This window comes from Dendropsophus ebraccatus, chromosome 8 (assembly GCF_027789765.1).
Source record: "Dendropsophus ebraccatus isolate aDenEbr1 chromosome 8, aDenEbr1.pat, whole genome shotgun sequence".
Taxonomy (NCBI): domain Eukaryota; kingdom Metazoa; phylum Chordata; class Amphibia; order Anura; family Hylidae; genus Dendropsophus; species Dendropsophus ebraccatus.
In genome coordinates this window covers 38,218,234-38,290,322 of record NC_091461.1, presented here as the reverse complement: position 1 = coordinate 38,290,322, position 72,089 = coordinate 38,218,234, and the positions used below count along the sequence as shown (strand labels likewise).

At 40.7% G+C, this 72,089-nt stretch overlaps 2 protein-coding genes across 2 annotated transcripts; one reads left to right on the top strand and one right to left on the bottom strand.

The window, feature by feature from the left end:
- Positions 1-18,240: 18,240 nt before the first annotated feature.
- Positions 18,241-21,448, bottom strand: LOC138800016 (dentin sialophosphoprotein-like). Its single transcript, XM_069981825.1, has 2 exons — positions 21,361-21,448; positions 18,241-19,586 (listed from the first exon to the last, which is right to left on the bottom strand). The coding sequence occupies exons 1-2, from the start codon at positions 21,446-21,448 to the stop codon at positions 18,241-18,243; spliced, it is 1,434 nt and encodes a 477-aa protein (XP_069837926.1).
- Positions 21,449-21,703: 255 nt separating this feature from the next.
- TLX1 (T cell leukemia homeobox 1) lies at positions 21,704-41,861 on the top strand. Its single transcript, XM_069979042.1, has 3 exons — positions 21,704-22,178; positions 25,098-25,335; positions 41,639-41,861. Exons 1-3 carry the CDS (start codon positions 21,704-21,706, stop codon positions 41,859-41,861), a joined length of 936 nt encoding a protein of 311 aa, XP_069835143.1.
- The last annotated feature ends 30,228 nt before the right edge of the window (positions 41,862-72,089 follow it).

Below are 72,089 nucleotides of genomic sequence, written 5' to 3'. Positions count from 1 at the left end.
ATTTCCACCATGATCTACTTAGGGATATCCAGGACTATAACAAGGAGGCACCCTGAACACCAAGAGGACAGAAGGTTTCTACAGTAAAATAGAAAAGGGTTCTTTACTGTAAGAGCAGTGAGATTATGGAAGAACTCTCCACCACAGGAAGCTGTTATGATGAGGTAGAAGATATGTTATGGTCACTCTGAGAAAAGGATCATTGACCCAAATATTTATTCTGAAGTCCAGATTTGGAGTCTGTAGACATATTATAGAGTCTGTATGGATTCTATTTTTTCTCTAACAAGAATGGAGCTACATGCTCCTCTTCTTTTGCCATCAATAGTGAAGGAACAGCTAACAGAGAGCCTATAGAGAAAACCTAGTGATTAAAATAAAAACTGTATAGTTCTTCATGTCCTCTATGGTGGCGCTGCAGGGGAGTCGAACACTTGCCAAGTTTCTGTGGGATTACAGCTGATCATTGGGGTCTGAGCAGAGGTCCCTCCTATCAAGCAAAGGTTTGTAAAACTGTAATACCTCTTTAAGACCACTTTTTGTAAAGTTAATGAAACAGGATCCAGCTGCTAGATTATAAAGGCTTCCTGCAGGGTCCAGGGGTAATTCTAAAAATAAAACTTTTCACGATTTCGGAAAGTGATGTTCTCCAGAAAAGCTAAGTATGTTTAGAATGACAAAGTCATGATCCTCTTTTGCTGTTTTTTGCCTTCTTGAACTATGAAAATGACATGAAAAATCACATTCTTATTATACTCACTGACAGATGCCATATGGATGACAATTATGACAAATGGGATATGTCATTATTGTTATGTATGGTTATGTAGAGTCCCCTGTGTACCAGGAGAAATCTATAACTCAGACTTAAAGTTCCCATGCTATAGGCCGTATTACATGGCCTGACATGCGGTGTAAATGATCACCGATCTGCTCAATTGGCGCTTGCAGAATCTATTACATGGCTCAATAATCGTGCAGCCAGGGCTGCATGAACATCACTAGGTTGTTTGTGCAGCCCTTTCCTTTAATAAACTGCCAGCAACACATCTTTTATTACTGAGAGATGTGCGTCCGATGGCTGGTTATTTATTGACAGGCTTAAAGTGAGCGATCAGCGGAGGTTTGCTCACTTGTCTCCTAAGCGCTCGCTGTATTTTATGGGGCGATTTCTGACAAATTTGCCTCTAGGTTACAGCATCAGCCAGAATCTCCGCAGTCATAGAGTGGTCCCTGAGATGGAAAAAAATGGCAGCTCAAGGAGTAATCATCGCAAACCATTCTAAAATTTTAAAGGGGCTCCACTTCACCTAGACGACCTCTATAAATTGAGGAAATTAAAGCCTACTTGTCATTTCAAAAGATTTTAGAAACCTGCATGGTTATGAATTATCCGTCATCGTGCTGACAAGGTTATTCTTGGACTCTCAAATAGGCAGTTCCTATGTTACTTCTCTGGCCAATCACAGCACAACACAACATTCTCCTCTCTGCTATGACATAATGCTGGAAAAAAAACACTGGACTGAACTGGCTGGCACTGTGCTAAGCTGACGACTTACACAGTACCGTACTAGATGGCATGTGATGGGAGAGGGGGTTACTGATGCACTGGGTTGCTTTGTGGGATGGCATGTTATGGGAGAAGGGGTTACTGATGCACTCGGTTATTAAGGTTCTATGTGAGAAGAGAGGAAAGAAACAGCAGTGGGACAGCAAGGAAGGGGCTTACCTTAGGTACTGAGTACTACTGTTACTGACAAGCTAAAGGAAGGGAAGGTTGTGCAACAGCACTGACGACATACACAAGTAAGTACATTGGTATTTACCCAAGAGATAGTTGCCCAAAAGGTTTTTACTGGTGTTCTATTGTTCCTCTGTTATACCTCCTGGAAATCTACATTTACAACTGGGTGTAACCATTCTACTTTTAAGCTAGGCACATCTCTACACAGTCCATTCACTACTTCCATTGTCGAGCTGTGTATTGGGCCACCTCTTTGACAAAGGGAATGGAAAATCCTGATTGTCAAATTATATAAATCTCTCCATAAGGAAGAACACAGAGACAGTACACCACAGAATTCTAAAATAATATGCTATGTCATGTATCTTCATAGGGATTTATTACAACAGACATGTTGGCTGACAGCTCCTCTTTAAGATTATTTTGGTCTCTATTCTGTCTTTACCTGGTCTATCCTTGTTTTTGGGCTCCTTGGCATGGCTGTCAGCATGGTAATTACCTCCGTGGGTCAAGGCAATATTAAGAGGAGGATCACAGCATGGATCCCCTAGCAGTTCAGCCCCCCACCCGCCACCCAGCCTGGATCCCCCACGCATAATGTGCGCCCCTGTCCTCACATCTGACTCCTCACCTACTCCCCCAGTGCCGGCCGGCTTACACATGCTCACTGAAAGTGGCCTGGACTACGCTGCCAGGAGAAGACGGCAGCATAGTCCACGCCTCTTCTGGTCAACATGTAAGGCTGGGTTTACATATATACGTTGCATGCGTTTCTGATTTTTGGGAAAAAACTGACCACAACTGATGTAACAACTGATGCCAAAAAGGCATCAGTTGTCATCAGGTTTTCTATCCTTTTTTCCAATAAAAACCATCAGTTGGCATCAGATGCAATCAGTTGCCATAAGTTTATTACATCAGTTGTTATCATTTTTTTCTTTACATACAGGGGCTATCTATTTTTTTAGGGGGCAGCAATTGAGGAGTAGATGCCCCCCTGTGAGGTGTACCCCTAAAGTAGATGGTCTACTTTAGGGGTACACCTCACAGGGGGCCATCTACTATAGGGTCAGCTGCTACAGGCAGCATCAGAGCAGGTGAACTACTATAGGTGGGAGGGGGTGACAACTAACATCGGAGCCCTTTACATGGGGACATCTGTAGGGTCAGCTGCTACAGAAGGCAGCATCGGAGCCTACAGAAGGCAGCATCGGCAGCATCTGGCGCTCCATAGGCTTCAATGGATGCAGCCGCCGCATCGCCCGACCGGCAGTGCATTAGGACGCTGCAAGATCAGTTCTGCTGCACCGCCGGTCTGGCGATGCGGCGGGCATTAATTGCACGCTGCATGCTTTGAGCTGTCCTATTGAAAACAATGGGATCAGTTCAAAGATGCATTTCCCTACGGCGCTTTTCTCCTGCACTGGAGGAAACGCCGCCACACCGCCGGATATATGTAAACCTGGCCTAAGCCGGCCGGCACGGGGGTGTAGGTGAGTAGTCAGATGCGATAACATCTCTGCTGCCAGGAGGCAGTTGGGGGATCAGTGCCATGATCCACACCAGGACATGCCCATTTTTTTGCGGAGCAGGTCGCGGCACGGATCGTGTGAATGGCTGCCTTCACTTTAACGGTTCCTAAAATTGTCCGTGGTCACGAATCCACAACCATGAACAATTTTACAAGATGTGTGAATGCAGCCTTAGAGATGAGTAACTCCTGAGCAAACTCGGGTTGGTCTGAGCCTGAACACTCGGCATTTGATTACCAATGGCTGATGAAGTTGGATAAAGCCCTATGGTTGCCTGGAAAACACGAATACAGCCATAGCCATCGGATCCGCCACCACGGACAATTTTAGGAACCATTAAGGTGAATAGGCTATATCCATGTTTTCCAGAACCGCCCAGGGCTGCATTCAACTTGTTCAGCCAATGTCAAATGCCGAGCGTTCAGGTTCAGACTAACCAAAGCATGCTCCAGATTGGTTCATTTCTAGTGAGGATGTAGTTTTTCATGGTCACCACTAGGATGGTGCAGCATGATTATTGTTGTAATGGGGGCTGTCTACCCTCAGACTACACCACCCGTCCTCCTATATTCAAAATGGCTTCCTCTCCCTACTGTTCATGTCCTGAAAAAAAGAAAAGCACAAAACATCTGTATATGTTTATTCAGGATTGATACAGCTTCATAAAAGCCAGTCCTGCCCCTGTTCCCCTTGCTATCCGCTCCTAAGATTCAGCATTATCTTTTCCAGTTAAATTGGTCTCTAATGACAATACATTTGATTTATAAAGCAGCGGCTTTGGTGATTTTTTTTTCCAGTCTCACGGAGAGAAGGGAATACATTGAAAGCTCTTTCACTGTTGTCTTAATCAAACTGACAGATCCCTCTCCAGTGACTTTATTAATCCAGACTGAAAGAATGAATCTAAACGCCCCCTCAGGAACCAGCGGATCTTATCAGTTAATGTACTGCCATGGTATACAAAAACTAATAAATACCAAACTCTCCGACAACCAAACAAAGTCTTTTATTGTCGATTTTAAATAAAATGCCCTGACACGAGGTCTGACAGGTGGCTGCCATTTACAGCGTCTTATATCATTCTGGATGGTAAATAATCGCTGGATACAAGTCTCCACTGTAGTCAGCAGTCAGCAGTACATAAAGCAACGTCCGCTCTTCTCTGCCACTGAAATAAGCACCTTTATTCTAGTGCTGGTGCAATACTGTTAGGATATTCCATAGTCATATCTGTTTGTAGGAAAGTAGAATCACAACAATTATTAATATGTTAACGATTTTCCTGACTATTAAAAACGAGGCCGACCTTAAAGGGGCTGTCCAGCGAAAATCTTTATGTTATAAATCAACTGGTTTTAGAAAGCTATATAGATTTGTAATTTACTTCTATTTAAAAATCTCAAGTCTTCTCATACTTATCAGCTGCTGTATGTCCTGAGGGAGATGTTGATTTCTTTCCAATGTGACACAGTGCTCTCTGCTGACATCTCTGTCCACACAGGAACTGTTCAGAGCAGGAGCAAGTCTACAGAAAACATCTTCTGCTCTGGACAGTTCCTGTCACAGACAGAGGTGGCAGCAGAGAGCACTTAACAGACTGAAAGGAAAACAACATTTCCTGAAGGACATGCAGCAGCTGATAAGTATGAGAAGACTTGAGATTTTTAAATAAAAATAAATTACAAAGCTATATAACTTTCTAAAACCAGTTGATTTGAAAGAAAGAGTTTTTCCCTAGATATCCCCTTTAAATAACCCCTTTTAGGCTGGGTTCACACACAGTATATTTCAGGCAGTATTTGGTCCTCATAGCAACCAAAACCAGGAGTGGATTGAAAACACAGAAAAGCTCTGTTCACACAATGGTGTAATTGAGTGGATGGCCACCATATAAAGGTAAATAACTGCCATTATTTCAATATAACAGCCGTTGTTCTAAGATAACAGCAAATATTTGCCATTATATGACGGCCATCCACTCAATTACAACATTGTGTGAACAGAGCCTTTGTGTGTTTTCAATCCACTCCTGGTTTTGGTTGCTATGAGGACCTGACATGAGGACCAAATACTGTCTGAAATATACTGTGTGTGAAACCAGACTAATTCACGCATCCTTATTAACACGGATCATTCCACCTTTTTTTTTTTTTTTTTTACAAGAAACTTCCAACTTTTACAAATCCACAAAAAAATCAGAATGATGCAGATGCATTACAGATGCATTTTTGCAGATCGCAGACTAAAAACTGCGGACACAAAAAAGAGGGAAAAAAAGAACATGCAGATGTAGCTTAAGGGTTTATTCCAATTTTTTTTTTATCTTGCACTTAAAGGGATTCTGACATGCCCCCCCCCCCCCCATACTCCATCAACCCACAAAAAAAGATGTTGGTACCACTGTGCAGGGTGTAATAAGAGATGAGCAGAAATAACATATTCAAAACTGTATTTTGCTGTTCATAAAAATCTCATTTTAATCCAGAAGTGAAGGTCAAAGAGGCGGAGCCAGTGGTGAAAAATTCTAGGAAGGGAAAACAGTTCATAGTGTATTAAAGGGGTTATCTGGTGCCTTAACATAAATTGAAAATAGATTCGGGGTGCCCTGGTCTCTACTGCTCCCTTCTTCCTGTAACGCATCAGTCATGAAATAAATGCCCGCTTAGCCAGTCACTGGCCTCAGTGGTGACCCCGAATCCTGGCACTCACCAAGTTGAATTATGCTTGTTTATTCAGTGCAAAACATCATAGGGTACAGGAGGGCGCGTTTCGGCATATAGCCAGGAGCTGATGAAGGCCATATGCCGAAATGCGTCCTTCTGTACCCTATGATGTTATACACTGAATAATAAAGCATAATTCAACTTGGTGAGTGCCGGGATTCTTCTTATTCTTATTCTAATTAGGGCAGGTGAGTATATGTTATTTTTTGTTCTTAGTACATTCTAAGTCCATTTTTAAAAATTTACCCGGCACTCCCTTTAATATTTCCATTGACATTCAGCTAAAATCTGGCTATAGAAAAAAACATCTGGCTGGAAAAAACTGAAGCTTTTACACTAACATAATATGGACTGACTTTTACATCAGTAATACAGTAATATAAAATCATTCATCTATAAAATATTTCCATATACTATAAACACTATCACTTCTATCAGCAGGGAAACTCCCATGATGTCATGAGATGAGAAATGCTGGGAGGTATGGTGCAGCAACAGATAAAGACTCACATTACACTCTCACCATCTCTATTTCATGTGGAAAGTGATCACTTTATTCAGCTGGGAGAAATGAATTGAGAAAACGTTAAATTGTGTAATGCTATTGACTTTTAGTAAATTTAGGCTTGATGTCAATTGCTGTCTATGGAGCCAAATCGATGGGAAGATTGAATTTCACTGAACAGTTTGACTGAGATTTAAGCCAGACTGCGATCATTGGAGGTGAAAGCACTCAACACATAGAGACCCTGCGAATTGTTCTACAAGCTTCATCTGACAGCAGGGAAGGGCCTGAAATAGATAGATAGATAGATAGATAGATAGATAGATAGATAGATAGATAGATAGATAGATAGATAGATAGGAGATAGATAGATAGATAGATAGATAGATAGATAGATAGGAGATAGATAGATAGAAGATAAATAGATAGATAGATAGATAGATAGATAGATAGATAGATAGATGATATATAGTGCTGTTTGCTGTAATAGCTACAGGTTACAAACCATGGTCTGTCTATAACTGTGGTACAGATCAGATAGAATCCCCAGGTGCCTGTTATTCCTATAGTGATAGATTAGAATGACACAGTGTACAGTGCAGTCTATATATTTCTATGTATCTATAACCACCCCCAGGACCCCTCACCCCCCTCCCAGCTGCTAAGTACGAGCTGTCACATCACACATCAGCTCTGTTAACCAATTAAAGATTAGCTTTTCATCATGGAAATCCAATTACATCTGAACGATAACCTGGACAAAAACTGTATGATGGAGCCATGAAAACCATATATCTCGTCTCATCCTATGTATCCGAGCTCCTCCTTTCCTGCTGCTCCTCATCATAGGACTTAATATAAGGAGAGGAGACAGGAAAACACATATTGTCTGTTAGTTCTAATATCTGTCACTATCTGCCGGGATTATCGACTGATCGAGCAGTAACTACAGAATCCATAGACAGAGTGCACTCCCCACTCCATGTTTCCACTGTGGAATCTAAGATTTGCTTTACTAGAAGTTAAAGGAAGAGCTATGATGGCAAGCTGCCTGGAAGCCCCCCACCCAGGACTCATGGGGTGGAGGGCTTCTCTAGTGCACTCAGGGTTAATAATAATATAACTCCGGGAAGTGCAGCCCCTCACTCAATGTCCTGCCCTTTAAGCTGATCTTCCAGTTCTTTGCTATGAGGCACCATTGGCAGATAATGGAGTGTCCTAATAGTCTGGCAGAACAACAGGTACAGGAGCTTTACTTCACAATGAGGAAGTGTCATGGAGTCTCATCTTTCCCAGTATCCTGCATGTTTCCTTTTCCAACCAACAAGGGCACTCAGAGGACTTTATAGCCCCCTATGACCTATGTTATATTTATGTACATGATTATGGGGGAGATTTATTAAACATGGTGTAAAGTGAAACTGGCTCAGTTGCCCCTAGCAACCAATCAGATTCCACCTTTCATTCCTCACAGACTCTTTGGAAGATGAAAGGTGGAATCTGATTGGTTGCTAGGGGCAACTGAGCCAGTTTCACTTTACACCATGTTTGATAAATCTCCCCCTATACGCTTATATTACCTAACATCAACTGTATCAGAATTCTCACAATATTTACATTTATCCTTGTATCTTCTTCTTTATAAAATAACCATTTATATAAACATGTGAACATTTCATATCAAAGCATAGGTTATTTCCTAGTAAGCATATAGTGGGATAATGGGGGAGATTGATCAAACTGGTGTAAAGTAGAATTGTCTTATGGTGCGTTTACACGTACAATTATCATTCGAATTCGATCGTTATCGCGCAAATTCGTACGATAATCGTTACGTGTAAACGCACCATTAGTTGCCCCTAGCAACAAATCAGATTCCACCTTTCATTCCTCACAGATTCTTTGAAATTCTTTGAAGTTGCGAGGGGCAACTAAGACAATTCTACTTTAAACCATTTTGATAAATTCCCCCTCCCCCCCAATATGTCTATGAAATGTAACCCACCACCCACACAGATGGGAGAAGTATCACAATCACAAGTCATCCAGTTGCCCTCTTCTTTATTGGGCATACCTGCCATTAGGTTGAAATCAATGTGGCCCTTTTACTTACTCCTTTCCTGCATCCTTAGCCATGCAGGAGACTGGAAAAGTTGGGTCGCAGCTATAATCATTGTTGTAGAAGTCAGAAAATACAGTCTATAGGAATATCTGTATGCTCTGTGTCCTTTAATGCTGCCACTTGATGACTGCAAAGGGTTAAGCCATTGGGGGCTAATGAGGAGGGGGCTGATGCTTCTTCTTGAACCCTTCGTCAGCTTCTTTCCTTCTGAGTGCTCCTTCCTTTCCTAACCACAAGAAGTTTGGTTGATGGAGCTGGCGCCAGAAGGTTCCCAGCAGAGTTGGCTGGGCAGGTAGGGCTGGAAATGTGATCCTTCCAGACAGGGGATTCAGGAAGGGAGATCCAGGCAGACAGAGAGCTCATCAGGCCCCATACACACTTACTTTCTGTCCATCACCGGCTAAAGTGGCCTTTCAGCTAAGGTGCCTGCTTTCTACTTGTGTGTGCACCTCAAAGGTACAAGGCAATCTTGTTCCTTCCATTAACTCCAAGCTATGGAGTCACTGGAGATTGTCCCAGTATAATGACACTTTCCACTATCTGACAGAACAACAATCACTTTTCCATATTAAAAAAAATGTAATTTATCTTAAAGGAATAGCACACAACCCTGGAGTCCTTATTTATCTGGGAAGCCTCCCATGCCTTGCTCCTAGGTTGTGCTGAGACTTGTGGTTCCAAGGATATTGCTGAATCACCATTTGCCTAAAGTGCTGCATTTTAGAGGTCAATAAAAGACTTGGATTTCTCCGATCCCTTTGGGGTGAATTGAGCCCAGGATGACTTTATAACAGATGGGATCGTGTGCTTTGTATGACTGGAACCATATGTCCCTAACATGTTGTAGTATGAGTGCACTGTCTGTCAATAATACCCAAACCATCAGCCACCATCGTATTATAGCAGAACACCTGCTATGTCATGGATTTCTATGCAGGGGGGATTACTATCAGAGAGGGCACCTTTATAGATTGTCAGCTCTGTGGAGCAAATTCTATACTGGAGGTATATAGAGACGGGGAATGCAGCCAAATAGCAATACAGAAAGCTACTAGTGATGATGATGATAATAATAATGGAAATCGTTAGCTAAATATGATAGATAAATATACTGATAGGGGGTAGATAGATAGATAGATAGATAGATAGATAGATAGATAGATAGATAGATAGATAGATAGATAGATAGGAGATAGATAGGAGATAGATAGGAGATAGATAGGAGATAGATAGATAGGAGGTAGATAGATAGATAGATAGATAGATAGATAGATAGATAGATAGATAGATAGGAGATAGATAGATAGATAGATAGATAGACAGGAGATAGATAGATAGATAGATAGATAGATAGATAGATAGATAGATAAAAGATAGGAGATAGATAGATAATAGATGGATAGATAGATAGATAGATAGATAGATAGATAGATAGAAAAAAAGAGTGTTAAGTAATTACAAATAATAATAAGTAATGCTTTTTCTGTTACCTCGAAACTTCCCTTTTATTATTTTAAAAAGATTACATAATAATAAAACAATCTTATGTTTTTTGTAACTGATACATTTACCTTACCATACTTATACCTAGTAGTCACCTCTGAATCTATCCCGGATATGTGTGGAATTTATTTTTACTCTATTTTATTTAAAAAGGTGAAGCCTGAAAGTAGATTTCAGAATAGTGCAAAATATTATTATTATTATTATTATTATTATTATTATTATTATTATTATTATTATTATTATTATTATTATTATTATTATTATTTATAATAATTGTATAATAATAATGCGGTTATTACTACTATTGTGGTTATTATTGTTATTATTATTGGTAACAACAATAATAAAAATAATTATAGTAATAGTAATAATAATAATAATAATGCATTAGTCAAATTCTTCTAATTATTATTTATTACTATTATGTTAATATTTACGTCAAATTATTATTTTATTTAATGTATTATTGCTATTATTAGTATTTTATTTTTTTAGCAGTAGTAGTAGCAGCAGCAGGATCGTCAATAGATGATGATGAAAAATAAATAGAAGAAGAAGAGGAGGAATTGTGAAAGTATTAGCAGTGGTAGAAGTGACCCGATTTGGGCTTCTCTTTAGCTGTAATTATCTGTTGCTTCCTATGAATTATTGAATTCTCAGCTCCGTCCTTAGTTCTCTGGTCCCTGCTGTACTATGGTCTGGGCTCTGTACATTGTTCTCTGTGCATTGGGCTGTATGCATTGGTCCCTGTGCATTGTTTTCTGTGCATTGGGCTTTGTGCATTGGGCTGTATGCATTGGTCTCTGTGCATTGTTCTCTGTGCATTGGACTCTGTGCATTGGGCTCTATACATTGTTCTCTGTGCATTGGGCTGTATGCATTGGTCCCTGTGCATTCGTCTCTATACATTGTTCTCTGTGCATTGTTCTCTGTGCATTGGACTCTGTGCATTGGGCTCTATACATTGTTCTCTGTGCATTGGGCTGTATGCATTGGTCCCTGTGCATTGTTCTCTGTGCATTGGGCTGTATGCATTGTTCTCTGTGCATTGGGCTCTGCTGGAGTCCCCCAGGCAGCTCCACCACTGAATTATTTACCTACAGTATAAACTGCTCCAAGTTTGCACTAATGGCCTGAAATCTGGAGGAGGATCGTCCCATGAAATCTTAATGCTGGTCAATTGCTGGACAGAAAAAAACCGAATCGTGTATGAAATATTCATATAATAATGCTGAATGTAAAGAGAAGAGCCCCCCCCCCGGTGCCAGTCAATTGTGTGCAATACTCTGCTGCCGATTCCCTAACAAATAGAGGAAGTTCATAAATGTATTGTGGGAAGGCGAGGACTACTCTATCCACCAGGACATACAGATAAGGTTCTTCCACTTGCGACTTGTATCCATCCATATACAGTGCGCCATTTGTCCTGCCCTGTGCATAAATTTGCGCCTTTTGCACTAACAGCTGCGAACCTGTGTGTTTCATTTGTACAAATCATATAGATGTGTAAATTCTTTATCTGTATCATATACACATATAAATGCCATATAGCCTGGCCAGGTGACGTCATTTGTTTTATTGTTACACTTTACTATTGTTATAATTTGTTTAATTGTTTTGCTTCTATTAATTTCTTTGTAAAATATATATTATTTGTAATATATATATATATATATATATATATATATATATATATATATATATATATATTATTATTATTTGCAATTAAAAAAGTTTAACAGAATTATAAACAAGAATTCTATATCCACTGGGTTGTGAAATAGAATAATGTTAAAAAAATGTATATTCATTTCTAGATCTAGGTGTAAATGTACTGTGCTGTGTGAGTTCAGTCAGGATCTGGTTTTCTTTTGCCTTCCTTCACCTTTTTAGTTGAGAGACCATTCCATTCACAGTCATGAGCCTCAGTCCCTGATTTACAAAAAATCCTGGACATAACAGCATGGCATTACTGTTTTGTTAAAATGGCAGAATCCATGATGAAAACCCTACCAGACCCTATGGGACTCTATTGGACCTGATGGTGTCTCTGTCATGCAAGGGATTACTTTAATTATTGTGCCCTTGTGAGGGAGGGTGCAGAAAAAAAGAAAGAATTATAACAGTGTAAACCCAGACATAAGAAAATAAAATCTGGATTGGTGGGAGGTACCCAGCTCTTGCCCACCAGAGAAAATAACACACACACACACACACGCATGTACTCCCTTTATCTATAATTATTATTATTATTATTATTATTATTATTATTATTATTATTATTGTCTCAAATAACAATTATAGACATATTGAGGAAGATTTTTTTTTTTATATATAATTTAATTTTTATTGCAGTTAAATAACAAGCAACATACCCCATAAAATCACAAACAAACATAGTGTTGCATAAATACCCCTTCCACCCCTACAAGGAGCTATTACTCATATACACCCATAGACCAGTACAATACCTGTTTCTCCCGTGGAGTCACATTGCGGGGCCCCGAATAATCTCATAATTTGTTGGGGTAATACATACCTCTCTCCTACTTCCACCTCCCACTAGCTATTCAATCTACATTTTACTCTATTTGTGGAGGGACTCCGCCCCCGCCCGCCCACAAGGAGGCCGCACCCCCGCCCAGGCCCAGCCAGACACCACCAAACAATACTACAGAACCATCTACCAAAACATATTAAGAATAATACTTTATCCCCCCCCAAAAAAAACACCAAAATTAGCTATCCTCTATATCCACGACCTTTTTCAGCAGACCAAGCCACCGCGACCTCCCTCATTTACCAATCCACTCACACCCAACGGCCACCATCGGGCCCCTCACTTTACACTTGTGCTTAGACCTCTCCACTGCCACTGCAGAGGTGTTGCACTTCTTCCAGACATACTGAGGAAGATTTATCAAACATGGTGTAAAGTGGAACTGGCTCAGTTGCCCCTAGCAACCAATCAGATTCCACCTTTCATTCCTCACAGACTCTTTGGAAAATGAAAGGTGGAATCTGATTGGTTGCTAAAGGCAACTGAGTCAGTTTCACTTTACACCATGTTTGATAAATCTCCCCCACGGTAGGGGGATATATTATACACATGCCGATATTTGGCCGTCCACGGCTGAAATGAGCGTAGATGAGTGAAAGCGTCACTCATTTGCAGTGCCTTTACAAAAGGCGGTTAATCACCCAGCTGGGCCACATCGTTCTGTGTAATTGCAGGCAACGATCGAAAAATCATTTGTATGTAATTGATCGTTGAAATAGATCTAAAGCTAAAATTATCGTTAATAGTTCGCTAATCGTTCGCTGTAATTCTACATTCGTTCTCTCAAGTTCTGCATTTTTTCACTAATCGTTCAGTGTAATTGCACATTGTTCATTGTTTTTCTGGGATCAGAAGGAATAAAAGATCGCAATAACGACCATAGTAACGATCATAACTAACGATTATCGTTCTGTGTGATATGGTGAACGATTTCAGTACATGGGCTGATACGATTTCAGATACAGGGCAGGGAGTTTGGAAGGAAAACATGATTTTATCACTTTAGAAACAGCCATCAGCTAAGAGGCCAGGTAAGGTTTGTTTTATCTCTCTATCAGCTACTTGCCCATGTCTGTGGCTCTAAGCATGATACAGAGCTCACAGGTTCCCTTTAAAGGGGTACTCCAGCGAAAACCTTTTTCCCAGTAATTGAAACACATTTCAAAGTTATATAACTATGTAATATGCTTCAATCACCTATCTGCCCCCCTTCCCTATCTTCCCCCCTCCCCCCTCAATCCCCCTTCAGAAAGTGAAGTAAACTCATTCTTACCTAATGACTGTTGACCCCAGGCTTTCTGTGGCAGCCATTTTGTGACAATGACATCATCAAGAGGGAGGCGGGTCTAAGCCCTGTTAAGTCAGCCTCCCTCAGCGCTGATTGGCTAAGCAAGATGTGAGCCATATAACAGTTTTACAGAGTAAGTTAGACATCACAGGAGACAAAGTGCATTATGGGAAAGACCAAACCAGGAAGTGAAGAAAAAATAAAGCCACCAACTGGAGCTTTAGGGACCTGCAAACAGCCGTAAATTTAAATGGAGACAGACTCAGGAGGGATAATTAGTGGGAAAATTATGTTTGATCAGTGACGGAGTACCCCTTTAATGTGAAAGAAAGAAAGAAGATACAAGCAGACAATAAAATCCAGATGCAAAATATACTAAGAACGTGAAGCTGTTTGTATGAAATGCATAGAAACGTAGAAGAATGTTAGCATCCAGTCTGTCCTTATATTATTTCCTTTATTATCCCAGGATGAATATATGATTAGCTCAGGCAGGTTTAGGCAATGTTCTCACTTTAGGAACATATCGGGTAAAGGCCGTCGTGTTGTTAAATCCCTAATATCCTCATTATTAATGATTCCACTACTTTAGGTCCCATACAAACTATTGGAATTAAAGGGGCATTCCAGGAAAAATAATTTTTTCCCCCATCCAGAGCATAGAGCAAAAGTAGGAGATTGTGGGGGGTCCAACCTCAGTACGCCTTAGTTTCTGTGTCATGATTAGAGCTGAGAGTACGGCACATGACTCTATTTATTCCTATGAAGCCGATGGAAAGAACCAAGTACAGCGCTCTTCTGGCGTACTCGTTGAAAAAAAACTTTGAATATGTCATAGAGGCATGTCAAAAGTTTTCATCAGTCCGGGTCTGAGTGTTCACACCCATACCGATCAGGAGAACGAGTGGGAGAAGCGCGTCCTCTCCCCCAGAGGAGAGGGCACGCTTCTCCTGCTCTTTCTCCCGATAGTTAGGGAAAAGAGTCAGGCTCTATAGGGCTCCATTATAAGATTGACTCTTTTTTCTGTGAGCGGAGAGTGGACACACTGCATTCTAACAATCAGTACAGGTGTGAACACTCAAACCCGGACCGATCAAAACTTTTGACATGTCTCTATGATGTCTCTATGACACGTCAAAAAAAATTTTTAACGACAGTGACACTTTAAGGTTTTTAAGTGATCTTCGGCTGTTTGTGACTGCAAATGAACTAGCTTGCAGTGCCTTTACACAGCGCAACTCATCGAGCAGCCAAATGATCCCCGTATCAGCCATTTAAATTTATTGCTATCGGCCACACGTCTCTGGTTTACAATGATTTATAGGCTTGCTCAGAAGATGTGATCGGCCAAGGATCAGGCGTTTTTCAGCTCCTTGGCTGATCACTAACACTTTTACAAAGGTTGATTGTTGGTCGAATGAGCATTTCTAGCAACCATTGTTATCGATAATCGGCTACATAAGAAACAACATACAAACTATTCTACCTGTAAGAAGTTCAGTGTTGTGTCTGTATGCATGCATGGCTAAGGCTGCATTCACACATTCAGTGATTTTCCCGTTCCATGATTGTGGTCCGGCAGCTACCTCCGTGATCCGTGCAAAACAGTTCGTTTTGCCTCTGTTTTGTATCCGTGTCCGTTTTTTTCACGGATCTGTCTTACAGCATTTGAAATGACATTGATTACATCACATCCGTGTTTTTCACAGATGAACACGGATGTCACATCCGTGTACATCCGTGAAAAACACGGATCTCATTGATTTCTATGGGGAATCCTTTCCGTGCATCCGTTCCGAGTAATGACATGTCCTATTTTTTAACGGAACGGATCACGGATCCGTGAAATCACGGAACATCTGAATAGCCCCATAGAAAGCAATGGGCTGTAAAATTGTCCGTGCGCACGGATCCGTGAGCACGGACAACTTCCCGGAACGTGTGAATTCAGCCTTAGTCTGTGACAATGAGTATTTGCTTATTTTAATATTTAACTGACTGCAATGGCAATGCATTAAAGTCAATGGGAAGACAGACATCCAATGCACACAATGTATTGAATAACGGATGTTTTTACTGCAGACGTCAAAATAATGAACATGATCATTATTTTCGGACGTCTTTTGCAAACAGCGGACATTTTTTATTAGTTGTTCTCACACAGTTCTTCTTTTGTCACCATTCAATTCTCAGTTTTTTCTATGAAATTCAATATACTTTTCAACTAAGCCGCATCCAAAGGCCAATTAATAACCCAAACTAGAATAATGTACAAACACCAGTCATTGCACTAAGGGAAGGCCAGGCTGTGAAATGACGTTCGCTATTTTAGACTCAAAATAACGGACGTCATTTTAAACGGAGCTGGAAAATTGTTGTGTGAACGTAGCCCAAGGATAACAATACATAGTCTGCTGACCGCATGCCATTGGAATGCACTGGCCAATCATTGCACAAGTTTTCCGGCAAACTCATGCACTAATTGGCTGCTGCATTCTGTCCGCAGTCAGCTGACAGCCAGTGTGTTTCACCCTTAGGCATCCTGCACAAAGTATAATAATTGTGGCCCATAATAGACTAAATAAAGCTCATTAATATACCATGGTAAACCTTATTGGGGCCTCGTAGCTCAAAGTGCTTTCCAAAGTTATGTTTTCCTCAAGTGTCTCCAATGAGGAGTTGGTCCAATATATGGCAGATAATAAGGCCTGGTGTGATTTGTTTTCTTTTTATGCATGTGATTGTCCCTGTAATTCCATACTATGGTATACATGGCTCTATGGAAATGCAGTTGGATCTCTAAGGCCTAAGGGGAAGCTATAGCCATATATGACAGTCATTGGAGCGCATTGTGTCCTGCCCTACAGTATATGAACTTAGAAAAGTGGATGTTAAAATTAAAGTGATGTTCCCATCTGATATAGTTATTCCCCATCGAACGGAGATGCACTAAGCTCTATGAGCCCCTACTATACCACCAAATGTCTCATTTTACCTGGAGGTGCACAGTAAAACATTATGCCAAGCACCTTCACCTATCACATTACCCCTGTGTGTCACTGAGATACATGGATGAACACTTACTTTGTTTGCCAAATTTATAGGGAAAAAAAGGATAAAGATAAATACAACTGCTACTGTGAGCAACATAGATATTCAATGAAATACAAAGCGAGAGGATGCTCCCAGCCCGGCACATATGACTGACAATTGTGATAATGGATAATAAATACTTGGCAGGGAAGGTTATTGTACCTGTCTACAGTGATATCTTTTATTTTAATTCATTTACAGCAAATATGTCACTAAGTGAATTTCTCTACATCTTGTGTATATTCCATGTATTGCCTGGTTAAGCCGACAATGCAAATGACAATTGGAAATTTTAACAATTCTTGATATTTATTATTATAATAATTTTTTTTAATTCCTACTCTACTCTATATGTGTTTATAGGAGTATATTGTACCAATTTACATATCTATCTATCTCCTATCTATCTATCTATCTATCTATCTATCTATCTATCTATCATCTATCTATCTATCTATCTATCTATATGTATCTATCTATCTCCTATCTATCTATCTATCTTCTATCTATCTATCTATCCATCTATTATCTATCTATCTCCTATCTATCTATCTATCTATCTATCTATCTATCTATCTATCATCTATCTATCTATCTATCTATCTATCTATCTATCTATCTATCATCTATCTATCTATCTATCTCTGTCTATCTATCTATCTATCTATCTATCTATCTATCTATCTCTGTCTATCTTATCACTATATCTTTATTATTGCTTTCATATTAGTATTTGTGTAGATATTTACTATATCATTACCCATCTCATATGTATCCTATATCCCTAACCACATAACTATGTATTTATCTGTGTCATTCCAAACTACAATAGCCATGTAATTATGTATCTATATATATAATCTGTATTTATGTATCTAACATCTGTTTGTGTGCAGATAGATGTTCTTCCTGTCGGAAATCATCTTTATTACAATATCAAGCATTGGCAATTGCATTCATAGTGTTTTGGGCAGCACAATGAACTGATGGGTCTCTTTGTGTTAAATGAAGACAGTGGCAGACTGGTGGGAGATAATATTCTGCTGGAGAAACAAAGCCCCCCATCACCACCAGCAGCAGCCAGGGCTGGAGAGGAGCATGGCTAATGATAGCCCAAGGCTGGAGAAGAGGAGCTCTGCCTCCATGCAGTGTAATGAGAGGAGCTCAGCTTACATCCCCACTGCTTACACCCTGACTGCTTACATCCCCACTGCTCACATCCTTACTGCTCACATCCCCACTGCTCACATCCTCACTGCTCACATCCTCACTGCTTACATCCCCACTGCTTACATCCCCACTGCTCACACCCTGACTGCTTACATCCTCACTGCTTACATCCTCACTGCTCACATCCCCGCTGCTCACATCCTCGCTGCTCACACCCTGACTGCTTACATCCCCACTGCTTACATCCCCACTGCTTACATCCTCACTGCTTACATCCCCACTGCTTACATCCTCACTGCTTACATCCCCACTGCTTACATCCCCACTGCTTACATCCCCACTGCTCACATCCTCGCTGCTCACACCCTGACTGCTTACATCCCCACTGCTTACATCCCCACTGCTCACATCCTCGCTGCTCACACCCTGACTGCTTACATCCCCACTGCTTACATCCCCACTGCTTACATCCTCACTGCTTACATCCCCACTGCTTACATCCTCACTGCTTACATCCTCACTGCTTACATCCCCACTGCTTACATCCCCACTGCTTACATCCTGACTGCTTACACCCTCACTGCTTACACCCTGACTGCTTACATCCTCACTGCTTACACCCTCACTGCTTACACCCTGACTGCTTACATCCTCACTGCTTACATCCCCACTGCTTACATCGTCACTGCTTACATCGTCACTGCTTACATCCTGACTGCTTACACCCTGACTGCTTACACCCTGACTGCTTACATCCTCACTGCTTACACCCTCACTGCTTACACCCTGACTGCTTACATCCTCACTGCTTACATCCTCACTGCTTACACCCTGACTGCTTACACCCTCACTGCTTACACCCTGACTGCTTACATCCTCACTGCTTACATCCTCACTGCTTACACCCTGACTACTTACATCCTCACTGCTTACATCCTCACTGCTTACACCCTGACTGCTTACATCCTCACTGCTTACATCCTCACTGCTTACATCCTCACTGCTTACACCCTGACTGCTTACACCCTCACTGCTTACACCCTGACTGCTTACATCCTCACTGCTTACATCCTCACTGCTTACACCCTGACTGCTTACATCCTCACTGCTTACATCCCCACTGCTTACATCCTCACTGCTTACATCCCCACTGCTTACATCCTCACTGCTTACATCCTCACTGCTTACTGCCTGACTGCTTACATCCTCACTGCTTACATCCCCACTGCTTACATCCCCACTGCTTACACCCTGACTGCTTACATCCTCACTGCTTACATACCCACTGCTTACATCCTCACTACTTACAGTCCTGCAGTTTGTAAACAATCCAAATGATCCTAATGAAGAAAAAATCCACTGAATTAGCAGATCCTGTGAAAGTGATTATTTGCCCTGGTAGAGATGGTGTCAATAGCAATGACAGCAGCAGCTTAAACGTCTGGGAGATGAGAGGTGTCAGAGCCTGCTGTATAATGTACAGAGGAGTATTATACACACAGGTCAGGAGATAAGTAAATATTACAGGGATGAATCCTTAACTAGATCCTCACCCGGCGCCATTACTCACTGCTTAATGACACAATTGAAAGGGAATTGACATAAATTGTGTATGGAAGATGTATGGCCTGGTGCAAAGCAAATTACACTGATAGCTGCTTATCACTTTATACAATTTGCTGGTGTCAACCTGATCTTAAAGGCTCCAATTATTATTATTTATTTATTTTTGACAGATCGCAGAAACCCTGGTAGCAAAATATATGGAATTATAACAGGGGTGGTTATAGCTGCCTGTAATAGAGGAAGCTATGGCAGGGGAGACATACATACTCATACAGCGATATACAGGGAATAATAAATACAGAAATGTAAATCAATACGTACGGAAATAAATCTGTATAAATAATAAGTACAGAAATAAAAATCAATGCATTGTCGGAGAAATTGAACATCAACTAAAAAAACTAAAAAAAATAAACAAATACATAAATTTTATATATATATATATATATATATATATATATATATATATATATATATATTGGGGTAGAGGCTAGATGCGACAGATAGCTGGACAGATAAATCCCTTTTCAATCACTTATATAGATGGATGGATAGTATCATATCACAAGAACATCTGTACAGTATTAAAACCATAAGTTAGTAATATTTTGCTCTAAGTTTGTCCTGTTTCTGCCCCCTGTCCTCTCCTGCTATTTCCTATATGCCCCCTGTCCTCTCCTGCTATTTCCTATCTGCCACCTGTCCCCTCCTGCTATTTCCTATATGCCCCCTGTCCTCTCCTGCTATTTCCTATCTGCCCCCTGTCCTCTCCTGCTATTTCCTATCTGCCCCCTGTCCTCTCCTGCTATTTCCTATCTGCCCCCTGCCCCCTGTCCCCTCCTGCTATTTCCTATCTGCCCCCTGTCCTCTCCTGCTATTTCCTATCTGCCCCCTGTCCTCTCCTGCTATTTCCTATCTGCCCCCTGTCCTCTCCTGCTATTTCCTATCTGCCCCCTGTCCTCTCCTGCTATTTCCTATCTGCCCCCTGTCCTCTCCTGCTATTTCCTATCTGCCCCCTGTCCTCTCCTGCTATTTCCTATCTGCCCCCTGTCCTCTCCTGCTATTTCCTATCTGCCCCCTGTCCCCTCCTGCTATTTCCTATTTGCCCCCTGTCCTCTATCTCCTGCTGTTTCCTATCTGCCCCCTGTCCTCTATCTCCTGCTGTTTCCTATCTGCCCCCTGTCCTCTTTCTCCTGCTGTTTCCTATCTGCCCCCTGTCCTCTTTCTCCTGCTGTTTCCTATCTGCCCCCTGTCCTCTATCTCCTGCTGTTTCCTATCTGCCCCCTGTCCTCTATCTCCTGCTGTTTCCTATCTGCCCCCTGTCCTCTATCTCCTGCTATTTCCTATCTGCCCCCTGTCCCCTCCTGCTATTTCCTATTTGCCCCCTGTCCTCTTTCTCCTGCTGTTTCCTATCTGCCCCCTGTCCTCTTTCTCCTGCTGTTTCCTATCTGCCCCCTGTCCTCTATCTCCTGCTATTTCCTATCTGCCCCCTGTCCTCTATCTCCTGCTGTTTCCTATCTGCCCCCTGTCCTCTATCTCCTGTCTGACTTTGTGGGGCTTTGCTCTGGCACATGGACTCTGCTGGGTTTGGCTGTGAAGAAGGAAACTCCTTTCTTAGGTTGTCATTCAAGTGCATGTAGTTCCCCTGCAGCCAATAGGCAGTGAGTGAGGCTGGAGGAGCCCTGGCTCCCTCTCTTTCAGGCCTTCTGGCTGGGTGATTGATGTCCCAGTTTGCACACTGAGCAGTAACCAAATGCAAAAAGCACTATCCAGCCCAGCTCTTCCTCTGCTCCTTTTCTGCTGCCCCAGGAATTGGAAACAAGTGAAGCGAGACCATACAGATTGAGTATCTCCTGAGTGATCCTGGGTGTGGGGCTGGAGCTCGGGCAGCATGGATCACATAGGGGCTCACCACCTGCACCAGAGCCATGCAGAACCCATCAGCTTCGGGATTGATCAGATCCTCAACAATCCAGATCAGGGGAGTTGTATGATCTCCAGTTCCAGGCTCCAGGATTCCGACTATGGATTGGGATGCATTGTCAGCAGTGCCTATAACACCATGACAGGCAACTACAGCAATAACAGTACCGGCGGATATAATAACACTGCTTGCAGTATGGCCTCCTTGACGGGTTCTTACAATATGAACATGGGAATGAACATGAATGGAAACAACCTCAATTCTGCTGGGGTTATTAGGGTTCCTGCTCATAGACCTCTGACTGGCAGCGTGCACCAACCTATTACCACTGGAATGCCTACTGTGCCCAGTGTGGGGGCAATGAACAATATGAACAACCTCACAGGGTTAACTTTCCCCTGGATGGAGAGTAATAGGAGGTATACTAAGGACAGATTCACAGGTAGGTACCTAGGAGCTGTGCTTGGCCTCTGTGCTTCCCACTGCCTGATCCCTCCATGTACACCAGCTATGCCACAAGTCATGTATGGGGGACAGCAGGCTGCAGGCAGGACCTGAGGGGTCTGTGTCCTGCTGCTCAACATCACAGGAGAACTCACACAAAACTTTGTTATTATTATTATTATTATTAATATTATTCGTGTTATGGTCTTAATGATTATTATTATTATTAGTAGTAGTAGTAGTAGTAGTAGTAGTAGTACTGTTATTGTTGTTATTATTATTGTTACTGTTTATTATTATTATTATTAGTAGTAGTAGTAGTAGTAGCAGCAGTAGTTATAATAAGTGCTGCTGTTGTTGTTATTATTATTATTATTATTATTATTATTATTAGCAACAGTAGTAGTAGTAGTAGTGTTATTATCATGATTATTATTAGTGCTGCTGTATTATTATTATTATTATTATTAATAATAATAATATTATTAGCTGCAGCAGCAGTAGTAGTAGTAGTGCTGCTGTTATTTTTATTATTATTAGTGCTGTTATTATTGCTGTTATTATTATTATTATTATTATTATTATTATTATTATTAGTGCTATTATTGCTGTTTTTATTTTATTATTATTATTATTATTATTAGTGCTGCTGTTATTATTATTTTTAGTGCTGCTGCTGTTGTAATAATAGCACTAAATAATAATAATAATAATAATAATATATTGTAAAACAAACATTATTCGTTGTTTGTAGTTAATATAAATTGCACTGGGCCATAAAGCAATAATTAAAATAATACATACTAAATGTTAGACGTTATTATTATTATTATTATTATTATTATTATTATTATTATTATTATTATTATTTGTAGTACTAGTAGTTAGAAGTAGTAGTAGTAGCAGTAATAATGGTATTTTTTAGTAGTAGTAGTAGTTGTAGGGGTTGTATATTTTTGTTTAATGGTGTCTAATAAATTATTCTTTATTCCATTTAATTGCTGATGTTCTAGAAATATTTATTAACATTTTTTTTTAAGAAAAGCAATAAACATTATGTTGCAAAAATAATTTCACAGATGAAGATTTTTCTACTTTTGCAGTTACCAGACTTTTGTAGTATACTAAAATATGTCAGTCTGATCCAGGTTAATAAAATCGTACAATATAGTTATAAAAGGAAAATAGTTTATTTGCTGCCCTCTTGAATGCAGTGTTAACTTGGTTGGGGCCAACTGGTTGGTACAATGATACAATGATAGAAATGACAACAGGTAAATACACAGAATGTATATATATATATATATATATATATATATATATATATATATATATATATATATATGCAGATACCCAGGGATAAGTACAAATATTAAGTATTATTATGATTAGTATTATTATAACCATAGCGACAACTGTGTGAACATGTTATACTAAAATAATAATAATAATAATAATAATAATAATAATAATAATAATAATAATACCAACAACACCACAGTAATATCTGCAATAACGATTAAAAAAAAATAAATGGTCGGATAGTTTATAGGTTTTAAATAAACTTTCAAACATTCCGAATCAATTTAACATAATTAAATTCGAATTTCTATTCAAAAGTAGCCATAGATATATATATATATATATATATATATATATATATATATATATATATATATATTTATATATATATATGTTTTTATTTAGATGTTATTTAATAGATAGATAAATGGATAAAATTGGTATACAGAAATACAGATAGGCAGATATTATTTGGTAGATATGGTGGAATGGGCGTTGTGGCCTGTATCTATGTACAGTATATGTGTATCAGTAGTAGTAGTGTATATGTTTAATAGTAGTAGTAATAGTGTATATGTATATAAGTATAGTAGTGTACAGTATATGTATTATATGAGTAGTAGTAGTGTATATGTATATCAGTAGTAGTATATATGTATATGAGTAGCAGTAGTATATATGTATATGAGTAGTAGTAGTATATATGTATATGAGTAGCAGTAGTATATATGTATGTGAGTAGTAGTATATATGTATATCAGTAGTAGTATATATGTATATGAGTAGTAGTAGTATATATGTATATGAGTAGCAGTAGTATATATATATATATATATATATATATATATATATATGAGTAACAGTAGTATATATGTATGTGAGTAGTAGTAGTATAAATGCATATCAGTAGTGCTGTGTATGCATATGAGTAGTATAGTATATATGTATATGAGTAGTAGTAGTAGTAGTAGTAGTAGTAGTAGTAGTGTATATGTATATCAGTAGTAGTAGTATTAGTATATATGTATATGATTAGTAGTAGTAGTAGTATATATGTATATGAGTAGTAGTGTTGTATATGTATATCAGTAGTAGTAGTGTATATGTATATGAGTAGTAATATATATGTATATGAGTAGCAGTATATATGTATATGAGTAGCAGTATATATGCATATGAGGAGTAGTATATATGTATATGAGTAGTAGTGCTGTATATGTATATGAGTAGTAGTGCTGTATATGTATATGAGTAGTAGTATATATGTATATGAGTAGTAGTATATATGTATATGAGTAGTAGTGCTGTATATGTATATGAGTAGTAGTATATATGTATATGAGTAGTAGTATATATGTATATGAGTAGTAGTGCTGTATATGTATATGAGTAGTAGTATATATGTATATGAGTAGTAGTATATATGTATATGAGTAGTAGTGCTGTATATGTATATGAGTAGTAGTATATATGTATATGAGTAGTAGTGCTGTATCATGTATATGAGTAGTAGTATATATGTATATGAGTAGTAGTGCTGTATATGACTGTGTGCTCTATCTCCCCGCTGCTGCTGATGACGCTGCCGCTTTGCCCCTGTCTGTCTCGGCTCCAGTGGCGCTCTCACCGTTCACTGTAACACGCCGTATAGGTCACCCGTACCAGAACCGCACGCCGCCCAAGAAGAAGAAGCCGCGCACATCGTTCACCCGGCTGCAGATCTGCGAGCTGGAGAAGAGGTTCCACCGGCAGAAGTACCTGGCCTCCGCCGAGAGGGCCGCCCTGGCCAAGGCGCTCAAGATGACCGACGCCCAGGTCAAGACGTGGTTCCAGAACCGGAGGACCAAGTGGAGGTAACCGGCAGCACTGCATCCACCGGAGGCCTGCAGGGGGGCACATGATATATATATATATATATATATATATATATATATATACCACACACATACATATATGGGGGACATCATTGCTATGGCTCTAAATTTCTCAAAATCCCCAAATTCTAGTAGCTGTGTATTAGCTGAGGTGAGGTATGGTTTGTGTTGTCAGGACTCCATTGCTTCTCTATGTACCTGGCCCTATGGCCTGGGAGACCCCCTTCTCCTATACAGAGTATATTAGGGATGCTTTTGGTTGTGGGCTATGTTCACACGCAGTATTTTGATCATTGGTTTTAACCAAATCAAGAGTGAAAAGAATACGGACCAAAATACTACCTGTGTATTCCTGTACTGCACATGTGGCCATACATTTGACTATTCTGCTATTGTGGCGTTTATGAACATGAACATAGCATGAATATGAATGTGACTGGAATTTTGGAGGTTGTCAGAAAGTGCCAGGGATCCAGTGTCATATAGAGGGAAAGTGTCTCGTGTAGATATCGCCATTATTCTGCGCCATTTCTCTATGCGGCAGGTCCGGTTTGCGCCATATATACAGTATAGTCAGTGTCTGCGCTTTTTTGTTCTTATTACCATTCATTAATATGAGCAACATCCAGGCGACATTTTCTACACCACTGGAATGGACATTGGGTGCAGAAGAGTCAGGATTCGTTTAGATCAGTCTTTTATTCATATATGTTGGTGCTCTTTTCTTTCTTTCTTTTTCATATATATATATATAATTTATATTTTAGGGAAAAAACTATACAGGTTTGATAATAGTAAAGCACGTGACTTCTTGAAAACTGCGACTAATATCCCATGGCGCACGTAATGGCGCAGGAAATTTTCTATTCAGATCAGACTACAATTTGTACAATTAATCGGCTTTTTCTTCTATGGCTTCATAATTCCCGGCGAGACTGCAAGAGTTAATTAACCCCTGGAGTGCTGAGAGGCTTCCGAGCATTTCAATTTATTATCTGTCATAGCAAATCAATATTTTTATTGTACGGGTCATCTTTAAATAATCACCATTTATATTGGAATTGTATAAAATTGCTGATGCAAAGAATATTCTATCTATATTCTATCTATTATCTATCTATCTATCTATCATCTATTATCTATCTTCTATCTATCTATCTATCTATCTATCTATCTCTATATCTATCTATCTATCTATCTATTATCTATTTATCTCTATCTATTATCTATCTATCTATCATCTATTATCTATCTTCTATCTATCTATCTATCTTCTATCTATCTCCTATCTATCTATCTATCTCTATATCTATCCATCTATCTATCTATCTATCATCTATCTATCTATTATCTATCTCTATCTATATCTATCATCTATCTATCTATCTATCTATCTCCTATCTATCTATCTATCTATCTATTATCTATCTATCTATCTATCTATCTATCTATCTTCTATCTATCTATCTATCTGTCTATTATCTATCAATCTATTATCTATCTATCTATCTATCTATCTATCTATCTATCTCCTATCTATCTCCTATCTATCTATCTTCTATCTATCTTCTATCTATCTATCTATCTATCTATTATCTATCTATCTATCTATCTATCTATCTATCTATTATCTATCTATCTATCATCTATCTATTATCTATCCCCTATCTATCTATCTATCTATCTATCTATCTATCTATCTATCTATCTTCTATCTATCTATCTTCTATCTATCTCCTATCTATCTATCTGTCTATTATCTATCAATCTATTATCTCTCTATCTATCTATCTCCTATCTATCTATCTATCTATTATCTAACTATCTATCTATCATCTATCTATCTATTATCTATCTATCTATCTATCTATCTATCTATCTATCTATCATCTATCTATTATCTATCATCTACCTATCTATCTCTATCTATTATCTATCTCCTATCTATCTATCTATCTATCTATCTATCTATCTATCTATTATCTATCTATCTCTATCTATTATCTATCTATCTATCTATCTAACTATCTATCTATCTATCTATCTATCTCTTATCTATCTCTTATCTATCTATCTATCTATCTCTTATCTATCTATCTCTCTTATCTATCTATCTATCTATCTATCTATCTATCTATCTATCTATCTATCTCCTATCTATTATCTATCTATCTATCTATCTCCTATCTATTATCTATCTATCTATCTATTATCTATCTATCTATCTATCTATCTATCTATCATCTAACTGCATAGCTATTGATATGACAGTATGATCCAGTACTAATATTAGCCATTTTTTATGTTGTTTTTTTGTGTCGGATCTGCACATTTCCATTACTGTTCTCAGAAATATTGAGATATTATAAGTAACTTAGTATATATATATATATATATATATATATATATATATATATATATATATATATATATCTGAACCGCCAGGAATATTGTTGGTTTATGGATAAAACATTGCTCACATTACTTAATAATAACAATTGTAACAATCATAGATGGTGTATTAGTAAAGTCTAATACTGTAATGTATCTCACAGATTTCTCCAGCCCCCCCCCCCCCCCCCCCCGAAGAAAAAAAACAAAAACAAAACACAATAATAGCTGCGCAATACATTCATTGCCACATGGGAAATTACTATAGACAGGTGACATTATTCCTTCTAGTTGTATAGAATACTGTATCTGTCACTGTATCATATAGTACTGGACTATGCAGCGCTGGGAATCATCGGTGCTTTATATTTGTATACTAATCCAGTGCTGTGTATTATTCTGCTAGACTACCCAGGGTGGTGTATTATTACTATCCAGTATAATATCCAGTGCTTTATATTTGTATATTAATCCAGTGCTGTGTATTATTCTGCTAGACTACCCAGGGTGGTGTATTATTACTATCCAGTATAATATCCAGTGCTTTATATTTGTATATTAATCCAGTGCTGTGTATTATTCTGCTAGACTACCCAGTGTGGTGTATTATTATACTATCCAGTATAATATCCAGTGTTGTCTACATTATATTAGTACTCCATGCTATATTTTCGTATTATAGTAGATTACCTAGTGCTGAAGGTTTGCAGGGTTGTATATAATTCTATCAGTCCATTCAGTGCTCTGCTTTATAGTAGACTATATAGTAGACTAATGCTGTATAATACACAATATACTGTTATACTAGACTATCCTCATATTATTTTACTAGACTATACAGTGCTTTATATTATTATACCATGCATTGATGTATATTATTATATGCGGTGCTTTATGTTGTTATACTACACTCTCCACTGCTGTATAATAAACTAGACTACATAGTGTTATAGTAGACTTTCCTATACTTTTATACTAGGCTATCCAGTGATATTATTATTTGAACTATTATATTAAGTTATCCACTCCAGTACCTTCTATTATACTATATCCAGTGCTGTATATTATTATACTTAACTTTGTTGTATATTATTTACTAAATGTCCAGCGCCTCATAGCTTTATAGTGGACTGTATAGTGTTGTATACTTCTACACTAGACTTTCCATTGCATTATAATAATACTGGACCTTTCAATGCTGTGTTTAATTATATTAGACTTTCCAGTGCTGTATATTAGTATTATTCACTATAAGGTGTTAAATAATTTCATACAGGACTCTGACTTGCTGAATATTATTATACTAGATTTTCCAATGCTAAGTATTATTGCACCAGTGTTGTATATTATTATAAAGGACTATATAGTGCTGTCTATTATTTTAGTGGCCTTTCCAGTGATTAATGTTTTTATACTGGTCTACAAAGTTCTGTATATTTTTATATTAGTCTTTCCAGTGCTGTGCTGTATATTATTTCACTGGACTATCAAGTGCTATATATTATTGTACTAGATTGTCCTCTGCTGTATATTATTATACTAGACTATCCTGTGCTATATATTATTATACTAGATTGTTCTGTGTTGTATATAATTTTACTGGACTATCAAGTTCTGTATACCATTATACCAGACTGACCAGTACTGTATCTTATTATGCTAGACTATCTTGCGCTATATGTTATTATACTAGATTGTCCTGTGCTGTATATTATTTTACTGGACTATAAAGTGCTGTATATTATTATACCAGACTATCCAATATATTATTATTATTATTATTATAGTTTTTCCTGTGCTCAATACTATTTTACTGACCTATCCAGTGCTTTATTTTAGTTATACATTACCTTAGTAGTTACATTTTCTTACCTTATTCCCAGATTATTTCAGACTTGCCAATGTCTGGAACCTTATACCCCAAACCCTAAAATCCTTAACAACTAGCTAAAAGTGGATTCCATGCAGTATTGCAGTCTGAGAACCAGCTTCATACTTTTGAACTGTGTGAACCATATGTATCAAGCGACCAGAACAGGTTTTGTACCCAAAAATAATGATTGTTTGAAAAGCAACTATTAAAAAGAACAAAAAAGTTGCATTTGCCACCAGCAGACTGGCGTCATACATAGGCTGCAAAACCAAAAGCAACACACCTCCAATATAGAATGAGAAACATTTAACAAATGATGGGCACCATTAGATACATTTGTTACAATAATAATAATAATAATAATAATAATAATAAGTTAATATTTTATTTATATAGCGCCAACATATTCCATAGTACCTTACAATTCTGGGGGTACATACATAGAGAAAATCAGAGATTACAGAGATACACATGTACCTATGAAGTCAAAAATGAGGAGTGAGAGCCCTGCCCGCAAGAGCTTACAATCTAGGAGGAAAGAATTGGAGATAAAAGGCAGAGGAGCTAAAGTCTTTCATTTCTACAACGGCCATTTGTTCTATTGATCACAGCCGTAGCACTTGGACGGTATATTCACTAATCAAGACTGGATATGTTCAAGTGACGTTTTTTTCTGCCCATTGTTTGATACTCAAAACAACGGCTGTTGTTTTGCGCTTTAAATAATGTCTGTGGTTCAGCATGGTTCAGTGGATGTTACTGCAATGATGGCGGCTTACACATTATTCTAGCTCAAAGTCAAAGATGGCCCTTTTGGGTCTTTAAAGGGGTTATCCAATGTTAGAAAAGCATGGCCACTTTCTTCCAGAGACAGCACCAGTCTTGTCTTCAGTTTGGATGCAGGTTTTGCAACTCAGTTAACTGCAAACCACACCTGACCTGGAGACGAGAGTCGAGTTGTCTCTGGAAGAAAGCGGCCATGTTTTTCTAACACTGGATAACCCCTTTAATAAAAAAAGTAAATTAAATTTAATAGAAAGGACGGTAAAAAGAATAGCGAATTCACTGTACTGTGTGTGAACTACTTAAAATGACGGCCACTGTCCGCGCAATAACGGCCGCGATTAAATGTCATGAACATTATTTTGAAGGCCACTGCGAACAACAGACATTATTAATGGGGACATTTACTAAGTACTAATGTGTGCGATTATTTTAATGTGGGTTGGTGTTTATTTTGTTCCAATATAGTGTGCGGGATTTATGGAAAATTCATGGTAATGACTTTCTAGGTGAAAAAGTTGCAAAAAAAAAAAAGTTGCAAACAAATTCACCTGGTACTGACCAGGCCTGCACCCGTTTTTGCGACTTTTTTTAAAAGAAACAAATGATAAATTGGGCACAAATCCTGGATTATATGAATTTTTGGGTGGATACTCAAAACAGGCAGATTAAAGAAAAATTGGCATTGAAAAATATTCACCTGTCAAATACTGGTTCATAAATAGAACTTAGACCAAAAATGGGTGAAAAATCCAATAAAAATAGGTGCAAAGCCCTTGATAAATTTTCCCACATGTGTATTGGATGGCCGTCATTCCATGCAATGCATTCTATTGACTTCAACTGTAAATCGGAAATATTGGACACCATTTTTTTTTTAAAAGCCTTTTATCGTTTTTTTTTAGCTTAGTGTAAACAAAGTCATTCATTGGAACAGCGTTGAGAGATCGCCAACCCCATGGACATTGGGTTAACTTTTCTCCATTTTAGCTAATATAAATATATGGAATAATTTCCCACTTATATTTCATAGGCTGGTGGTTTATTTTGAATTTTTTTGCCATCTGGAAGTAAAAAAATAACTATAAAATCAATTGCCTAAAATGCATTATTTTACATCCTTCTGGAGAATGCTTCAATCACATGATCAAAGAATCACATGATTTGGAGAAAATGTAATGTAAAATGCTCATAAATACTAAAACACAGTACAGTATTTTGGAAAAACATCTTAAAAAAAGGAATTGAAAAGATTCATAAAGCACAATAAAATGCTAAAGTTGTTTTGGTTTACAATTATTCTTTATTAGTTTTTAAATTTTAACAGCCTACATATAATAATAGCCCAACATGGGCCAAATATAAAGAGGCAGACCAATATGACCAATAGAAGTTCTCAAGTCAAAGGCATCAGATAGAAGCTAGTTCTTAGAGGTAAAGTAATAACTCTGAAGTTTTTTTGAAGTTTTTTTTCTTTTTCAAGCCAATATCCCCCCCCCCCCCCCCACACACAAACACACCTCCCCCATATAAACAGTGGGGGACATTTACTAAGGAATCTAATGTGGATCAGTGTATATTTTGTTCCAATATCTTGTGACTGAGTTATTAAAATGTGGCACTGCCATAGTGAATGCATCTAAGTAAAAAGTTGCAGAAAAAGTCTCAAAAATTGTGCAAGCATATTCACTTGGTACTGACCAGAGGTAAGCCTGCACCTGTTTGCGTGACTTTTTAAAAATCGCACATGATAAATTTGGCTCTGATCCTGGATTTTGTGAATTTTTGGGTGAATACTCACAGATTAAAAAAAAGTTGCCTCTAAAAAATATTCGCCTGTGAAATACTGGTTAGTAAGTAGAACTTCGACCAAAAATGGGTGAAAAATCCAATTATTCACCTAAAAATAGACGCTAAGCCCTTGATTAATTTTCCCCAGTGTGTTTAGTCCTCTAGTATTTTGTTGCATGGTTTACTCTGGGGTGATTTGTCTGGTGGCATTGGTTTTGGCACTATGTGCATGCAACGTTCCTCTGTTCAGCTATAGACCCTGGGTCAGGACGAGGCAGAAAACAACTGGTTGGCTTTAATTGACATCTCTGAGGCCAGCCCTTACGTGCCACCACTTCACTTTGATCCATAATAATGATCTATACATATTATTTTGCACTGAGCTATTATTGTAATGAGCGACTTAAATGGTTGGAATTGTAATGATAATCTGTCCGAGTCTTATGTCATCTGAAGATGTAGTTCTCCCTAGGCACAAAGGTTGTCATTGTCATTGAACATAATCTGACATGTTAAAGGGGTTTACATGAATCATTTTCATACCAAAAGTCAGAAAATATTTTTTTTTAGGTGAAAATACCATTATCATCAACTTTAGCTTCCATATGTCCTATTGGTGCCTGTGCTAATCTCTGCTGCTGGTGGCTGGCTCTGGACAGAATCAGTGTCCTTCCCTCTCTGGCAGATGACAAGATAATCCCTTCTTACTGTCCAGCTTCACAATCCTAACAAGTTGAGAACGAGTCTTCCCAGTCACACAGAAGACTCAAAAAGTCAAAAAGAAAGTTATTTCAGTTGGTTTCCCTACAACGCACAAAGGTGGTTATGGGAAGAATGACTGAGCATGTGTGTCCACCAGCATTTAGCTCAGGTAGGTGGACATGCATATTGCTAAATACTGTAAACACCAGGTGGCGCCAAATTTTCACTTCAATTCCAGTATAGGGCTATGTTCACACAACATATGAGACTGGCCTTCCGTGACCCGGGCTGGGTCACGGAACGGCCGGTCTCTGCCCAGATCATCCCGGCCGGTACTTAAGTACCGTCCGGATGATCTTTCCGGCCACAGAGCTCTGATACGGGCGCATCAGCGCGCCCGCATCAGAACCTCAGATAGCACACAGTGTAGCGAGCCACTCGCCGATGGCAACAATGGCCGTACTTTTACGTAGTGTGAACATAGCCTAAATGCGAAATGTATCATTTGGTGCTTAATTTATAAAAACCTAATACTCTTCATAGGATATTGTGTTGTGAAATAGAAATATATTGTCTTAGTCATGAGCTTGGATATGAATGATTTTCTATTATCAGCCCCATCCACACTGGGGACACATTCATATTATTTTTCAATAGTACGCTTGGCGTCTTCTCTGGGAATGCTCCCAGTGCATACGCTAAATGTTTCCAAAGAGCCACATTGATCCCAAAAGAGCGCCCTTTTGGAATATGCTAATCTGATATGGATCCGGCTACCTTTTTATTGTTATTTATTTTATTTTTTTTACTAAATGAACTAAATTTATTATTTACAACCAAATCCCTACAGTTTGGTATTTTGGCAAATCCAAAACTTTTGGGAAATCTGAAAATAAATTTGGCTCATCTCTACTGACAAAATATATTTACGGGGATGAACGTTCTCAAAACATTCCAAGAATGGTCACAGAACAATGAGAGATAAGTGAATTCAATTGTCACAAATTAAATTAATTCTCATTTTCCCAACCATTGATCCAAAACTGCCAAAGGCTATGCTACCACAATATAAAAGTAAGGGCAAATAATGGCCGTTGTTGCAAAACAATGCCCAGTATTTGCCCTTATTTTAACATTGTGGGAACATAGTCATAGGCTGTATCCATGTTTTTCAGGACTTCCTTGGGCTGCATCCAACTTATCAAACTTCTCCAGCCACCAGTATTCAAATGTCGAATGATCGAACTTGAGCATGCTCGAGTACCGCTCATCCCTACTACCTTGTCTATCATGCTCATTTATTATACTGCTACTACTACTACTACGAGTTCTACACACTGTACATCCCTTTTGTCCATCATGTTCCATGCTGTAGTACTGCTGCTGGCAACCCAAACCTGCATAGGATAAATAGAACAAAAAAAAAAAATCAAACCTAGGACTGTCATTTATTACTGTCCAAGCATAGTCGGATACTTACGATTCAGACCTCATTTATTTGGACCAAATTGAATCCAAGGGGGATCAGATCAAGGGTGATGCAAAATATATATATTTTTTTTCTCTTCATCTCTCAATTATTCCTTGTCCAGTCTTTTTTGTAAACAATTGTTCAACCATCAACTTTTATTTCTATGGCATTGGCCACCTTTAGGCTATCATACTTTGTGAGGTGAGGACATAGCTTTATCTTCTGTGGGATCCCGGCCGGAGCGTATACACATCATATACGCTCCGGCCGGGATCCCGTACAGGGCCACAAATAACTGACATGCCAGTTTTCTGCGGCCGCAATTGAGTGAATTGCGGCTGCAGAAAGACCTGTCAGTTCACACAATAAAGCGATACTGCAGTACTGGCCGGGATGATCCATGCAGAGACCGGCCGTTCTGTGACCCGGCCGGTCTCTTCACGTAGTGTGAACATAGCCTTAGATTGTATGAGTCTTTTGATCAGTTTTTATATCTGTTTCTATTTTTTGGACTCTTAAATAAAGATGAGCAAACCGAACCTTAGAGTGCAGCATTTGATTATTGGTGGCTGAAGAAGTTGGATGCAGCCCTAAGGCTGCCTGGATAACATGGATACGGCCAAAGGCTGTTCCTGGTTTCCAGGACTCCCTAGGGTTGCATCCAGTTTTGGACTGGCCTACCAGAGTACTGGTGGATCCTCCGGTGGGCCCCCAGCTTTAGAACCTGCACTAACACTCACTGACATGTTGTTTCTCACTGATTCTTCATTGGTGGCCCCCAGGATCATTTTTTCTGGTGGGACCCAGATACCCCGGCTGACACTGGTTGCATCCAACTTCTTTAGCCACCAATAATCAAATGGCACACGATCGGGTTAAGCTTGCTTGAGGTTCGCTCATCTCTACTCTTGATACATGGCCACAGCTATGTCATTTAGGGATTGTGAACCCCTTTTAGGGCACGTTCACACTTACCGGATCTGCAGCGTATTTTCTGCTGCGGATCCAAAGCAGCAGATTTCATTTAAATAACTGAACACAGCATCAAATCTGCACCATAAAATCTGCTGCGGATCCTGTAGGTGTGAACGCACCCTTATTTGTTTGGAAAATGGATTATGAATGTATTCATAAATTACTAGTTTTCAGTCTATATTCACTATAACAATAGGGTTAATCAAAAAGGTCAGTTTTAAGACTGCTGGCCTGTTGGCCACTGATATTGATGGATGTCCGGATGGGACTGCTCTAGAATCATTGTTACCATTTGGACAGGCTTTGTACCTCCGTTGTTGCTGGGATTATTGTCAGCCTCTAATAGTAACATTGATGTACTGTAGCTGTCAGAATTGATGGTGAACACTTGTATACTCCTATTCCAGGGATGCTTTTATGCGGATGCATTGGTGGCTGCTTTGCTTCATCTGCTAGCTATGCCTATTGCCCTTAGAGTTAAACCTCTATGGAGATGTGAGAATCCCAGAGACATTGACCTTACCCCATGTACTCTCTGCCTCCAATTTAGAACTTACAATATTCTCAACAACTGTGCCGCCCAGCATGCACTGGTATATCTCAGCTGAGGAACACTTTAAAGGGAACCTGATTGAATCACAATTCATCAGGACAGTGCCTGGTGGCTTCTCCCTGCCCCACCAATCTTGATTGATGGATTGCTCCCTTTATCCAAATAGGAAAAGATCTGTCAATCAAGGCTGAAGGGCAGGGAAAAGGAGCCGGGGACCGCCCTGATGACTCATGGTGCCTGGTAACACAATTCAAGTAGGCAAGTATCAGCATGGTTCTCGGGCCCCACGGATTTGTGGATACAGCCTTCCAGGTATATTAAAAAGGTAAAGGGGAAGGAGTCACAATTTTACCGTCACCATGTGGTTACAACTTTACCATGGGAATTCCATTTTTGCCAAAATAATAATTGGTTTCTGGGAATATTAGTTGGCAAGTGAAATATTCTGGATACTTAATTATTATACTTTTTATTTCTTTATAATAGCCTACTTTTTGACGTACAAAATTTTTCTCCAATAAACTATACTAGAAAAGAGTGAGTTAGGCCCCTTTTTACATATAAGCAACGGTCTGCAAAGCCAACGGTGCCAAAGGGAAGTTGATTTGTGAAGTGATCCCATGCATTTCAATGGGACAATTCTGGTGCTTCAACCTGGATGCCAGATCCCTGGACATGAAGGATGCAAGAACACATTATGCAGCAGTCTTCCATCCGATGTCTCCAAAAAAATGATATAATATATATGTGACCACGGCCTTAATCCTTACCAGCAGAAAAGTACACATAGATGGGCAGGTAATTTGCAGTTCCTGTCTTTGGTAACCAGGGGTGTGTTGTCTAACAAACCTATTAACAGGATATAGTTGTTTGGCTTAGTGTGGGACAGTTGCAGATGACTTAAGGTCTCCAAACACTTTTGTCAGCCAAACCCATTGCTCGTGGTGGGATCGTCTGTTAGTATAAGGTGAATGGGGCTCTCCCGACAGTGCACTGACAGATGATGTCTGTGGAGATAGGCTGTCGAGTATGATGGAGACATCAATATGCATATGAGTCTCAAAATACAGGACTAGCCAAATATCCCTCCAGGGTAGGACCTGGTAAAGGGATGGCTCTTTTATGGAGACCACCAAAACCACCATATTAAGTGGCCCCTTCAGTCAACATCCAACTCATTTATAAGTCTAATGATATGACCAGGGGAAATACCAAAACCAGGTATTCATCAACAGACAGCTGTTTCAGGGTGTTGCCCCTCATCAGTGTGGAGCAGGATTCTGGCTAAGTGGAAGCAATGCCTACTAGACCACTGTATTGAGCTGATCCTCAGTAACACTATGGGGGAGATTTATCAAACTGGTATAAAGTAAAATTGTCTTAGTTGCCCCTAGCAACTAATCAGATTCCACCTTTCAATCTTAACAGATTCCTTGAAAAAATGAAAGGTGGAATCAGATTGGTTGCTAGGGGCAACTAAGACAATTTTACTTTATACCAGTTTGATAAATTTTCCCCTATGTTTTTACCCAAGAATTGAAGCTTGGATTCACTCGACTGTCATCGGCCTCACCTAACTTGCCCAAAGGCACAATACTCTTGGCTTAGCTCACTCTGTATAAAATCAGAATGGGAAAAGGGGGGTAAGCTATTGCCAGACACCTCTGGTGAGGGTTTAACTCTCATGATCGAGCATGTTGAAATCTAACTTTCCAATTCGCTTTACCTAAAGTCATGTGATCAGGAGGCTGCCATTCACATTAGATGGTCAGCTGCTCAAAATTAGCAAGTTTGGCGGACAATAGACCAATGTGTTTGACCTTATTTACAAAGTTTATGCATAGAGTCAGCACAAAGGCATTAAGAGCTCCTGTAGTATGCCGAGTAGGGCCTCATGGACCTCTTTGGGTGCCATATTACAGCTCCATAAAACGTCATTGTGTGTATAATGTCTACAAGTGGGTTATAAGTTAACCATTGGTTGCTCTATAATGTGGGGAGAACAACCTGACCTGATGACTGACTGAAAGCAAATCCAAAAACAGAGAATCCACCTATAAGAGTAGCCGGAACGTTTGATGTAGTCAGTTGGCTCTCATAGACGTATAGATTGTTGCCTGGACTTGCCGACAAGGGCACATTGAGAGAAACTGTTGATATCCTTGGCCACTTTCCCCAAACTTACATTGTTCATTTGTTTTCCGAGAGTTTTATAACATCTATAATTTACTTTAATTGGGTTTTTAAAGCGATATAAACTTCTGCCTTTAATAAATCATCCTCATAGAGTTATTGGTGTTTAATGATCATGACAAGTGTTCATGCAGTGAGCTCCACCCTGGAACAAGAAGCCTTTAGAAGTAGAAGTGTACTGTACCACTGATCATAAGACATGTTCTTCATGTACCATCATCCAAGGTGGTAATGAGACAATTAAAATTGATTTATTAAATTTAAATTAATATATATTCAGCAATTCATCAATGTGATGTCAATTGAGTTGAATCTTATGTCTCCCAAATATTCCATTCTCACGCGGAGAACCTTTCAACCATGATGAATCCACTGGATTTCAGTGGACAAGGACCGACAAGTTGTAGTATGCAATCTCACACTAATATTTCAACTGCAGCTTCCAAAGTCCATTCCATGTTTATTATGCTATAATCCACTGGGAATTTTTTACACTAAAAATCTGCAAAAATTCTACAGCATGTAAATTCCGCCTTATAAATAAATGACTAATATGATAGGAGCTAGAATGTGAGTATACAGGTTGCTGCAATAGGATGCAACAGGTAGGAAAAAGCTCCTGAGTAGTGTTGAGCGGCAACATTCTCCTAACCCGAACACTCTGAATTTGAATCCCCATGGCTGCAAAAGTTGGATGTCACCCTAGGGAGTCCTGGAAGACATAGATACAGCCATAGGCCATAGGTTGTATCCATGTTTTTCTGGTTATCCAGGCTTACAAAAACATTGCCACTTTCCAGAGACAGCACTGCTCTTGTCTCCAGTTTTGGTGGGGCCTTGCAGCTCAGTGCCATTGAAATTAATGGAGCTTAATTGCAAAACCACACCTGAATTGGAGACAAGAGGCGAGCTGATTCTAGAAGAAAGCAGCCAAGTTTTTCTAAGCCTGGATAACCCCTTCATTAAAGCACATTATAAATTTTTAAAAATGTTTGCAATATATATATATATATATATATATATATATTTTTTTTTTTTTTTTTTTCATGCTGTAAAACAAAGCTATACTTACCAGAAATTCAGGTCCAGTCTCCTGAAGGCAGCTTTTTAGTCTTGTGCTGGCCAGTACAGAGAGTCACAGCTCAATGTGTCCCTCAGTCACATGACTGCCTTCACTGTGAGTGCAAATGACCTGGGAAACACAGGACTTCCTGTGTTTAGACTCACAGAAAAAAGTCAGAACACAGGAAGTGCTGTGTTTTCCATAAGAAAAAAAATAAATAATAATAAAAAAAGCAGCCATTTTTTCTCATTAAATTCTATCAATTGCTATGGGAAAATGGCTTTTTGTTCCCATACAGTTTTATTTTATGGCAGTTATTGTTAAGTGCATGTGACTTCTTTTGGGTCGTTTATGTGTCGGCCTATTTTGTTGTGTAAATGTACCTAAAACATCTCATTTGCAAACAGACATTTTTTAGGTCGTTTGCTTTAGCCTAAAGAAATTCTGAATGATTGAATAACAGCTAAATAAAATTTGTCAAAAGGACCCAAACACACAAAAGGCAAACAAAATGGGCTAAAAAGACTTTTGCTTGTAAAATTTATATTTTTTGATGTTTGAACATAGCAATGCACACCATCTACCAAGCCCCACTGGCATCCCTATTCTACCCTGTACATGGGCACATGTTTCAACATCTACCCCACCCTATGTAAAGTGACCCGCCTTCTGCATTTTAAATTGTAAATGAAGAATACAATGCTCTTAAAGTGGTCACACTACAAGCCGTGCCCTGAAATCAGTAGTGCGGTGTATTTATAAAGTTACTAAACTGTGTATGTAGATTTATTCTATACTTAAACTCTAAAATTATCCTCCAGAGCAACCCTTCTCTGTAATGGCTGCCAAGCATAATATGTATATGAACCAATTATAAGTATACATCTTGTACTAATCCCAGAAAATGCATATCCAAACTATTTAGGGAACTTATTCATAAATCATTTGTCAAATCTAATTGATTTAAATCTTGAAATATTTCTTTATGGCAACATAGAAGAATGTATGAACAAGGTGTAATCTGATTATTTCTATGGCTGTGCTGCCCACACTGTATACCACTATTACATTTAAAGGGGTTGTCCAGCGAAAATCTTTTTCTTTCAAATCAACTTGTTTCAGAAAATTATATAGATTTGTAATGTACTTCTATTTAAAAATCTCAAGTCTTCCTAAACTTATCAGCTGCTGTATGTCCTGCAGGAAATGTTGTTTTCTTTTCAGTCTTACACAGTGCTCTCTGCTGCCATCTCTGTCTGAGACAGGAACTGCCCAGAGCAGTAGCAAATCCCCATAGAAAACCTCTCCTGCTTCTGGACAGTCCCTGTTTCGGACAAAGGTGGCAGCAGAGAGCACTGTGTCAGGCTATGTTCACACAACGTTTTTTTCAGCTCCGTTTAAAATGACGTCCGTCATTTTGAGTCTAAAATAACGGACGTTATTTAGTTGCCTGACCTCCCCTTAGGGCACTGACGGGTGTTTGCACATTATTCTAGTTTGGTTACTAATCGGCTGTTGGATGCGGCTTAATTGAAAAGTCCATTGAATTTAATAGCAAAAACGGAGACAGAACGGTGACAAAAGGAAAACTGTGTGTGAACTATAAATAAAAAACGTCCGCTGTTTGCAAAAGACGTCCGAAAATAATGTTCATGTTCATTATTTTGACATCTGCGGCAAAGACGTCGGTTTTTCAATGCATTGTGTGCATTGGACGTCTGTCTTCCCATTGACTCCAATGCATTGCCAACGCAGTCAGTTAAATCTCGGCAAAAATTGACGTTTTTTTAAATATGAAAATCGGACGCCTTTTCAATATTTTTGACGTTGTGTGAACATAGCCTTAGACTGAAAAGAAAAACAACCTTTCCTGCATGACATGCAGCAGCTGATAAGTATGGGAAGACTTGAGATTTTTAAATAGAAGTAAATTACAAATCTATATAACTTTCTGAAACCAGCTGATTTGAAAGAAAAAGATTATCGCTGAAGTACTTCTTTAACAACAAGCTTGGGATCAGACATGATAAAGAAGTCGGGATGTATGATGATAAAAAATAAATAAATATATATATATATATATATATATGCTCAAAACGGCCATGTTTATGAATGTAATACTGGTTATAGATAGAAATGGTGATGCATTCCTATACCTGGGGTAAGGACCCAGCTATACACCTAAACACCCTGGTTTGGACAGTAGTAGCAGCCCCTGGCACTCAGCGTATATGGCATATGTCCCATTCTTTAAACCACAGTAAGAAGACTCCATTGTGATGATATTCAGCCCAATCTTCACAAGATGACATGTACATGACTAGCTTCTAGGGCAGTAGGCCTTGATGTTGTTCACAGACTATTCTGAAGACCAGTAGTCATACCAGTGGCATGTGGTTTTATTAGAACATAAAAAAGAATAAAAGCAAAGCTATTTTACTTGACATGCTTGCAACGAGAATGACATTATTGTTGTTCCACCTACAGAAGACAGACAGCCGAAGAGAGGGAAGCAGAAAGACAACAAGCCAACAGGATATTAATGCAGCTTCAGCAAGAGGCCTTTCAGAAGTCTATAAACCAGCCTCTCCAGCCCGATCCCATCTGCATCCACAACTCTTCTCTCTTCGCCCTACAGAACCTCCAGCCTTGGTCAGACGACTCCTCGAAAATTACCAGTGTCACCTCTGTGGCCTCCGCCTGTGAATAAACTGGAGGACGCAATGGGATTTTACAGTATGTGGTGAAGGACTGGATAAAATGAAGACTTTTATAGAGATGCAGACATAACCACAGGACAAGACTTGTCAAAGCAACTCCAACCCCGACCATCACCGTCTCTACTGACTCACGTGAAGCCTCCGCCCTCTAGTTTGGATCTAGACTAGATTTCTGTTTTACACAGATATGTCAAAGATCATGGAAACACCCCCCCCCATTTTTTTTATTTTGTGATACAATCTTAGCGCTCTAATAACAAATTTTATTTTCTTCCCTAATAATTTCCTCCATTCTAAATGAACAGCGATAATGTGTTTTCAGGAATACATACCGATAGCCTTTCCTTCACCTAGATTTTCTTTAAAGACTGATTAGTAGGTTGATCTCTACGATCACAACGATCAGCAGAATAAGGGTTGACCCTTTGCGTCTTGAAAAATATACAGCTGGAGTGCCATGGCTTACTGGAGATTGTATTGATCATAAATTGTTACTCATCTCTACTAAGACTCGCTTTCTGAGCCTTTACAACTGTGCAACCGGGCTGCATGAACAATTAATTCATTGTTTGTGTGGCCCTTAAACTCCATCATTGTCGGCCCATTTACACAATGAGTGCAGCCAATTATTATAAATTTGATGGCTGGACAAAGGGTCCAATCATATTACATGTTCATTGGCTGATAGACAGCCCATTTTACAGCCCTGATTATTAGGCATGTTCATTAAGCTGATAATTGGTCTGTGTGAAGGGGCCTTATAGGGGTTTTAAAGACTTAAAGTGACTCTGTACCAACAATTTGCCCACCCCAAACTGGTTGTACCTTTGGATAGCTGCTTTTAATCCAAGATCTGTCCTGGGGTCTGTTCGGCAGGTGATGTAGTTATTGTCCTAAAAAACAACTTTTAAACTTGCAGCCCTGTGCCAAACTGGTGTGGCCTAGAGTGTCTGTGCATTAGGCTGACACATTATCATTAGGAACTTGAAGGCTCCTGTGCATTCCCAATGATGAGGAGGATGGGGAGGAGGGACGGAGGGGTGGTGCAAAGTTAGGGCACAGATACTGTAGGCCACAGCAGTTTGGCACAGGGCTGCAAGTTTAAAAGTTGTTTTTTAGGACAATAACTGCATCATCTGCCAAACAGACCCCAGGACAGATCTTGGATTAAAAGCAGCTATCCGAAGGTACAAGTGGTTTGGCGAGGGGGGGGGGGCAGATTGTGGGTACAGAGTCGCTTTAACATGGTCAGTTACCTCTCCTGTCTGGCCCCCATCCTCCCCACTGCATGGCCAGTAATCCTGAGTTCTCTATGGGGAGGAGAGTGGCAAGCCATAGCCAGAGCCGTAGCCAGGCTTCTCTCTCCCAGAACAAAGGGGGTTTCCATCATGCTCGACCTTATCTCCACTAACATCGAGAAAGCCCCAATACAGCTTATACTAAGGCAAGCAGCAGGTACGACCAACAACAGTATAAGGTGTTATGGGGATCATTTCAAAAACATGGCCAATTTCTTCAATAAACTGTACTACACTTGTCTCCAGTTTGGGTGAGGTTTTGCAGCTCAGTTCCATCGAAGTGAATGGAGCTGTATTATGATACCATGCTTACTCTAAGGACATGGATGGTACTCTTGGAAGAAAGTAGCTGTTATTTCTAATGCTAGATAACCCTTGTAAGAAGTTTGTTCTTCCTGGAAACCCCCTTACCACAGTTGTCACATCAAAGTTGCTGGCTATTTTATACCTGGGTTTATCGTATATGCTTCAGATTGCTAATGGTTGAGTCATTATAAATTTGTGCCATTTTTGATTTGTCTGTCAAGCACAGAGCAGCCAGAGTAGGTGGGTGGGCATGCTATGGTAATGCATGGTTACCATCAATCTTGGAGCAACTGCTTCAGTCAAGTGATGTCCCGAAATGCCAAACATGTTTACATGTTACAACTTGGATGATGGATAGTTTCAGAACAGGATCACCAACTCATTCTAGACTGCCTCATTCACACTTGCATAATAAATCTTTAAAGTATTGGTAGTGTTTTAAAATGAAAAAAATAAAAAAATAAAAATCTACAGGTCTTTGATATGCAAGTTTGAATGAGGAATGAGCCTTAAATCACAGGGACTATATTTACTCACCCAGGGCCTGAATAATACAAGGAAAGAGTATGTACCAAGGATAAAGACTCAACTGAGATTTGCAAGTTAGTAAACAGTATATATTTTGGGGTAGATTCACAGTATTGTCAAACTTTTAGGGGAAAGAAAAGCTGCAGTTTGTTCATGCTGTGTGCCAAATTAAAGGGGTACTCCGGCAGAATTTTTTTTCATTCAAATCAACTGGTTTTAGAAAGTTATATAGATTTTTTATTTATTTGTATTTTAAAATCTTCAGTCTTCTAGTACTTATCAGCTGCTGTATGTCATGAAGGAAGTGAGCAGCAGCAAATCCACATAGAAAACCTCTCCTGATCTGGACAGTTTCAGACATGGACAGAGGTGGCAGCAGAGAGCACTGTGTCAGACTGGAAAGAATACACCACTTCCGTCAGGACATACAGTAGCTGATAGGTACTAAAAGACTTGAGATTTTTAAATAGAAATAAACAACAAATCTATATAACGTTCTGAAACCAGTTGATTTAAATGAAAAAGAGATTTTTGCTGGAGTACCCCTTTAACCCCTGTGGCATTGTATTTTCCATGCTGTAAGAAAAGAAAGAACTCAATATGGGAACATCTTTAAAGGGGTACTTTGGAGTGTTTTTTTTTCTTTCAAATTAACTGGTGTCAGAAAGGTATTTAGGTTTGTAAATTACTTCTTTCCAAAAAATTCCTGTATCTTACAGTACTTATCAGCTGCTGTATGCCCTAAAGGAAGGTGTGTATTCTTTCCAGTCTGACACAGTGCTCTCTGCTGCCACCTCTTACCATAGAAAATCCCCATAAAAAATCTTTCCTTCTTTGGACAGTTACTGTCATGGACAGAGGTGGCAGCAGAGAGCACTGTGTCAGACTAGAAAGAATACAGCCCTTCCCGTGGCACATACGGCAGCTGATAAGTACTGGAAGGCTTGAGATTTTTAAATAGAAGTAAATCACAAATCTATATAACATTATAGCATCAGTTGATTTAAAAGAAAAAAAAAATCGCCTCTTCAAGCATTATCTCATAGTTTACAAAAGAATAATTATTCTTCAGTAATTTTCCAAATACATTGCATTACTTATCTAGTACTGATCTTAAAGGGGTTATCCATAGGTCATCATTTTTTATTGGTTGTATCACTCCTTTCAGATTAGTAATGCAATGTATTTGAGATGTTACTAAATGTTTTGTGTTGATGAACTTTGTGTTGCAAACAGTTGTTCCCTTTCTATGTGTTACTTTCCACAGTATAACAATAAAATTCCATAGGTAGACAGATAATTCTATTAGGCTATTTTCACACTACATATTTTTTCGTAAAACTTCGGCCGTTGTTGCACAGTGCAACAACGGCAGTGATTTTTACGAAAAAATATGTTGCCTTGCAGTCTATGGGATCCCCGACGGAGCGTATACACATGGTATACGCTCCGGCCGGGATCCCTAGTGGAGCCGCAAACAACTGACATGTCAGTTTTCTGCGGCTGCTATTCAGTGAATAGTGGCTGCAGAAAACTTTTTCAGTGCACACTATGGAGCGAGCGGTTCCTGCCACAAGCTTCATAGTGTGCAGTGGGGAGTTCTGATGCGGGCGAGCACGGATGCGCCCACAGGAGAACTCTGCGGCCCGAAACATCATCCGGATGATCTTTTCAGAGGCTGGCCGTTCCGTTACCAAGCCGGGTCACGGAATGGCCCCTCTCTTACTATGTATGAACATAGCCTCAGAGTCAGGCTGTGTTCCCTCTTCGGGAACATATCGGGTCGAGGTCATGTCAAATAGACGGTTGCTAATAATGATCATGACAAGACGGACGCCATTATCCGATATGTTCCTGAAGTGGGAACATAGCCTGCTAAAGTAATGAAATACAGATACAGAGCAAAAGAGTGGGACTGCAGTACATTTCCACAGGGGGAGATTTATCAAACATGGTGTAAAGTGAAACTGGCTCAGTTTCCCCTAGCAACCAATCAGATTCCACCTTTCATTCCTCACAGACTCTTTGGAAAATGAAAGGTGGAATCTGATTGGTTGCTAGGGGCAACTGGGCCAGTTTCACTTTACACCATGTTTGATAAATCTCCCCTTATAGTTGTGAATACACCAGACATTAGCCCAAATTATCTTGTGTGTATGACCAGTTTTAGACAGAGGTGGCAAATAACCCTCTGAAGATGAACAGTAACTATATATGAAATATTTTATTGCTGAGAAAATTCTTTAAGTCTTTTCTGGCCTAAATAGACTGATAACCTATCCACAGGATATTGTTACCCCTCCCACCGAACGGTGACTGATGAGACAGTTCATGGTCTATTTTGGCCAGAAAACTTTTTTTTAAAGGGGTTTTCTGATTTAAAAAGCACTTGGATATGGAACAAGTATGAGATCGCACGAGGGGGAGGGGATGTCTGACCTCCTCGCCCCCTAGGAATCTCTCTATTGGCAACCCAGATCCTTTGTTACAAATTCATCGGAGGGTTGGCACGTGACTCGCAGCTCTATTTATTTTCTATTAATCCTCCTGAAAGAGCTGAGTGCTGTACTTGGTTCTCTCTGGCGGCTCCGAAAGAATGAATGGAGCCGCGCGTCACACGCTGAGCTGCATCTTCATTCATAACAAAGGAATCGGGACACCAATAGAGACATCGCTGGAGGGCATGGAGGCCGGACTCCCTGTGATGGGGGACAAGTATTTTTAAATTGGAAACCCCCTTTAATGCTAAGGCTACATTGGAGAAGACCCCATTATAACTTATACTGTCAGCCAAACCCTCCATTAACTTTATTCTTTAGTATAAAGTATATGGATAGAGGATACAGTAAACACAGACAAGTTAGAATAAAATATGAAAGTTAATAACATATCAAGATTTCATAGAATGATATTTTCACATACTAAACATAACATGGTATTTCCTGATGGATCATGTTTGGGTAACCGCACACTAACTCCATTACACTTTCTAAGTCCACGTTCTCTATGGACAATAAACAGCAGCTATACCAAGACTATGATGCCCGAAGTGACCCAAAAGCCCTCTTCCACAAAGCAGGATAAAAGTATTATAAATGGCTTACAGTAGTTGCCGCTGTCAGGACATGCTGGGATTTGTAGTTATAGACCAGCTAGAGAGCCCCAGACCTCTGTGCCATTTACACGTACTCTAAGAAACGCATATCCTTATAATGCAAGCACTTCTCTATCACTATGTATTCGGTGAGGTATTTCATTGTACTTTTACGTTGACACTACTTTTACCTTTACTATATTTTTTACTTTATTGTTCCCACGTTTCAGGAAAACAGCTTTCATTTCTGAAAAGAAGCACTTAGGAGGTGCTTATGTCTATGAATGAAATACTGACATGCATTGAGGACTTTACAGTACGCAAGGACTGATAGGTGCAGAGCACACTGCTGCGTACAGACTCGCCTATGAAGACGGAGGTGACGGACTTTGTGCAGGAATTTAACCTCTGCCCCGCAGAGAATGGGTTCATGTATAGGAAGACAAGTTTATGCACAGAGCCCATTTATTAGGGGACTGAAGTAAAAGCAGCCACATCCTTTATATGTGTGTTTTCTTTCTTTTTTTTTTTAGAAATTTTTATTTATTTGTATCTTTATTTCACAGTATCAACCTACCGACTATTTATGTGTTATGTACATTCAATTTTCATTGCGATTTACAAATGGAGATTTATAAATGCATTACCATGTGTTGTCTATACACCATGTAAATAAAAGGAATAATTTCTTTTTCACTTCCAGCCTTAATTCTATCATTTGCATTATGAATTCTGATAAGGAACAACCATGTTAACATCCATTGCATTCTACTAGGGTATGTTCACACTTGGTAGATACTGCTGCAGATTTTATGCAGAGTTTGACATCCCTATTGGGAAAATCTGCAGCAAATCAGCAGTAGATCATCATGTATGAACATACCCTTTGAACTTCGCTGTTTCCATTGACACCATCACACTCCCAACATACTGTGGAGAAAGGTCCTGTTGTCCTATTAACATTATGAGGCCTCAGGTGCATCTTCTATGACCTGGTTTGCTAACATTGCTGACCCTATGGAGAACATATCTCTTTGCAGGTTCTCAATAACTATCAAAATACTGTAGTGACAAAACCAGCCTGGAATGGGCCTCCTCTTTGTAAGGGGCCTCATAGTCTATGGTATCTTGGCATCATTGGGACCCTGAACACTACTGCACTATAAAGTAGAGCCGTGGACACTCTGATGAAAGTTGGTGGATACCTCCATAACCTCCATAACATATCATCCCATTGGGCATGCCACATTTCCTTTCTTCTTCATACTGATGCACCTGGTCCTTACTACAGTAGGTCTGATTATTTGGGGTCAGCATTATTTTGCAAAAGAATAAGAATACCATATTTTGTGTCCTGTCTGGACTGGGTTCACACTACGTTTTTTTAAATCATTTTTTTTTCATCTGTTTTTCCATTGACCTCCATTATTATAAAAAAAAACAGATCAAAATGCATCCTTTTTTTTAATCGTACACAAAAATGTAGCTATTTTTGTGTACGTTAAAAAAACAGATTCGTTTTGATCCTTTTTTTTAAATGGAAGTCAATGGAAGAACAGATCAAAACAGATGCACACAAATGCATCCATCTTTCCATTCATTTTTCCATAAGTTTTTTTGCAAAAATGGATGAAAAAAAAACAGATTAAAAAAAGTAGTGTGAACCCAACCTTAGGCAAATTTTGTAAGATCAAAACACAACCACATTTTAGCTGTCATATTTTGACTGCCATATACCTGAACTCTCCATAGTTTTCTGGAATCAAACATAAAGTTCGATGGTGATCTGAGTTTGGTTGAAATGTATCATTTGAGAGATATAGACTCAACAATCCCCCCTTGTAATTGCATTGTTTGATAACCCATTGCCGTTGGTAAAGGCCCACTTGGGCATCCACTAAGTTGGGTCACTCATGCCTAGATTAATCACAGTCACAGGATCTGTCCGATTAGTACTGGCAGTTGGTTTTCACTTCACATGCAAGCAAGGGGGATTGTGGGAAAGTGTCGGCACTATTGCATGGCAACCACGGGGTCACAGTTCAGAGAGGAAACCAGGAAGTGAATAGATCCATGTGGAATAAAAATGGTATAGGCATGTACTAATTTTACCTTCTTTGCTTCATGACACAACCCCTTTAAGAAGTTTTAGCATATTCAGTAACTTAATGCGGTTCAGGGAAGAAACAGAGTGCTGCACCTCACACCTATGGCTGATACTAGTGCCGCTAGGCTAAATAAAAAACACATCAGAATTTTGTGTATGAATTGATCAAGCCATACTGCCCCATGTACCTCGTGCCGGTATCTGATACACATGGGTCCCTACACTAAGTCCACACCGTGCCAGTCAGTGGCCACCAACCCCGCAGGCGTGCACAGTCAGGGACCGGGGGCCATGGGACGGCACTGCGACCCCCATGCCACAGGACCAGACCCAAAAACACCACACCAGAACCCGGCCAGCACCGCCGGCGGAGAAGGTCATCATATCCATACTTGTGTCGTTTGGGGGCAGCCTTCCCCGCCGGTGGTGCTGGTTGGGTTTTGGTGGGGCTTTTTGGGTCTGGTCCTGTGACATTGGGGTTGCAGGGCCGTTCCATGGCCTCCCTTCCCTGCACGTGCACGCTTTGCGGGGTTGGCGGTCGCTGACCGACACGGTGTGGAGTTAGCGTAGGGACCCGTGTGGACCAGAGGACCTGCGCGGTGGTACACGGGGCAATATGGCTTGATCAATTCATATACAGACACTCTGGTGTTGATTTTTAATATAGGCCTAGCGGCATTAGTATCAGCCATAGATGGGATGTGCAGCCGTTCCATTCTCTCCAGTTCGTGTTTCACAGTTCTCCCTCTCTGAACAGCTAGCACTCCTTTATAAGACCCACATGACCAAAATTAGCAGGATATGCCTGTGCTCACATGTCTGGACCCTATGTCTTCCCCATTCTGTGAGAGCAGCAATGGTAAGTGTAATACCATATCCATACTTGTGTCGTTTGGTGGCAGCCTTCCCCGCCGGTGGTGCTGGCTGGGTTTTGGTGGGGCTTTTTGGGTCTGGTCCTGTGACATTGGGGTTGCAGGGCCGTTCCATGGCCTCCCTTCCCTGCACGTGCACGCTTTGCGGGGTTGGCGGTCGCTGACCGACACGGTGTGGAGTTAGCGTAGGGACCCGTGTGGACCAGAGGACCTGCGCGGTGGTACACGGGGCAATATGGCTTGATCAATTCATATACAGACACTCTGGTGTTGATTTTTAATATAGGCCTAGCGGCATTAGTATCAGCCATAGATGGGATGTGCAGCCGTTCCATTCTCTCCAGTTCATATTCAGTAACTTTACTAAACTTCATCTTCATTGTGGAAGCAAATATTGTCAACAGTTCCTAGAAGAATGCATGTTGGCTCCTAACAGAAGAGGGTGTTCTGGCCCAACCAGAGGTCCACAAAGGCACGGAAAGCTAAGAGGCCCTCAAAATAGCTATCACCTCAAGCTTTTGTAGTTCCTAGAAGAAAGAATTAAAGGGGTTTTCTAGGCAAAATGAACTGATGTGCTATCCGGTGCACACATCCGGCAACCTGGCCGATCGGCTATCATGAGCCGGGGCTTCCATACAACAAGTAGACCTACTTCCCACAGTAACTTACCAAAACAGTCAACATCTCTTAGCAAGAATATATTGTTAGGCAAGAGTTATAGAATACTTTACCTTCTCTACACCAAGCTTCCTTGATGTAGGAATGGGAGTGAAAATATTGTTTCCCCATAGTAATTGGGCTGAAATTATTTCCTTAAGACATTTACCACCATATGATGCCTTTGAATACCTCCATGTGAGTCCATAAGAAAACCTCTGTGTGATCTGGGGATCACAGAGATACAATGTGCATCCATAACAGCCTAGAGGAATTTACAGATAGTTTTATCTAAAAATCAGTAGTTAAAGGGGAAGTCCGGGCAAAATAATTTTAAGATATGTTATTGCCCAACAAAAGTTATGAAAATTACTAATTGACACTAGTTATGGGAAATGCACCTATAATGTCACGTCACATAAACTGCCAACTCCTGCTGCTCCAGTCCATCCCACCACTGCAGCAGGTGTCTGCAGTTTATGTGACGGGACATCACCAACTTTACAGAGACCTGATCACACCATGCTGTAATAAGTGCAGGGAAAATGCACTATAGGTGCATTTCCCATAATTAGTGTCAATTAGTAATTTTCATAACTTTTGTTAGGCAATAACATATATTAAAATTATTTTGCCTGGACTTCCCCTTTAAATGAATGTATGATCAGGTTTTTTTTACCTTAATGGATCAGCGCCAGTGCAGGGATGCCGGTGCTGCGGTCCTTTTTTTGAAACACCGCCTAGTTTCCATGCACAACGGCGGTCTATTCCTAAGCACCGTCCCGACATGGAGCACTGGAGCACTTATTTTTATGTCCGTGCATATAACGTCCATCATTTTATACACTGTGTGTACTGGACGTCCATCATCCCATTGACTTTAATGCATTGCAAAAACACAGTGTGAACCCAGCCTGAGGTAAAGTAAAATCTGATACGTAATAAGTTATGCCATTATTTTTTTTATGGCCTCAAATATTCACACATCAGAGCAAATATGAGTTCATTCATTGTACATGTTTGTGTATAGAAGCATTAACTCTTATATTTAGACAGTGAAACGGTTTGTGGAAAAGATTAATAGAGTTTTGTTATTTTTTAAACAATCAAAATCAGGAAAGACAACTTGGCATTTACATGGAGCAGAGATCCTAAAGGAAGCTAGCTGCTATCTGCTGTTGGTAATAAGTGTCATAAGGGATCACCCAGTAACGTCATTGGTGAATCAGTGACCTAATCAGCTACCCTGCAATGTAATTTGTTACAGCGGTTAGGTATCATGCCAGCCTGAGACATCAGCTAGGCCTTGGGACCTGCCATGACTGATTTGCTGGTATAGTCTGTCTAGCTGCACCAGCGGAGTGCTGATCTAGTGTAATGATAATAATAGAATAGGCTTATAATAGGTCCATTGAAGAACTTAAAAATTGTAAATAGAAATTTTTAAAAAAATCCATCCCCTGTGTGCTCTCCCCCGTTGCTCCCCCAGTAGTATATAGCCCCCCTGTTGCTCTTCCAGTAGTATATAGCCCCCCTGTTACCCCCCCAGTAGTATTTAGCTTTCCTGTACGCTCTCCCCCAGTAGTATATAGCCCCCCTGTTGCCCCCCCAGTAGTATTTAGCTTCCCTGTGCGCTCTCCCCCAGTAGTATATAGCCCCTCTGTTGCCCCCCAGTAGTATTTAGCTTCCTTATGCGCTCTCCCCAGTAGTATATAGCCCCCCCTGTTGCCCCCCAGTAGTATTTAGCTTCCCTGTGCGCTCTCCCCCAGTAGTATATAGCCCCCCATGTGCGCTCTCACAAATGCAAAAAATGCAGATTTTTAGGTCACATCATATTACAGAAAAAATGGAACAAAAAGTGATTTAGGCCGGGTTTAAATATGTCCGGCGTTGCGGCGGTGTTTCCCTCCGGAGGGAAACGCATCATTGAACTGATCCCATTGTTTTTAATGGGATCGTTCAAAATGTGTGGCGGTGAAATAGTGGCCGCCGCATCGCCGGACCGTCGGTGCGTTAGGACGCATCTTGCAGCGTCCTGATGGACCACTGCTCCGGCGATACGGCGCCGCACCGATTCAATCGAATATAGCGCAGGACGCATGCCGTTCGGCTCTGGCATCCGGCGTTCAGGCAAATAGCCACAGTGTAAAGAAATAAATATATCTCTCCCCCTGTGTGCTCTCCCCTATAGTCCCCCCCTTGGTCCCCCAGTAGTATCTCGCCCCCCCCGTTGCTCCTCCAGTAGTATATAGCCCCCCTGTTGCCCCCCCAGTAGTATTTAGCTGCCCTGTTGCCCCCCCCAGTAGTATTTAGCTTCCCTGTGCGCTCTCCACCAGTAGTATATAGCCTCCCATGTGCGCTCTCCCCCTCCCAATTAGCCCCCCTGTGTTCTCTCCCTCCCAATTAGCCCCCCTGTGCGCTCTCCCCCTCCCAATTAGCCCCCTTGTGCACTCTCCCCCTCCCATATAGGCCCCCTGTGAGCTCCCCCAATTAGTATATAGCCTCCCTGTGCAATCTCCCCCAATAGTATATAGCCCCCCATGTGCGCTCTCCCCCTCCCATATAGCCCCCCTGTGCGCCCTGACCTTGTAGTATATAACCCCCTGTGAGCTCCCCCAATTAGTATATAGCCCCCCTGTGCGCTCCCCCGCAAAGTTTTGGCTCTGATGTTGTTGGATTTAGCAAGCATCCATGAAATGTGTCATGGGCTCTTCAAGTGCTGAGAGCTGTGCTGGATGTGGGTTCTTTTTAGCCATTGGCAAAGTGTGTTAGGAATCCATAGGCCTGTCACCCAAATAACTCTCCATGATGAAATGGTTAATAGGTCCAGACCTCTTGTCTGTTGCCCAAGGCTGGAGCTGTGACTTCAGAAAACCTGTCTTCCATCTACTGTTTAGCTCCTGTCATCTAGGCCCTAAGCTGTCATTTGCTACTCGGAAAGCTTTTAGAAAAAAGAGAATGTATCTAGCACTGAGAGAGTGTGTGAAGTGAAGACACAATAAACAATGGCTGGAGATGGGACTCTTCTCAGAACCCAAGCTACCGGGGTCATATCAGTTGTGATCTGCAATCTCCAGCTATAACGCTGGTGTAAAACAAAGAAATAGGGCAAATTACAATATAAAACGCTTTGGTTATCATAATGAGCAAACAGGTAATAGATGGGAATTTTTACCGGCTGGGAGATAAATCCAACTTTTTTTTTTTTTTACTATGGCCGTCCCATTCACCCATCCCTAAATTTTTCCTGTAGTAACTGTAAAAGAATAATGTATGTAGGACATACAATACCTGAAGAAGTTCTCTTTCATATTGTGTGCAGATTTTTTTTCTCTCCTAATCCTCTCCCATATACTCTCTATCTATAGCGAACCTTCTTGATCACTTTTTAGCCTCAACCAAATTACAAATTCCCTTTTACTGGCTCTAAAGAGATCCACCAAGAATGGATCAACCCATTTGTAGAGTAGATAAACTTTCTAAGTGGGAAAACTTTGTCTGGCTCCTCATTTGTAAAGATTTGGAAAGCCTGGCTACAGTGTATAATTCCTAACCCTATTCCTATCTTATGTCTACCAGTGAGATACAAAGGTGGGAGTTTATGAAGACTAAAGTAAAAGTAGCCCTGGCCCTGTAGGCAACACCCCTGTAGGTAATGCCAACCCCCCTCCCCCATAGGTATTTACCCCCCATAAGGAAACCATTTGTAGGTAATAGCCTCCCTTTAGGATATCCCCCCGCCCATAGGTAATCCCCCTTATAGTATAAACCCTCCCCTTCATATACACCCCCTTGTAGGTAATTCATCTTGATAATGGCACCCTACCCCCAGTCCAACCTAATTCTGGTGATGTGTAGGAAAATAGCACATCACCGGGATACAGACAAGACCAGCCCAAAAAGGGGACCGGTCCATCTGGCATTTGCCAGAAATGCCAGATGGCCAGTCCAGACCAAAGTGTTTTACAGCCAATCTTAACCTCTTCCATTATAAGGATTCACATTTTTTTCACTTAATTTAAAGTGTTCCCCAATGTTGGATACATATGGAGATCACAAACAAAGTCAGAATATATTACTTAAAGGAGTCTACCCATCTCCAAGGTCAAATTCTGCATTGCAGTGTATATCAAGATACAAACAGATCTATTTGCCGGCTACTGCTTATACAGAGGAGTAGTGGTCTGTAACATAGGTAAGAAGCTGTCAGAGGAGAAGGCAGATCCTGAAGAGGGGGCAAGGGCTGTCACTAGTTCTATATGCAGAAGTGTGTACAGGATTACAATATAGAATATGATCTTATATAATATACCAGGTGATTCTGCAGTCAGGCTTCTATGTTTCTAGTACATTCAGGATGTATTTTACTTGTCTTTATATCCATGGAATTACTGGGACGTACATCATAATTGCCCCATTTGATTATTGCTAATTGAAAATTCCTAAATAGAAGTATTTGTCCAATGAAGAAATCCTTAGTCCCTTTATTGCAGTAAATGACATCAGCATCACTATGGCGTCTATAACCTCTGTTGGCAGAGACTATATATAGTGTATTCTGTATGTAGCTGAAGGTGCCCCACTGATTGATGGGGGAGGCTACATGAGGCCAATGGGAGATACTGCATGCCAATTATACAGAGCCGTATCTTCATTTACATACAATTCACGCTTAATATTGGTACACCGAAGTCCCAGGTGAAAAGCAAAAGCACATAATATATTCAGTGTGATGTTGAGGGACTTCCTATAAGAATACAGACACTCCAACTTCTGACCCTCCTTTAAACATGATACTTTGCTACAGTAACTTTGTAACGATACTAGAATGTTTGTTTTCAGAAACTTTACCTACCAATCTAATCAAATCACTTCCATTATTGCCTTTGCTTTATAATAGAAGTTGGCTAACAGTGACCTCTACAGGCCAGGAAAGGAATGTCTACAATGCATTACAATGTGGTTGTGATTGGAGTGAATACATGTTTGTAACTATCAGTAGACAAAGACAACCTGGTCCATCTGATGTTCACACGCTGTCTTAAAGGTGTTATCCAGCGAAAATCTCCCCCCCCCCCACACACACACCAAATCAACTGGTTTGAGAAATGTGAATAGATTTGTAGTTTACCTCTATTTCCCATACTTATGAGCAGCTGTGTGTCCTGCAGGAAATGTTGTTTTCTTTTCAGTCTGACACAGTGCTCTCTGCTGCCACCTCTGTCCCAGAGAGGAACTGTCCAGAGCAGCAAATCCCCATAGAACAGGGGTTAGCTTTAGCTTTGGCTGTCTAGGCATGAAGGGAGTTGTAGTTTTGCAACAGCTGGAGAGCCAAGGTTCCCTGCCCTGGACAGTTCCAGTCTTGGACAGAGGTGGCAGCAGAGAGCACTGTGTCAGACTGAAAAGAATACACCACTTTCTGCAGGACATACAGCAGCTGATAACTATGGGAAGACTTGAGATTTTTAAGTAGAAGTAAATTACAAAAATCTATAACCTTTTGAAACAATTCTATTTGAAAGATTTTTTTTCCACCGGATAACCCCTTTAAGGGCTAGAATAACATGCACCAGATGTATTAATGCATTGGGCACATCTTTCTCACTTCAGATATGAGCTGGAGTAGATAAGATTAACCAATTTCTGATGTAAATGATGTGAAATCCACCTCCCCAGCCCCTCTAGATAAAAACTAGTAAGCAATGGTAATAAATTGCAAAACTTATACAGTATGTGTTAGAGGGACTGGCACTATCACTGGCAGCCAAAGCCAGGAAAAGGGTGCAGGACAACAAGCTGCTGGATACACAGGCTGCAGTTACTATTGGCTGCAACCAACTGGTATGGAACAGAAGACAGTGACAACTGCAGCCAATAAATCAGTAAACTCCTACCAACAGTGTGTTGGCGAAAGACATCAATCACAAGGAGTAGGGGGAAACTGTAACTTTTACTAAATAGTCTGTAAGGTGCAATACAGCAAACAATAAAGAATCCTTGTTTCCAAGGCGGGTCAGCTTGGAAGCAGATCTCTCATTTACTTCCTCTTTAAGGCTATGTTCACACAGCGTGTGAGACGGCCGTTCCGTGACCCCGGGTGATCTTTCCGGCCGCGGAGCTCTGATGCAGGCGCACCAGTGCGTGCCCGCCCGCATCAGAGCTTCCCATTGCCCACAGCCGGAGCCGCTTGCTTCACTTTGTGAACTGACAGGTCTTTCTGCGGCAGGAATTCACTGAATTCTGGCTGCAGAAAACTGACATGTCAGTTTTTTCCGGCGTTGCATGGTATCCCGGCTGGAGCGCATACGATGTGTGTACGCTACGGCCGGGATCCCATTGAAAATAAGGCTATGTCACACACTGCAAAACTACGGCTGTAGTTCTGCGTCGAGAACTACGGCCGTAGTTTTACGTAGTGTGAACATAGTCTAAATGAGAGTACCCCAGCAGGTTAGCGCTACATTTAGGGACAATTTGCAGATAGGACAAATGCTGGACACAGTCTCTGAGATGGGGTGCTAAATAGACTTTGGCAGCAGAGAGAAGAGTAACTACATGCTGGGTATTGTCCAGGACTCTGCTGGAAACTACTTAAAAGTCTATCTTAAGGAGCAGGCTACCTACTAGTGAAAATACATACTTGGTCACCTACCATATATACTGGGGCATCTGTATACAGAGCAAACATACTGGTGGCACCTACAGTACCTAATGGGAGAAAATAAATACTGGTGGGACCTGTCTACTAACCTCTACAGGAAACCTACCTATCCCCAAGTCACTTGCCCACTTTAGTGTGTGGGACACCACGGGGTATTATTATTATTATTATTATTATTATTATAATTATTATTATTATTTGGGGCACTATAGATGGAAGAAGGGATGGTGTTGAAAAAGTGCAAAGCCTAAAATTTGTGTCTGGTAGTTTCTGCAGAGGTGAGTTGTGGTTGGAAGAAATCATCCTGGCAGATGTCATCTGTGAGTCACTGGATGTAACTGTACTATAATCATTTGTACTGTCTTCAGAGACTGGGTAGAGCTGGTATCTACCATTGTATGGGCACAGTATGGGGGATTTTGACCTGGCTACAGTCTTTTTATTTAGTAACAGTATATTGCTAAATGATCATAGTGTGGTGGAATTGAGCACGGCACAATTTTTATTTCATACAGGGGCACACAGCAGTACAGACACCTCCATAACCTAAGATACCTACTGTATGGATAAAGCCTAAGAAGGGCCTAGGAAGGGCTCCCAGGCATTTTGCCGCCTAGATGACCAGACCTTTGTCTGTGCACTCCTGATGGCCCCTACTCATGTGTGCAAAAAGTGATACAACAGTGTAAAAAAGAAAAGACAATCTAAAAATATATGTGATATATTACTTTTTTCACAATAATACAAACAATGGGAATGAATGCTTAGAGAATTAGACTTCACATTTCCGGCCCTTTATAGTATAAGTATAATAAAATGAATGCATTGAGAGTAAAGCCTAAAAGTTATGAACATAACCTAATAGGAAACACAAATCACCCACGAGCTTCCATAATACTGGCTCTTCAAAGACAATCGAGAAGCATTGTTACAACCTTGTAATGCCCGGGTGAGTTTAGAATTTGGTTTTATTAGAGGCATTAACCATAAAGAAGTGAATTAGACAGTGTCAGTCTATGTCATAGTATGTCACCTGTATACTCAATTCCAGAACTGCTGTAATACAGTTCAAACAGGTTAATGAAACATAAACCTTGCTCCAATTCTCACCTCAAAGAGACCTGGCAAGCAGTCTATAATCTCTGTTCTGGATGAGATCTACTGTAATATCCACTTAACATGGGTGTACACTGAGGTACAATCATTAATAACCTCAGTGCTGCCACATCTGGTAGAATACTCTGTAAGGGTATGTGCACACAGAGTAATTTTGACGGAAACTTAGTCGCGGAATCCTCAGCTCGCGCCCGCTTGCGGACTGCAGCGGGCGTGCGAGTCTCCGTCCGTGTCATAGATTCCAATCTATGCACGGGCAGATTCTTTCATCCGTCCAAAAAATGAACTTGATCAGAGCAGAGATACAGCCAGGGAGAAAGCACGGCAGTACTCTCCACTCCCCAGTTGCGGAAGATTCCAACACGTTCGCTTCATAGATTATAATGAAGACTATAAGCAAGTGAAAGTGTCGGAGTGCCAGAATGCCCTCAATCCCAACTAGGGGCAATGTGATATAGTCCATAAAGTGACAAAGACCCCATTGGGTCGAAACATCGCTTTCGTGTATTCTGCGCTAAAAATTGGATTAACTGATGTTTTACACTAATAGATGCTATTGAAATACTTTATGGACTGTCTGATGACATGTCAAAAGATTTTTTATAATGACAGTGACTCTTTGAGAGACCATGTCTTGTGTTGGTTTTTAGGGTGCCTTCACACATACCGGATCCGTGGCGGATTTCATGCTGCGAATTCGCCGCGAAATCCACTGCGGATCCAGTGTCATTTAACCCTATGACAATACATACTCGCAGCGGGATTGACAACCCGCTGCGAATATGTGAATTAAGCCCCTCAGCGACCGGAGCATAAGTTACAGTGACAGCGCACTGATCCTCTCGACCGCACAGACCGCTGTTAGATCGTGCAGGTTGAATCAAACTCCCCTTTAGTGTGCTCAGAGCTGTGCTGCTGCCAGACACGGCTTTCTCCTCCTAGCTAGCGGCTCTGGACGCTGCACACCAGTGGCGTCGCTAGGCAGTTTTATTCGGGGCTCATGCCCCTGATAAAATGCCTGCTGCCCCGGATCTTTTCTACCCTGGCATCTTGCGAGCCAGATGCGGCTCTTTTGATGGCCGCATCTGTCTCGCAGGTTGCTGCGGTTGCCCCTCCGCCTCACTTACTGCCCACCCAACATAGCGCCCAGACGTGCTGCCGCAATCCATTCAGTGCAGAGTGGGAGCGTGGAGCCGCTGTGGCCGGTTGCAGCGCACACGTTGATTGGATGCACGGCCGGCCGCATCGGAACGCGGAGGGGAGACAAGGGGAGGCCAGAAGGGAGACAAGGGGGAGGCTGGAGGGGAGATAGGGGGAGGCTGGAGGGGAGATAGGGGGAGGCTGGAGGGGAGACAAGGGGTAAACCGGAGGGGAGACAAGGGGGAGACCGGAGGGGAGACAAGGGGGAAACCAGAGGGGAGACAAGGGGAAGGCCGGAGGGGAGACAAGGGGGAGGCCGAAAGGGGAGACAAGAGGGAGGCCGGAGGGGAGACAAGGGGGAGGACGGAGGGGAGACAAGGGGGAGGCCGGAGGGGAGACAAGGGGGAGGCCAGAGGGGAGACAAGGGGGTGTCCAGAGGGGAGACAAGGGCGAGACCGGAGGAGAGGCAAGGGAGAGACAGGGGGGAGGCGAATAGACACACTTGGCCTGCTGGTTCCTTAATGCATAACATATGTGTGTGCTAGGGGTCAGGTAGGGTAATGTGTGTGTGTATTTGGGTTCAGGTAGGGTAGTGTGTGTGGGGATGGCAGTCAAGTAAATTGCAGGCAGGAGGGGAACTTTTACTATGGCGCAGACGCATTATTACTGTATAGGGGGCACATTAGGGGGCATTATTACTATATAGGGGCACAGCAGAGGAGGCATTGTTACTATAGGGGGGCCCAGCAGGCACATTATTACTATATAGGGGGCACATCAGGAGGCATTTTTACTATATGGGGACACAGCAGGAGGCATTATTACAATATGCAGGCACAGCAGGGGGCATTATTACTATATGAGGCACAGCAGGAGGCATTATTACTGTATGGAGGGCACACTGGGGCATTATTACTATATGGAGGACACAGCAGGAGGCATTATTACTATAAGGGGCACAGCAGGGGACATTATTACTATATTGGGCACAGCAGGAGGAATTATTACTATCTGGGGGCACAGCAGGGGACAATATTACTATATTGGGCACAGCAGGAGGCATTATTACTATATATAGGGGGCACAGCAGGGGGCATTATTACTATGGGGATGCATAGCTGGGAATTACTACACTTTGGGACCCTATAGGAGGGGGAAAGGGAAGGTTGTTGTTGTAAAAGTGCAGAGCCTAATATGATTATCTGGCAGGTTCTGAAGAGGTTAATTGCAGCTGGAAGAAATCATCATGGAGGCCTGGGCCGGATGGAGAGGAAAAGGGAATGAGAACAACTCAGATCAAAGACGTCACCTGTGAGACACTGAATGAGGTTTTTGCATTTTGTAGAACGTTATCTGAACGGAAAAGGTTGGGAAACACTGGCCTAGAGTATAGGAGCTAGGGCAGACCTCCCAGAGGCTGTGTGTACAGGGGGAGCTGTGAAGGAGCTGCCTGGGCTGTGGAGTGCACCACTACCGATGACAGTGACCCTGACAGGAGCCAAGGGCGGGTTGCTGCCTGTGTCTGCTTAGCCGCAGTTATTATGAGTAGAGGCAATATAGCTGGCCTTATAGAGCAGTCATTGGGGTTACTAGGCTCTGCACTGGGCTCCTTCACTAACCTCTTATAATGGCACTCAGAGGGCCCGTGCCCTGGATGTTTAGGACCCTAGCAACGCCCCTGCTGCACACACAGCTCCAGCTTGTTTCAGGGGTGCCCCCGAAGCAAGTTGAAGCGGTGTGTGCAGCGTCCAAAGCCGCTAGCTAGGAGGAGAGAGCTGTGCCTGGCAGCAGCCCAGTGCTGAGCACACTGGAGGGGAGCTTGATTCAGCCTGCACGACAGCCTGCACAATCTAACAGTGGTCTATGTGGCTGGGAGGATCCTGTATGTGTGAAGGCACCCTTAAAGTTGAATTTTCTTCAGTAAAGTTGTTTTCTGGTTACACCTGAGTTGGGCCCAGCTTATCTGTACCTAACATCACAGGCACACCTGCAACCAGATAGATACCATCATATAGAGTGCCCTTAAGTCCTTGACCATGGGTCTCCAAACTGCGGCCCTCCAGCTGTTGCAATACTACATTTCCCATCACGCCTGGACAGACAAATCCAAAGCTTAAGCTGTCCGGGCTTGATGAGAATTGTGGTTTTGTAACAGCTGGAGTAGTTTGGAGACCCAGTTTGGAGACTCATGTCCTAGACTATTTGAGTCTATGTTCACACAACGTATATTTTCGTAAAATCATGGCCGTTGCACAACAGCCATGATTATTACAAAAGTATACATTACCTTTCCTTCTATGGGATCCCGGCCAGAGAATATACACATAGTTTATGCCCTAGAGGTGCCGCAAACAACTAACATGTCAGTTTTCTGTGGCCGCTATTCATTGAATAGCGGCCGTAGAAAGCTATGTCAGTGCACACTGTGGAGCAAGCGTGCGTGCTGTGGGGAGTTATGATGCTGGCGCACACAGATGCGCCCGCATCAGAATTCTGCGGCCATAAAAATCATCTTGATCTTTTCAGAGACCGGCCGTTCCGTGACCTTACAGTCCCAGATGTCAGACAGCCACTAATTTCTCATTCTTGAGTACTCTAAATAAAATGCTGAAAATATATTATAGTGGAGAAACCCTTTAAGTTAAAGCACCCATGTTGAAGCATTTTGAATGGTAATTTTATTGTATAAGGTATTTAAAAGAGAATAGGTGTGTTTTATGATTAAGCTTCACGCAGTGTTCTGGTTAATAGGTACAGAGGCATTCATTGTCAAACAGGAGGTAACAGATCACAGGGCAGGGAAAATCCTTAAAGACATACTTCATTCAAAGCCTGTGAGTTCTCAGACACCACCTTGGACATAAGTGTTGGACTATATGTGCTGTATGACACCTGCTTTGTCATAAAACTATTGCATGCATTAAATAAAAAAGTAGCATGCTACCAAAAATTGCAGAATGGTTTGGAAAATGAAGTATGAAAATTATTTTTTGTTTCAAAAGAAACATTGACTATACGAATAATAATGGACAAACACAAGGACCCATCATTTGGTATATGTTTGGCTAGTTAAAATATCTCTATGGGGATACTATATCCCCAAGCAGTGGCATAGCTACCATGAAGGCAGGGAAGGCGACTGCTATGGGGCCCTTGCAAGAAGGGGGCCCCAAAAAGCCCTGCTCTGCCTTCATGTTATGTATGCCACTGACAGCCGACCACCACATCCCCCCTCCCGCAGAGGAAGAGGGACCCACCACCCGTACTCTTCAGCCCACTCACTGTAGTGCCGGGTGAGTGGGCTGCACATCAGAAGGAGAGGAACAGAGGAGCAGGACCTGCCAGGTCCTGTACGCACAGAAGGAGAGGGATGAAGGACCTTATCACATGACATAAAGGTCCTCAATACCTCTGTGTAAGGATCAGCCTACTACAGGAGGAGGAGGGGGAAGCCTGGGAGCTGTAAGTGCTGTGTATGTGTCAGTGTGTGTACATATGTGTCTATGTATATGTCAGAGAGTGTATGTATGTACAGTATCTATCTATCTGTGAGCATATATGTATATGTCAGTGTGTGCATGTATCTGTGGCTATATATGTATATACTGTAGTGTCTGTAACACTGGTGTATATGTGCGTGTGTGTGTGTGTGTGTGTCAACAGTGTCTCAAGTGATTGACAGGTTTGCTCCTAAAGATGTTCTGCAGCAGTTTCTATTAATGCTGGGCTCTAATGAAAAAAATCCACCACTAAAAGAAAATGCAGCAGATATTATTTCTGGTTCTTATTACACTTGGGAGATGATTTCCCTGTAAATGGTCCATTCATGGTGTATATGTTATCACTAGTGTAATCACATTCCAGTGTAAATGTGTATATGTCAGCGGTGTATTTGTATATATGTTAATGGTGCCTCTGTGTGTGTATATATATGTGCATCATTGTGTGTGTTTGAGAGTTGGCTATCTATGGGGGGTGGAGACGTACAGGATTCATTGGCCCCGTACAGTTTTTTTGCTATGGGTCCCCATGAATCCTAGCTACACCCCTGTCCCCAAGGGATCCACATAAAATTGCTTGCGGACACTACAGCCTTCCATACTTAGTGATATCACCAGCAACTCGAAAACAGTGGTTTGTGTGACATAGATACCACCGTCTGGAATGCCCTAGACATTAGTGAATGAATTTAGAATGTATCAAATTTGTTCCAAATTTCCTACAAAATTTGGATTCATCCCACATGTGTTTCACTGCTAAGTGTACTTTATAGGAGCAGAATTGACAGCAGGGACTTCTGTCTTGGATAGGAGTCCCTGTTTCTGTGCATACTCTCCATGGCACCTTACACATATACACACAAAGGGCATTTAATACATTCATTGGGCTGGGTGCATAGCAGTGTGTGCAGCCATTCAGCACCTCCAACAGACTCCCCTGCTCCTGTACATGCTTTCCATGGCATCCTACATTCATAGCATAGGGCATCATAGAAAGTACATGGAAGTGAAGGACTCCAGTGAAAGGCAGATGACCTTATCCCTGTACACTATATTCCAGTATTCCAGAACCCTTTGCATCCATTGCTAAGTGTGGACTTTGGTTAGGACTAAGGTGAGGTGCGAGGTGTTCAGTAGGTGCAAGTGCGGTGGCAGAGGTGACACTTTAAAGAACTGTAAACTGTACTTGAAAAGGGTCAAAATAGTCACAAACAGTGCTCAGGTACTAAACAGTGCTAAAATAATCAATACAATACTCCAACAGGTAAATAGTTGAGACCATAGAAGAAAACAGTAACAGGTGATAGAGACCAGATAGGAGGGCCCTTGCCTAATGTACTAGGTACTCTGCTGGGAAGTTGTGAAGTGTCTTTAGTGTTTGAAGAATATCCTGGTACTCATGAGTCCCAGTTATCTTACCTAACCGCCTTCTACCCCACAGTGTCAGGTTTCCGTCCTAATGGGGTAGTACGAGTCCCAGGTCCCTGCTCTGGGTGGAGCTGGCTTGTAGAAACCTTCTTACAAAGCTGAGCATCTTGTCAGTAGAGAGAGGCTTTCTGGCACTGTGCTCTACTGCAGGATCAGTCTTGAGTTATCCGTCCCTTTTCTCTAAGGCGGCCGACTGTCCTGTTTTAGCTGTAGGCAAGAGGTTAAGTCTCCCCTGTCTCCAGTTCCTCTAAGAGTCTTTTCTAGCAACCCATGAAGGTTGGGAAGCTAGCTGTGAAAAAACAGGTCTGCTCCCTTCTCTCTCTGGAACCAGAATGACTCTCTACAGGAAGTGCAGACCAAAGAGAGAGTGTGTGTAGCTAGACCTAGAGTTGGCTGCAGCTGTGCTGTGTGAGAGTGTGACATCTAGTGGTTGGAGTAAGGAACAGCTGCCACTTGTCCTAACCTGTGACACTAGACTGAGTGATACAGTTTTACCAAGGTGTAAAAAGAAGAGAAGAAAACATGTAGTGGGACACTACATTATCACCCATGTGTTTTTAAGAGCTCAGTAAAATTTACTTGTTCTGCAGTTATCCCTGAATCCTTGTGTTTTTGTCTTGCACCATCACACCATAGGAGGAGGTAATACATTAATGGGCATTTTCTGGTGTGCAGGGAGAGATGGCTATCACTCAAAGCTCTGTGACAAGTGCCTCAGCGGTATAGCAGCACCTAGCTCCTGCCATAACACATAGCTGCCCCTGGGTTATCATCAATACAATATGACCTGAAGCTAAATGTGCAAACACTTGCCTGGATGGGTGCACATACAGCCATTCAGCCATTCAGTAACCAATACCCTTTACATACTTTCCATTGCGACCCTGTTGAGTCCCATTGCAACCCTGTTGCGACCATTGAGTCCCTGTTTATGTACACTGAGCTGCCATTTACTATATTCTCTGGGCTAGACGCTGTACATGTGGCCCAGCAAATGTTTGCAGCAGCTCACAGTACAGTACAATATAGGAGCAGGGTCTTCTGCATTTGACAGGAGTTTCTGTTCCTGCATGTACTTTGCATGCGACACTATGCTAATAGCATAGAGGGGAGAGAAGTGCATGGCTGTGTCTATGGGAGCGATTCAGGAGAGAACAGGCTAGGTATGCTCTACCGATCAGTTGTAGTCTCTGTGCTTAGACCATTAACAACCTTTGATACGTCTCTATGACATATCAAATGTGTTTTGTATTGACAGTGCCTAACTCTTTGCAAAACATCAGTAAAGGCATCAGACTACACACCAAGGTCCAAAGGATCTAGCAGTAAAGGTTATTGATAAGAGGATTGCATGCAGCAAGTGCAGCTTCTCCAAATAGTGGATATTAGCCGCAGCACCAGAGTAAAAGGTTTGTGCAAGGAAATGCATTGATTGTATTTTTCTATTGCAGTTGACTTTGAGATATTTTTTAGATGCAATTTAGTTGCGTGGCAGTCAATATTGTAGCAGAAATCAATTTGTAGACTGAAACAGTGCTAAAGATGAGAGGCTACATTTAATAGAGAATGAACCCACACATTTTATGGGCTGTTGTGCCATCTAGTGGCTTTGCATGAATGAGCATTGGGAAGCTCTTTGGTATCACTGTTGAGCCATATATCACTGCACACCATAATTATTCTTTCTTTACAAGCAATGCCTCTGAGGGAGAGAAGCTCTGTACTATAAAAGTGAGGTACACTGTTGGTGCCAGGACAGGGTTTTCAGTGATCACACAGTTCCATTGGGGCATCAGTAAGTAAGAAATGCCCACTTGCTCCTGCAACACCATCGGCTACCTGGGCACAAGGGAGTGGCACCCCAACCACACCTGCCCCTTGTAACAATCTGAAAATCTGGTATCTCTTTTGACTGTTTGCACCATGTACAGTATAAAATATTTTCATTTGCACCAAAGTCTGGTGCACTTTTGGCCCATATAAGCCATCCCTGGCTAAACACTATCTATGTTTAACCACATTTACAAAACAGAATAGACACTTTTTGGTGCATTATAAACCAAGAATGATTTGGTGTAAACACTAGGAGACACTTATTGGTGCATAAACTACATGGACCAAAAATTTGGAACATGTGAAAAAGGACCAATAACCAGATGCATGTGTAAAATGAGTCAAATGTATTAATGGACATACACAAGGATAGTAACTGCACATGCACATAGTCGGCTAAAACTACGCCAGTGCAAAGGCAATTTAACTAAATCGTCCCAGTTTTAAATATTAAAATATTTAACCCTATAGTGCAAGTGAATGTCACCTAATAAAATAGCACAAAAAATAAAGTAGATTGCATTGCCACCTAGTGACAGACTGATGTCTATGATAACATTGTACAGGTAAACATACTAAAAAAATAAATTGACACCAAGCAACAAGCAATTTTTTTTTCTTTTGTGAAAAATGTAAATTGGTATTCCCATCGCAAGTAATTGTATAATATATTTACATGAATCATTTTGATCCACATAAACCTCTTTAACCCTTAGAGGACCGGGCCAATTTCAATTTTTGCGTTTTCGTTTTCTCCTCCTTGTGCTTAAAAGGCCATAGCACTTGCATTTTTTTACCTAGAAACCCACATGAGCCCTTAATTTTTGCGCCACTAATTGTACTTTGCAATGACAGGCTGAATTTTTGCATAAAGTACACTGCGAAACCAGAATAAAATTCAAAGTGTGCTGAAATTGAAAAAAACAAACAAACAAACGCATTTTGTTTATTTGGGGGGTATTTGTTTTTACGCCATTTGACCTGGGGTAAAACTGACTTGTTATGCATGTTCCTCAAGTCGTTATGATTACAACGATATGTAACATGTATAACTTTCATTGTATCTGATGGCTTGTAAAAAATTCAAACCATTGTTAACAAATATATGTTCCTAAAAATCGCTCCATTCCCAGGCTTATAGCGCTTTTATCCTTTGGTCTATGGGGCTGTGCGAGGTGTCAGTTTTTGCACCATGAAGTGTTCTTTCTATCGGTACCTTGATTGCACATATGCGACTTTTTGATCGCTTTTTATTAAAATTTTTCAAAAATGCGCAATTTTGCACTTTGGGATTTTTTTGCGCTTACTCCATTTACCGTGCGAGATCAGGAATGTGATAAATTAATAGTTTGGGCGATTACGCACTCAGCGATAGCAAACATGTTTGTTTATTTATTTGTTTATTTTTATTTATAACATGGGAAAAGGGGGGTGATTCTGAATTTTTTTTAGGGGAGGGGTTTTTTATTAATCATAACACTTTTATTTTTACTTTTACACTCATACTAGAAGCCCCCTGGGGGACTTCTGTTCACCAAACTTGCCCCCCCCCCTCCCCGCACCCCACTGTAACTATGGCAGCACTAGTGTGGTGTATATAGTACAGGATAGTTATTGTCATGATGCCCTCATTTGTGAAAAATTGCAGTAAAAAGCAGCGATTGTTTGCAAATCATGGCAGAACTGTATACAGGGGCAATACACCACTAAAAGTATAATATTTTTTGGGTGGACATGGGCCCCCCAGGAGCTCAGGGCCCCGGGCTACAACTCGAAAAGGACTTATTATAATCCGCTACTGGTCGGACAGAGCTAGATCTGGTGAATAAGTTGGGTGGTCAATCAGCTTGAAGACTAGCTCCACCAGTTTTGCCGTGGTCACTTGTGCAGTGTAAGCGGAGGCGTTGTCCTGCAGGAACAAGATTCCTATGGACAGCTTGCCACACCTTTTGGCCTTCACAGCTGCCTACAATTGGTCCAAAAGTTCAACGTAATGCATTGATGGTGGAACCATTTTAAAAGTAGTCCACTAGCAGCATACCCTCCTTATCCCAGAACACAGACACCATCACCTTAGTGGCTGATTTTTGCACCCTGGACCAGGACAACACTGTGCCCCCACTCCTTTGACTGCTTCTTGGTTTCAGGGTCATACAAATAAATCCAGGTCTCATCCACAGTGACCAGTCGATCCAGAAAGTTCTTATCAGTTCGGAAACACTGACAAATGGATCAGGAAGTTGTCACATGCTTTTCTGATCTGTTGTCAAACATTTGGGGACCCACTTTGCAGACTGTTTCATCGTGTTCAAATAATCATGGATAATGACAAAGACATTCCCAAGAAATCCCCATGATGTCTGCTATTCCTTTACATGAAATCAGCTGATTCTCTAGTATGAGGTTGTACACAGCAGCAAATATCCTTTGTGGACTTTCCTTGCAGAAACAAGAATTTTATCACTTCTCTGCTCTCATTAGACTCCGCCATTTTGTTTTCCTCCGTGCCTAGATCACTGTTGCCATAAGCTCCATTAACAAAATTTTGAAAACATATATTAGACTCACAAGGCTTTCATGTGATGTAACATTCATTACAATAGAAACAAAAAAAGAACACAAAGCCAAAGACTTATTAGCAGCTCCTAGTATTCAGACTGGTTGACTCCAGCAGATGGGTATTCTAATTCATGGCTTAAAAGACAACTCTGGCTCTGATAAAAAAAAAAAAAAAAAAAACTGAACTGAAGCTCCAGTTGGTGTCTTCATTTCTTCTTCACTTCCTGGTTTTGGCTTTCCCATGATGCACTTTGTCTCCTGTGATGTCTAACTGGCTCTGTAGAACTGTTGGATGGCTTACATCTTGCTCACCCAATCAGAGCTGAGCAACCTGAGTCATCTGACAAAGAGAGGCTGGCCTAACAGGGCTTAGACCCGCCTTCCTCTTGATGATGTCAATGTCACAAAATTAGGTAAGTCATTAGGTAATAATGAGTTTACTTCATTTCCTGGTGGGGGGTTGAGAGGAGAAAAGATAGGGAAGAGGGGCAGATAGGCGATTGAAGCATATTGCAAAGTTATATAACTTTTTAATGTGTTTTAATTACTAGGAAAAAGCTTTTCACCAGAGTTGTCCTTTAAATGCGATCCTGGCTCGGTATTCTCTGGATCTGGTCTGCAGCAGACCAGACTAATAGATCACCAATCTAATGGATCAGTGCCCCATTATATACATAGCATTGATTTCAATGGAAGATCAATGCTGTGTATATAGAAGTCCCCTAGGGGACTTTTAATTGCTGTGTAAAAAAAAAAAAAAAAAAAGTTTTTTCATTAATAAAAAATCCCCTCTCCTAATAAAAATTTTAATCACCCCCCTTTTCTCATTTTATAAATAAAAATAAATAAATAAATAAACAAACATATTTGGTATCGCCGCATGCTTTATCGCCCAAACTATTAAATTATAATCATTCCTAAACTTGCACAGTAAATGGCGTAAGTGAAAAAACCAGCCAAAGTGCAAAATTTATGATTCTTTGCCATATCAAATCCAGAAAAATGGTGATAAAAAGTTATCAAAAAATCGCATATACGCAATAAAGGTACCAATAAAAAGTATAGATCATGGCGCAAAAAATTACACCTCACAGAGCCCTATAGACCAAAAGATAAAAGGCACTATAAGCATGGTTATAGAGCAATTTTAAGGAGCATTTAGATTTTTAAAAAAGTTAAAATTTTTTAAAAGCCATCAAATAAAATAAAAGTTATACAAGTTGCCTATTGTTGTAATCGTACTGATTTGACGAACATAGATAACATGTCAGTTTTACCATAGGGCAAACGGTGTACACACAAAACCCTCCCAAATAAAAAAAAATTGCTTTTTATTTTCAATTTCATCACGTAAATATATTTTCCTGGTTTCGCAGCATATTTTATGGAAAAATTAAGTCTGCCATTGCAAAGTACAATTAGTCACGCAAAAAATAGGGGCTCAAATTTGCCCGGTGCTAAAGGGGTTAAATAATTAGCACTCTCCATCCAAAATAGTCAGTTTTCTGTAGTTGTTTTTTTTTTACTATATAGTACTTAGGCCCTTCAGTGACCCGAACAGTTTTAAGGTTCCCCTGTACCCCAACATAATAGCTAGGAATACTCTGTGCCTCTATAGAGTAGTAAGGTTCCAATATATTATGGGCCCCTCTATGTAGTCCCCATATAGTATAGGCCCATTGTTGCTGTTCATATATAGTATCAGGCTTCTCTTTGCATCTTTATATAGTATGAGACCCCTCTTTGCAGCTCCTGAATAGTATACACCCCCTGTGCGGCCACTATATAGTATTAGGCACGCCCTTCTGCAGCCATCATATAGTATCAAGCTATCCTCTGTGCATCCTTCATATGGTATCAGCCCCCCACATGATATCTTTCGCCCCCCAAATATGGTATTTGCCCCTTCATGCAACCCTCATATAGTATCAGTTGCCCCCTTCAGTCCCATGTACTATCACCCCCCCCACAACAACCATATATTGTGAGTCCCCCCTCTGCAGTCCCCATATAGTATCAGGTTCTCCTCTGCAGTCCCCATATATTATCAGTCCCTACCCTCTGCAGGACCCATATAGTATCTGTTGCCATCCCCCATACCACCTTATAAAGTATCAGTTCTTCCCCAGTCCCCACTACAGTCCCCATTTGATATCAGCCTCCTCTACAGCCCCCATTTAATATTACCCTCACTGCAGCCCCCATATAGTATCAGCCCCCGGTTAAAAAAACAAAAAAAAACAAAACATTCATACTCACCTAGCTTACACTAGCTACAGGCTCTTTTAATACCCTGTCTTTCCCCCCGCTTTGTGCCTCTCTGCTGCGTTACACAGTGATGTCAGTCAGAGAACACTGGAGCATAGCGGTGATTGCAGGAATAATGCTAACTGTGGTCACAAGACTGATTGACAGCGTGACTTTGTAGCACATCATTAGAATTAAAATACGGTTGCATTTTATAGATATTTTACGGTCATATTTTACTTTTATTTTACTGTATGTGAACATAGCCAGTGTATATTATTTGTAAATGCAATGTTCTTGGTGCATGCCAAACTTTGCTGCTCCAAAGGACAAAAAACAATTAAGGAATGATAATTTTATGTCATTGTTAAAGTCAAAGTTGTCAGTTCGAACACTTAGTTAATTTTCTGCAATTCTTATCTGCATATTGCTCTGTCAGGTTGGATGGGAACCTTCGGTGACACTGCAGTGTCCCAGAACCCATGTGCCGCTGCTGAGTTATTTTTGGTAGTCGGCATTTTCTGTTGGGTTCTTCTGTACTTCTCTATGTCAGGTATAGTATTACTTTTGACCACAAGATATCACAAACTGATATTTTCTCCACAGCCAGCACATTGGAAGTCTGTGTATTATGTAACACATGTAAGTGCAAGAGAATGATTACCAGCCATCTCTTACTTCTTTGGCATATTAGAGGTTCTTTCCAGAAGGTTCCAACCTAACAGGTTCTGAGGCACCTTTGGATGTTCTAGATGATTTCACCTATAAGTAGCTGGTGGAGACAGTCATGGTTTGCAGTCTAGCCCAGTTTGTTCCTGGTTAGTTGCAGTATTAAGAGCACCGATTCCAGAGGGAGTTCCTCCCAGGGCCTG

What these genes read in the sequence shown, in the direction of transcription:
- LOC138800016 (XM_069981825.1), bottom strand. Translation starts at nt 21,448, where the DNA reads ATGCACTTGAATGACAACCTAAGAAAGGAGTTTCCTTCTTCACAGCCA. An exon ending in CCAGAGCAAAGCCCCACAAA is followed by an intron (nt 19,587 to 21,360) that starts GTCAGACAGGAG and finishes TTTCTTCATTAG; the next exon opens with GATCATTTGGATTGTTTACA.
- TLX1 (XM_069979042.1), top strand. Translation starts at nt 21,704, where the DNA reads ATGGATCACATAGGGGCTCACCACCTGCACCAGAGCCATGCAGAACCC. An exon ending in TACTAAGGACAGATTCACAG is followed by an intron (nt 22,179 to 25,097) that starts GTAGGTACCTAG and finishes TCTCGGCTCCAG; the next exon opens with TGGCGCTCTCACCGTTCACT. An exon ending in AACCGGAGGACCAAGTGGAG is followed by an intron (nt 25,336 to 41,638) that starts GTAACCGGCAGC and finishes TTCCACCTACAG; the next exon opens with AAGACAGACAGCCGAAGAGA.